Source organism: Rhopalosiphum padi, chromosome 1 (assembly GCF_020882245.1).
Source record: "Rhopalosiphum padi isolate XX-2018 chromosome 1, ASM2088224v1, whole genome shotgun sequence".
NCBI lineage: Eukaryota > Metazoa > Arthropoda > Insecta > Hemiptera > Aphididae > Rhopalosiphum > Rhopalosiphum padi.
Window position 1 is genome coordinate 5,658,931 of NC_083597.1, and position 65,769 is coordinate 5,724,699.

Here is a 65,769-nt window from a genome sequence, read left to right on the forward strand (position 1 = left end):
TTATTGTTATATATTTATTTATTTATGTTTAATTATTATTAAATATTTTTCTTAATGGAGTATGTAGAATATGAACAAAGATAGAACGCTCGCTGTATCAAAATTAACAGATATTTATCTAAAGAAAAAAACCAGAATTTTGCAAAATAGAAATTTGCAAATTAAATAAATTAAAATCAGTAGGTACAGTATATGAAATAAGAACTAGATTATACAATTTTTACAAGGGAAACTCAACATTTAACGACTTGGAGGATACATATTAAACGAAAATGAAAAACAGCATCATAATAAATATTTAAAAAGGAAATGTGCAAAAACGAGCCGTATCCATGTAAGTTTCCCGATTTTCTGTGTTTTTTCGTCATATAATAGTAGCGGATAGGTACGACTCATTTGTGCATATTTACCTTTTTTACGACTCGTTCGTGCACAAAGACAAAAGTACAACTTGTTTGAGCAGACATATTTTTGGTTAAAATAATAAAAGTATAACTCGTTTGTGCACCTATTTGTACACATAAAAAGTGTATGACTAGATTTTAAAGTTCAATATTCACTAAATGTATACATTTTTTACCTCAACGCGTTTCAAAAACATTACAAAGCATCCATAGTTAAAAGTAGTTATAGACTATAGTCTATAACCGTTAAGATTTGGCGTCCAGGGCAAAATTAAAAATATTCGCCCCCTATTTTATTTATCATTATGCATTTCAATTTTTTTGGCACCCCCTATAGGCCCCCACGGCACGGCTCTGGTTATAGACGTTATAGTACTGCTTGCTAGTGAATAACTGTTTAAAAGATTAGAACCTTGCATGCAGTATCTAGGTACCTATCTATTATGTTTAATACACAGGCATGTACTGGCTACAATCACAGGGCGCCGGAACACAAATATTAGGGCGGTAAAATTAGTATTTTTTCAGATATTTTTCAAATTATTGTACAATTATTTCTTTCGAGGCTACATTATTTAGTTCTTTTGGCTTAAAATGTCCAATAAACACTTCATTACTTCATTAACAATTTGATTATTTGACTAATTATGAAAATTTAATTTGTTACTATGCATTGCATTAATTTATTTTTTTACCATATTATGTCCAATAACTATTTTTTATAGATTGAAGACACAAGTCACTAACTTCAATTAATTAGATTTAATATATTTTGTGGTAGTTTTTAATAAATAATAACCAAATTTAATGTTATATAATATTATAATAACGATAAGATGGATATTTAATTTGGAACGTTTTACAGTTTATACGTAATTCGGTAAGAGATGTATTTTGTTAGGTTATGTTAGTTTTTAGTTTATTATTATTGTTTTGATAAATACAATAACTGATATACCTACGTTTAGTATGATACTGTATGTCTGTATTACGGTTTTATAAGTTCCCGGTTCCGTAAGTTCCGTTTAGTTTTGTGATTTGAGTTTAGGTATATCATAAGATTTAATATTTTAATGGTTTATGCGTATTTAGTATATTTTTACTAAGACGTTGTTAATGAAAACTAGTATTTACTTCTGAGTTTTAACAAGATACAAAATCTATAAGTCCGCGCCTTGCTGGAAATCGTCATTTGAGAATAATACCATTTGTTTATAATCTATCGTTTTTCAATACATTTATTTTTCGCTTTGTTTTGCAATGAGTGAAAAAACCTCGCAAAGTAAACCAACTATTATCAGAAATAAAGAATCCGAAGTCGATATTTACACGGTAGTTGATTTAATTAAACTTTTTACTCCTTAATTTATATTAATTAATTTGTTTAATTTGTAATAATTTGGTGGTATGTGAACAATAGAATTTTTCAAATATTTCTAAACATTGCAGTTGTCAAATGAATATTTATACAACTTATAAACTTACTTCCTACTTTTTGTTTAAATTGGTACTTCTAGGTTATCTCTACTATCCAATAGATATTTCCAAGACTACTTGTAATAATCATTTGAGTTATTTCGAACACTTTGTATAAGAAACTTTCATAAATGAATCTATTTATTTACCAGCTTGCTATCATCTAGATTCCTATTGCACTGGACTTGTTAGGTGAAAAAACTTTAAAAAGATCCATTTTTAAAATTTTAATGGATATTAAAATGTACTCTAAAAAAATAAAAATAAAAAAATGATTAATAGAATTTATTTTTAAATTTTAAAATGCTTTTTATACTTTATACATTAGTTTTGTATGATATTCTTTACATGTCAAAAATTTAATACAAATATATCTCTATTATTGCAGTAGTCGAGATATCTTGGTTGATTATAAGTGTAACAAGTAGTATTGGAAATATTTTGGTAATCAAGATAACCTAAGGTAGTCAAGTTTACCCAGAAGTACCCTTAAATTTCATATTTTCCTTCATTGCATAATAATTTTGTATTCCTACTTTTAAAAATTAAATTGAATAAAAACTATGTTTTTAAAGATAACTTTTATTTATAGGCAGTAGCTAAATATGAAGAAATACAAACATCTCATAGAGATGAAAATAATGATTCTACGATTTACTTTAATACTTTACATAAATGGCGAGACATAATGAAATGGAATTATGAGTTAAAAAATAAAGACAATCCACCGGTAAGTTCTATTTATTACAATTTCTTATTAGTTATGGTTTACTTATGTCTCTTTTGGGAATGGGGTTTAGCCTTACAAGGTTACAGATAAGTGAAGTTTGAAAATTTGTCTATACGGTAATTTGCCAAGCACTATAATATTTATATGCATAATATAAATTAATATATGGTTTATTTTATACAAAATATTAAAACATGGTTATCTTATCTTTTATTATTTTACTGGCGAGCTATATTGATTTCAGGTAAATCATAAATCCCAACCATCAACTTTTATTATATTACTATAGATTTATAGTAAGCGTATGTTTTTTAAGACTATACAGCATATTATTGATTTAATTAAATAATTTCTAATTTTGACTGAATTTTTTTTTTTTAAATTGTTGAAAGAAAGTAATTCTTATTTAACCTGAATATTTGGCATCCAGTAGAAAGATAAAATTTGGAGACTTGGCAACCCTATATGGACCTCCCTAAATATTTAAACACTCTTTTTTAATTTTTTTTCAAACTTGAATGAAGATACTTCTTAAGTATTATTTTGAATAATTAAATGTTAATTGTATGTTATTTCAACAGAAAGAAAAAATTGAAGAATATAAAAATGATGTAATACATTTATTTTTAATTTTAAAAAAGTTAAATAGACTTGATAAAATACGTTCAAAACAAAAAAAAGATTTATTGAATAAAAAAAAACAAGAAATTGATAGTAAACATCTACAGCAAGAAAATCTTCTGAACGAATTATTTTATTTGAAAAAAGAAATATCCAAGTGCCTTCAATACAAGTATATTATTCATCTAAACTAGTTGTTCAAATAATGTTTATTATATAAATTCCATTTTTATTTTTTTAGATCTAGTGATAGTGATATTGACCTTGTACCGTTAGATACATTTTGTTTAGAGTCACCAGATTCATCCGATTGTATTGTATGTAAATAAAATAATTATTTATTAAATTATTATTAATAAAAATGATTAATATTAACATTAATTATTAGGATAAATTAAAAAGTGGATTGATTAATGAACATGATTTACATATAAGACGTCTCCAGTGGGAGTTTGAACAGAGGCAAACTCAACAACAACAGTGTGATGAAGTTGAAAAAAATAAAGAAACTATACTTTCTGAAATTCAGGAAGAGAGCAGGATTTTACAAAGTATTTTACCTATGCTTAAAGACATACGCACTGTGAGTTCAAATTTTATAATGTCTTTCACCTTTTTATTTATACTAAAAAATAAAAAATAAAATGTATTAATTAGTGGAATACTCTTTGACATATAGTTAAATATATGTTATTTATGAAAAATAATAAATGTGTTTATATAATAGTTAAATTAATAAATTATATAATTTCAAATTTGTATTTATTGTTAGGCTGCTCAACCTTTACAACAGAGTTTTGGTTTAGCTCCTTGTCAAGCAAGGTCATATGCAGATATCGTGAATGTATTACCCAAACCATTATATTATTTATACATACAAACAGATGCATATAGGGTAGCTTGCAGTAAGTTATACTTTGTAGTGTATTAACACTTTTATGTATTAAGTCAGTTAATTATAAAATAAATAAATTAATATTAGTCATAAAATTAATTCTAGAATCAAAATTCACTGTTTCGATTAATGGTGACGAAGAAGAAGCTAGAAGATTTGATTCTAATAAGAATAATGTTGTGGATACTAATTCTGATGAGGTAAATAAATATTTAAGATATTTTGATACAACATTTGTAAATTGTAATTACTTTATGAATCAATACGTTTAGAAATATTATTAATATTTTTACAATACATAATACAATGTATCTTTTCTATAATATGTTCATTGAGAAAATGGTGTGTGGCAGACGAAATTCAATATTTCTCTTTCACTACAGTACGAAACATCTAGTCCCACCTACTACCACCTGCTCTCTAGTTAACAATGTCACATTTCATTGTAGTGATTGCGATCCTCAAGTATCAATCTTGTGATGACAGCTTTTTTGACTCAATACCTATAAAAAATAATTAAATCGTGGAGAGGGGATTCTTGATGGAGCTCCTGTAATTTCCGTCATTTGTGTTTTCTATAATAATTTTTATCAATTTTTATTTTTTTATTTTTTACTATTTTTATTGGTTATTAGTAGGGCTCGGATTTTATAGCATTTGCTAATTATTATAGGATACAGATTAAAATAACATTTTGCTAATTATGCACCAGGAACTCCAAATATGAAATTTTATAATGCTATTTTTTGCGAATTTGCATAATATAAAGTTTTATTTTATAATTTTATAAATCTAGTTTATATTATGTAGTACCTACTTATGAAAATTATAAAAATGTTGTCATGTATTTTAATTTTTTTTTTTTTATACATATGAAAAATATCCACATTTTCGTTCATATTAAAGTCTATTTAACTTAATTTATATTTAAATAGTCTGGAGTATTGGCCTATCAAGCAGTAATTATGACTCCTTATCGGCTGTACGCCTTGTATTTATCTTTTTAATTATGAACAGAATACATTTTAATTTTTGCTATTTTTCGTTTTTAGGTCATATTATTGTGCATATTTCATTTATTTTTAGTGCTATAAAATCTGAGCCCGGGTTATTAGATAATATACATATATTCATTAATATTTTAGTTAATTATATTTTACAGGAAGTAGATGTGCCTAAACCAAAAAAACGTCATCATAAGAAATCACGAACAGATACAAAGTCTGTACAACAAAAAAGTTTATTATCAAAACATCCTCTATCAGTTAAATTAACATTAAGTTTGAAGAATAATACTCAGTTTGTAATGGAATTTTTTTATTTGGTTAATTTAAACTTAATAACTGTTACCGTTAGTTCATCTTGGTCTGGATTTTCTTCATCCTACTCTAGGGAATTGCTTTCACCAAGTTCTATACTTGATGCATTATTCCCAGGTGACAATGGCAAAGAAAGCCCTCATATAGTGAACTTTCATCAATTAGAAGAAGTTAGTATGATTTAAATGACAATTAATCATTATTAAATGTAATGTTTTATTTATGATACAGGAAAAAACTGAATTCAACACTATGGAGGTAGGAAAACCTTATATTTGGGCTCAAAGTATATGTGGTTTGGATTTTTTAAATCCTAATACACCTGATTTTTTAATTTCAAGAAATAATATAGCTCAAGTATTAAAGGCAATAAACAATCGCCTTAAAACTCGTCTTTCATTGATTACTCAGCTCGACTGTGGTGGTAATAATTAATGACGTGTTAATATATATATTTTAATTTTCCTAATAATCATATTATTATCATTATTTCAGACTTGGAACGAAGGTTCAGTATAAACGGAGTTAATTTAACTTCAGTTTTATCCCCTTGGAATACAATGACATGGGAAAATTTTATTAAACTTGAATATTGTAAACCACATGTTGAATTTGGAACAGTGACAGAGAATGATTTATTATTTAAACGTGTAGTAAATTATAAAACAGGTATACAATATTGGTTAAGTCATTGGTAAATAGATTATAATGAAATACCTAGTTAAAATAAAGTTTATCTTTTCAGCAACACTGACTGTAGTAATGGCAATTAAATGTGATTACCCAAAAAGTAATCCTATATTCACACTTCAACTAAATATGCCAACTATAAATGAAGGAATGTCCGTTTTAAATTCTACTAATAATAATTCTGTTAGAGTATGTACCTACAATAAATAATTGTGTTATGAATTAAAATAATGCTAATTATAATAATTTAAATTGTCTAATAAAATAATAATAATAATTTTATGAATACAGGAATTGGAGAGAGAAATCAATGTTTTTCATGAACAAATTGAAGATGAAGATATAAATGAAATGCTTATCAACATAATTGGTCGTCTTGTTGTTTGTTTTGAGGTGATGATGGAGACTTGGGGGCATTCAGATTTTCCCAAAACTAAAACTATTTTATACAACATAAGGTAATTCTTCAGAAATTATATTATAGTTGATATTAAATAGTATATAACAGGTGTCGGCAAGTAATTTCTATTGGAGTCCTATAGATTAAAATAATAAATCAATGAGGTCCAGTGAACAAAATCTTTAAAATTGAAAAAAGCAGTATAGAATTAAAAACAACTGTCTAGTTATTACAATCAATTTTAATTAAAAAATTACAATATTAGGTAAACAATAATATTATATAGCAGTGGTCGACCACCGGCGACCCGCTTTAAATTCTACGACAACGAAGTTTAATTGAATATTAAAATTTTTTATTTTTGTCTGGCACCTCATTTATTTTTTATTTTAATTTTCTGGACCACAATAGAAATTATTTGCTGACTCCTAGTATATTATACTATAATTTTATTATTTTATTTTAAGAGGATATTATATTTGAATGATTTGTCTCTGTCTAACTAACATACATCATAGCAAATTTGCGTTCAGTAGAACATATTTTGTGATGTTAGCTTTATTATTAGAGTAAATTTACCTATTATCAAATTTAAAGCCTAAAGGTAAGAATAATATCTAGAAAATGTTTTATGCTTTTATTGATATTATCATTTTAAAGTGAGTTATGATCATTTTAAATTTGTAGTATTTTACAAAGCTATAACTCTTGGGAGACTCCAACATTATTTTAAAATATAAATGCTGAAAATTTATAGTCGTTAAACTATTCACCACTAAAATGTTTCTACTTATAAAAATGTTGGTGGGAGGGGGCCAGACCCTGGGACTCTCATACCAGTTACGGCCTTGTATTATTAGCATTCTTGTAGCAGTTGATCTACTAAATCGTTTTAGATATATCAGATGATCTATCGTATTATACTACGTATAGTTGGTGATTGTCAATTATTATTACCTATTATTATTATTATTATTATTATTAATACATGATTATCAAATTGTAAAAAATGTGATAAAAAAAAAATGGCTGGCTTCTGGTGAACAATGTGAGGACCAAAGTTTAAGATAAGATGCGTTCAAAAAGGATGTCAAACTTCCAATCTATCTGTGACAAGACAATAAATTTTTTACTTATTCGGATTTGAATAATAAATGTAATTCTAAATTGTCGTTGGAACAAATGTTAAAGTTAGCTTTTTACTGATCAAAAGACATGAGTATTGTAAATGTTTGTTGGCTTACTGGATGTTCTAATGAAACAGTAGTAGATTGGTACAATTCTTAACTTTTTTTTTTTAATATACTGTTTATTTTCAGGGGTCGAGCAAGAAATCATCCATTTAAGGCTGTTAAACATCATTCAGGAATTATTTTTGAACACCGTTAGACAACTTATATTTATTTGAAATTTCTGAATTATAAATCTATATTTTATTGAGTATTTGATATAGGATATAGGATCTTTTGATTGCTCTATTATGGTTTTTGCTTTTATTTTTATACATGCTATAATATGAAATATGAATGCTGTAAGTTTCATTTTTAGATTTTAAAATATTATTCTTTAAACATACAACATTTTTATTTGATTAAGTCTCAAATGGTTTTTTGATAAATTTTAAATTTTATTATTTATAAATATTATTTTAAACTTTGTAACCCATAAATTGTATATGTATTAGTTGCATATACATGTATAGAAGAATTACTTAATTCAATTTACTAAGTTAATTAATAAAGTGACCTTGATTTCAAATCATGAGCTCTGATGAATGTAAATTCTACAGCAACAATTTTATATACATTTTATTATTTTAAAATTTAAGACAGTATTATTATGAAGTAAATAATTTAAGAATATACAATTTTTATTTTTGTCTAACCAGCAAACTTTTTAAATTTCACTAAATGTTAACAATAGTATTTCTTACAAATTGTATAATTTTCAAAATATTTTGACTCTGAGCTATTTATAGGCACAAGAAATTTTGTATTTTTTTTAGATTTATTTCTCTAAATATTGATAATATGTTTTTTTGTTTGGTCAAAAAATATGAAAGTTAAATACAAGATCCAATATAAGTTGTTGTTTTACTTAAAAAAATATTTCAAATGTATAAGCACAATAATTTAAGTATTTGAAGATCATGTATATTTTGGAAAAAAAATTGTCTAAATTATAAAAATTAGTAAATTGTTGCTTGTTGCAATAAAATAAAATAAAATTAAGTAATTCATACGAAAACCTAAAAAAAATTTAAACAATGATTTTTATAGACATTTGAAGTTCAAATTTGAACAATTTTTCATATTTAAATTATGAATAACAATATTCAATTATTTTGCTATAATTAAAAAAACATTATTTGCAGGGACTATACATTCTTAATTCTTATGTATATTATGAATTTTACTATACGCAATGAAATCTTCCAATTCTACAGGTTAATTATTTATATGCCGGAGTGTTGCCAGTGGGCGGCTTCCCCACCTAAGCCTTTCTTTTTATAACTATATCTATTATGCTTATTATACTTAATATTGTATAGATTGTATAAATGAAAAAAAAAAAAAATTATTTATAAAATTTAAAAATAATACTCATGAATATCATAATTCTATTACACTGTCAATAACAATAATGATATAATATGATGTAAATATTTATTATTATGGTAATAAATTAAATATTTACAGTATTAATTTGTTAATATAATGTTTTCTTCAAATATTAAATCAACCTAGTTTAATAGTAATATAAAATAGTAAAATAATTTACTTTTATACTTAAATAACTATATCAAAATAAACATAGTAAATACTAAATAGTGATTTAGGCTGAGAGTTGAGATTGTATAATTTATTATTTATATAATATTTTTACGAGTGGTCGAGTTCAGTAGTAATTTATTGTGTTTTAATGAAAATCTATATATTTTTTGCTCTTATATCGGGTTATCAACTCGGTCTAGTAGTTAGTAACACAGTAAAAACTTGTTACGACGAAAAACTGGTAATCAGTCCAAAAGTCTGTTTTAAAAAAAGTTGGACAAAAAGTCCAAAAATACAAAATATTTTATATAATTAATATTTATTTTAAAAATTTAAAAATGTTTATAGACATTATATTATTATATTTATTTTTATTTCCTTATTTTCATTTACAATTATATTATTATATTATTATATTATATTATTATAATATTATTATATTATTTATTACAACATATTAAAACAACAATATCAAAATTTATTTGTAACTAAATATATTTTAAAAAACAATGAATTTTATTTTATTTATAAACACGTCAATCTAAACAAAACTAAAAAAAAAATTGTACATCATGATTAAAATAAAAAAAATATAAATTTGCCATTATAATAGGTACCTAACTATACTACTATAGTGAATTTCCGTTATATTTTTGTTAGCTATACGAAAATATAATAATATGTGTTGTACAGTACCTATTTTTAAATTTTTAAAATAAATATAAATTAGGTATATAAAATATTTTGTATTCCAGACTTTTTGTCCGACTATAAAAAATGAATCAGGACTTTTTTTCAACTTTTTTTAAAGCGGACTTTACGTCCGCGATCCCGTAAAACTATATAGGTAACATAAATATTACATTATAATTTATAATGGTTGGTTTGATTTATAATCTATTATATAATTCTTATACCCTCTCTATTACGAAAACTATAACGTAAGAAATCTCTTGGTCCCTTCAACTTCGTTATAGAGAGTTTTCACTGTATTTTAAATTAAGGCAGTTGTTATTTTCACGTCGGACGTAAAAGACTAAAAGTATTTGTTTTCACGTCCTGCCCTGTGATTGGTCGTAATATTGATAAGGAAACCCGCGTAATTTTGAATTATTGATTTTATTTAATTTTGTAAAATGAAAACAAAATATTTAATTAGTTATTAATAAAATAATTACGTAACCAGGAGGAGGTCCATGAAGTCCGAGCCCTCTGAAATGCTTTTATTCTAAATGGAATCTGAGCTAACTTTTTTAACCGTTTACTGAGATATATCAGTTTCACTAAAATAAGAGTTGGATATAATGGAAATATCAATAAGAAAATTATTATAAATTATAATTGTATATCTATATTAAACTTATAAATGCTTCCTCTTAAACCCAAGTCTTAACATTTATTTTATGGCTAGAAAAGAATTGGAAGTAATCCGTACCCATATCGTTAAATAATATTAAGTGTAAGTACCTATGTAAGACTAAGGGCGTAGCCAGGGGGGTTTCAGGGTTCAGACCCCGAAATTTTTTCTTGAAATAAGATTGAATAGGTTTAAATTCCTATTATATTTAAAACTTGTATAATATTACTTATTTATACACTAAACCCCGCTCCAACATTTTTTCCTGGCTACGGCCTTGTGTAAGACTTGTTTGAAAAAAAAATAGTATTACTTATGTTAATCCTGTAATAGTGTAATGATAATTCATGAAATAATATTGGGTTATTTTCGTATTTCAGAACGTTGAAAATACATAGGTACGTCAACATGTTATACAACAAGAGAAATGTAAAATATAATGTTATTTAAGGAAAAAATATTCTTTCATTCTTCCTTTATTTTAGTAGATTTAAAGATTTCTTCTATTATTTTGCATATGGTGGTCAGTGGAAGTCAAAATGACGCCTTTGCATCCGAAAACATTTCAGAAAGGTGGCTGCAAATGGTTCCTTTATGGCATTTGCACAAATGCAATATCATGATTTAAAAGCATGTTTTGTTTTTAATTTCAAATGCGTAAGTACATAAAAAAATTCCTCTGTAATGATTCGTTTCTAACTTTGGATCGATTTTTTCTCAAAATCATATATTTTTTGATCTGTGGTGGTTTCGTTCTATATAGATGTGTGAAATATGTGTGTGCGTGCATGAAAGATTAAGTCGTATATTTATATATATAAATATAATGTCAAGAGTATAAGTCCGTGTATATACTCGAGTGTAGGTATAACATTATATACCTCTATAGTCTATACGTATATATTATATTGCATGCCCGTCAGCTGCGATGCTCGTGTGGTAAATGCCTTGTTTTTGTTGAAGCGGTTAAGGCGGTTTAAGTAGAAATAATAAAATCAATAAAACGAGGCCTTCAGAATGCGAAGTAAAGGTCCGCGCAAAATATGTGTTTACCTCCTGTTATATATAAGTATATAATATATATATGTATAATAATTATACTCAAGCGTAAGCACTCATACACACACCCACACACACACACACATACACAATTTTATTTACACGCGTCTGTCTTGCAAACGTTGGAATAAATCGCGTACCTACCTACCTACTGTTAACGACTCGACGGGGCGTGTATATACTGCGTAACTCGTATATAATAACGTGTAATAATAATATTTTCGTGTCGTCGGCCGAGGTACAGCCGTGTACATTACTATTTACCGCGTTATTACTGTGGTAGATACCTACGTGTCTGCGAATATAGTGTACAATACTTTTAATGATAATAATAATATATGATGCTGGTGGTGTAGATGATTTTACCTATATAAGTAGGTACGCTCATAGGCGTAAATAAGGAGGGACTTGATCGACTTGGGGGGGGCTTGCTATCTCAAAAAAATGGTTTAGATGTTTTACTTTAATGTAAAGTATCATAAGACTATAAGAGTATTCAGTATGGACCTGAAATTTAGCCTTCAGCCCCCCTCCCCACTCCAAAATTCCAAACACTATTTGCGCTTATGGTGTATACGCTCTCTTGAGCGCATATTGTATTACATATAGGCACTTTCGTCGTTCAGTCGTTACACTGCACGCGTTACGATGCAGATAGATAAGTATATTATATTGACAGAGTCGGGATTAATGTACCTAACAAATAGAACTGCGGGCTATCCCATTTTTGAAGGGCCTATTTTTACAAAAAATTGTTTATACGTATTTGATCATTGATATTCTGGAGGCACTTTTTATAGGGACCCTGGGCTAAAGGTTATAATCCTCTTAGCCCCCCTCACTATAAGCAATGTGTTTGACAATAAAGGTAATAAGAAATATTTCAAACACGACTTCGAATTTAATTTGGGCTTTTTTACTGCATAAAGAACTTAATTACACCTATTTTTAAAAGATAACCGTACATGCGCGACAAAACAGATTGTTTTAGAGTTGTAACGCCCTTTTTGAGTTCATTTTTGAATTACTTTAGTTTTTTAGGCAACTTTGACTAATAAAGTTTTTTCCATTTTTAAAATTGACCTTTTTTTTAATGAACTCAAATTCATAGTGCGTAATACCATCAATTTTTATAAATAAGTTATTAATAATAACCTAAATAAATCTACACAAATTTAGACATAATGATAATTCCATACTTTTGTTTCATTTTTATTAAATATATGCCTATGCTTTGTAACAATATAAACTATATGTATATAAGATTATGTATAGGCATATAATTGTTAAAAATTATAAGCGTTGTAAACAACGTAGTTAGCTTCGAATCATAATTTCATTTTGTGTAGCAGAAAGTATTTTATTTTTTTGTCTATTGTGTACACACATTAACTTAATATTTTATTCTTAAATTGTTGATGATCATTTGGTGGATAGGAAGGAATGACTGTCTTCAGATGTGTCCATAAAAAATCTAAAGGTGTTAGATCAGGTTACCTAGGAGGCCACGCGTGTGCCCATTTATATTCGTTTAAAAGTTTGTTTTAAATATTTCCATTCAGGGGCGGATCCAGAAATTCATCAGGGGGGGGGTAATTAAGATATAACCATCAGATACTATTTATACCTACTTAATAACATACTTATTAATATAAACATTAATTACTTATTATTTACCTACTTATTAATATTCACCATTTAGAATTTATTCTTACAAACTGGTACCAATGACAAAATTTTTATACTTTTATAAATTTATAAAATTTAAATATAGGTAATAAGCTCAAGGGGGGGTATTTACCCTTTTACCCCTCCTTTGGATCCGCCACTGTTTCCATTCAATTATTGTATTATGTCCAGTTACTCCATCTTGTTAGAAAAATAGATTATTACGAACGTGCAGTACTGCAGTGGAACATCAACCAAAAAAATTGTAAAATGGTTTGATAATAAGTCAAGGTATTTCAAACTTGTTAATGTGCCATAATATAAAATAAGGACTAAATAATTATTAATTAGCCACCTAAAAGTTCACACTAGATGCGTTTATTCTTCATACTTGTATCAATTTGCCCAGAATGGATTATTATCAGACTAATACCGTTTATTTTGCTTATTAATAACACTATTATTAGTAAATTTGGAATCGTCAGTTTAGCAAATGTATATAAAAAATATCGGTTCCTCATGAACTTGTGCCATTAACCATGCAATAAAGTATACACTTTCTCTCTGAATCACCAGCTACTAAATGTTGAACAAAACTTGGTCGATAAGGATATGTACATTTTTTTTTTTAATCGAAAGCATTTTTCAATTTGAGTAAATGATTTGGTGAAATTAATGTAAATATAAACTTACGACACCGCACCTGAGTTCAAAAAAAACATATGAAATCATACGGATCATTGTAGTTTTAGATTGTTAACAAATATGATAATTACAACATGCCTAAATCAAAACTTAAGTTCACTTTCAACGAGTCAAATTTTAAGATAGAAAAAAACTTTATGTCAAAATTACTTCAAAAATGCAAGTAATTCAAATTTGAACTCAAAAGGAGGGGGTCCAATTAAAAAAAAAATTTTTTCTGTTGTGCATGCTCGGAAAATTTTTTTAAAAATAGTTGTAATTAAGTCCTTAATATGTCGATGTAATAAATATGATATGTGGGTTATTTGGTTTATTTGAAAATTTTAGTTATCAGTTTATTACTAATCAACATCAACATTTATAATTTATAAGAATAGTAATAAAAATAATACCTACTAGATCCAATATATTATATCTACTTCATATATTTTTGTAAAACTATTTTTATACCTAAAACTCTTATATACCTACTCAGTACCTATAAACACACTATACTTAATATATAAACTTCTGAATAGACTGCATACGGTATATAATATATATATATATATATATTATATATCATGTCGATATTATCACATGTATTGATAAGCTGTCTATCGTATTTCATATAATAGGTATATAATTTGGTATTATGTTATTTGATATTCACTCGTACGAGATGTATACTTCAGCAAAACACCATTCTCGCGCTCGTGTATAAAAAATGTTTATACAATTATTCAGCGGAGTATTTTAAGGGAATAGGTGTTGTTAGGATTGTCACCTTCTCCTTTAAGAATCGGTCTTTGTGTATTCGAGTGAATAAATGTTTACATAACAATTAAATGTTGCAGTCAAACTGCAGGCATTAGATAAAATAAAAAATGAATATTACACTGTTCGGTAAAAAATTCAAGAAGTCGACTCATGGGGAGCCTTTCGCATTAAAAAAATGTAATCGTCTATTCACCTTCCCTCCCCCCGTTCATTTTGTCGAGTTTTGGATAGGTTTTGCGATCGCAGTGTGCTCTACGTATCACGTATGCACAACACCATCGTCGTTGTTATTATTCGCATATATGCGTCACGGACGCGGCTGCAAAGCGCATGGACCAGTCTATATATAATATATATATAATACGGCCGTGCCGGGTTGCTGCGTTCCCATGGCGACGGGACGATCGGCGGCGGCGACGACGAGTACGACGACTACGATGACGACGACGTGATCATTACATATTAGTCAACATGCCAACAGGCAAGTGACCAGACCCATATTATTACATACACGATCGCGCGAGTCAGACGACCCGTATATGATATACGCTCGTCCGTACAACATAACATCATATAATAATAATATTATTGTCGACATACTACCGCAGCGTGTCGTCGTCGGTATCGGAATTCGTCGTTTGGTTTTCGGTATACATTTGTTGTCAGACAATTTCAGCGTTATCCGTGTCCACAGAGATTCGGAAACGGAACGCAGTCGCTCGGCCGATTTGTCGCGGCTGCTTCAGACGGCTCCGGTGCGCTATCGTATTGTGTTACTATACATTTAGGTCTCCGGTCTCGAGAACGATGTCCTGCACGACGGTATCTTTGGATTAGCAACCGGCCGTCCACAATTTTCAGGTGAGTAATTATATAATATTCATTTGCTACGTCACGATTAGTGATTACGCCAAAACTATATATATACTGCTTATATACATATCATGATGATAAACTGTTGTAAAAATGAGCTGAAATCAATGTGACATATATCAAACGTTGCACGGATTGTCATAGAAAATATAATATTATTATTGTGTTATCTCAACAGGTTATAAAATTGTATTTTGGTTCGTTTACGTATGCATTGTTGTTATGTAGATGCACGCGCGTCTGCCAAACAATTATTGACGAATAATAATTATTATATAAGTACACACATGTATATATAAGGAGAGATTCGTTTACGCTATCACATGACCTTCTATATTGTATGACTATAATAGTGTAATAATATCGTATGTGTGACATGATTTTTCTGTTGTCGTACATTTATTTTCTTCTGCATTGAAAATCTGAAACATTGCATTTTTTAGAAAACCCATTAAATCAATTTGAAAAATGTATAGACAATAAGTAATGTTTTGCGCGAGAGTAGACAGATAATTATTATAGCTTTATTCAAGCAGTACGCGCGTAATACTTTTGAAGGGAGTAATTTATAGCCCGAAGGGTAAACATTTATGACGAGTTATGACGCATTTAATTCATATATGTAGTGAAATTGCCTACACAATGCGCCGACTTAAGATTTCCCGTCCGTATTTACCAGATTTTTACATACTTGTATTATAAACGTAATATTTATATTTAAATACAATTTACATACTATAAATTTGATACTCTGATAGCTAATATCATGGACATCAATATATCTACTGTGATATTAAATAGCAATTACGGTTAACTATAATAAAACAAATTAAAAATATTTCTTAACCAAAGTTACATCATTAAATAAGACATAGGTATTTGAAATTATTGAGTTCATATTTAATTGAAATTTGCGTAGGAAATTAATACTATTTCAAATGTACACAGGAATCTTTTTGGCATTGCATTTCTTTAAAAAAATGAAATTATCTACAATAATATGTGTTCATGTTTTAGATTCTGAACGAAACGATGATATATGTATTGATTTTACAATCATGTAAGTGTACCTATATATTTTTTTCTGTTGTTATCATCTTTTGGGGCAGTAAATATGCTTCAGATAACAACTTTAAAAGTGGTTTTTGATAGCAAATTGGATTTATTTGGTATTTTAGGGATATCAAAATGTCAATTTTCCAGTACTTTTCCTTAACAATTGGGAAAAAACAAAATTAAAGATAAACAGAAATTTCTATACTTAAGTAGTTTTAAACTAAACTGATTTATTTATTTTGTTCTAATATATACAATTATTTTTCGTGAAATAACATGTAATAATTTTCAAAATTATTTTGACTGTTTTTGAGTTATTTATAGATTTTTATTATTATTTTTTTTATAAATTCCAATAAGAAATTAATGAATGAGTAAAAGTGCTTGAAAATTCAATACAAGGTCAATTAAATTTTTTATGAGCGTTTGTAGTTAACATTTTTACGGTAATGGATATTCGTATACTCGTATAATAACTATTTCGGCTCAAACGGTTTATGTTTTTTGTATTATTCAAGAACGAATAACCCATAGCTACTTGACATTTTTATCAAATGTTTATATGATAATTTTTCATACAAGGTTAAAATTACATAAGAATTTTTTTTTTTTTTCTATAAATGTCAATAAAACATTTTTCAGTGCGACTAAATTCTTGAAAATGTAATACAAGTCCTACATACATTGTCTGTTATTACAAATGTATAACATTTTTAAAAATACATAGGCCTAATTTTTTTATATGTTTCTGAAATTTAAATTTTTATGATTTCGTTATATCACTTAAATTTACAATCTACAACTTTTATAATAAAATATTTATAAAATATTTAATTTTTATAGCTAAGATATGAAAATTTAATACGATGTTCCTCATTAGTAGTGCATACTAAAAATAATTATTTTTTATATAGGTATTAAAATATATATGTATATATATTTCAAATTTAGAAGAAATTAAATCGTTAATCATTTTGTTATAATTCAAAAACATTATTCATGGTGACTTAAAACTTTTATATATATTATGAATTTTACTATACGCAATGAAAGTTTCAAAATATGTACATTTACACTGTTTTACGATGAGTACAATAAAGTATTATTAACTCAAAAGTAAACATCTATAATGTAATTTGATATAACATAATATATAAATATATCTTATTATAATAATTAAATAATATAATAAGTTCAATATTTTTGGAAAAAATGATATTCACTTATTATTAGTTATTATTATAAACCTAAAAGTAAAATAAATGACTTTAATTTTAATAGGTGTATCAAAAAACATATCATGAAATATACAATATACATACCTACTTATTACTTAGTGATATAGACGACAGACCGTTTTAGCTCAGAATTGTTTTTTGTGTACAATAATAAGTTATTAAATTCAAATTTAACACACCTATTACAGTAAACTATTACACTTATTACTCACTCGACACCTAATGTACAATAGGAAATCATACAAATATTATTGTCAATTAAAACAGAGTAAATATTTATTTATATCTATACCTATATTATTATTATATCATAATAAATTTATTTTGAGTCCTTAAAAAATCATGCTCATTAAACATAAGCATAGTGTTATGTAATACGAAAATATATTTACATAATAATATATGTTATGCATTTATAACTTATCACTTTATAAGCTTTGCGTACAACGACTAATGCAACGAAAACATTTATTGTTTTTTGCAGACAAACTGTTTAGCGTTTGAACATTAAATATTATATGTAAATTAGCTTTAAATAAATAAATTATGAATATATATGAGTACGTTTGTTGTTGTTATTTTGAAATAAACAAATACCTTTCGACAACGTTCACGTATGCATAACAGTATTAATAGTATTATAATATGAATATGGTTGCAACACACTTACCTTGAATTTCATAAGTTAAAAAATTAACTAACTTACTTAAACTTCTCTAAAGTATATAATTTAAATTTGATTACGATTTTTCAAAGTTAATTAGTAAATACCTGTGACCCGGCATTCGACGTTATTAAATTTCCTGTTAATTAATAATATAGTTGTTTCAGAAATTAAAAATTGATTTACTCAATAATGCATTTAAGTACGTATCTATCTGAAGACATTTTGAGTATACGTTATTATTTATAACCATATATATATATATATATATATATATATATATATATATATATATATATATATATATTAGAAACCTTATATAGTTTAAAAATGCGCTGTTAAATTTGTATATTAACTACTGAAATAACATTCTTATATTCTAAAACATCAAAATAGTAAATTATAATGTCACTAAGATGACATTGTGTATAGATAATTAGAGCATTAAATTTAACGGAGTCTTAATTCCATACACATTCTACAAATGCCTCACATATTTGTACACAACTTGTATTTTAATATTATTTTATATTTTTTGATCAACTTTATATTATAATGTACTTTAAAGATTTAGGTTGTAAATATATAGAGGTCATTTTATATTTATAATTACTATTAATACTAGTATATAATTTAAAAATAAAATATTGATTTGAAATGTTAGAATATATATGTGCGCCTAATGAGTATACTATTAGTTATAACTTAATAAAACAACTTAAATATATACAAAAAAAAAATGTGTTGTTAAAAAATACATTGTAAATTTAAACGTCAAGTCGGTAATAGTAAGTAAAAAATTGTAAAGATTATCGTTTACACTTGACATACATAATAAATATAGATTTTCATACATAAAGTAAACTAGGTGAGCATCTACTTTATTTATAATTTCTATGCTATAAAAAAATATTTTGGTGGTGGGTTGGAAAAAATTGTTTCATTTAATGGTTAACTAAAATTGAATGTCATGGACCACTAATTTGCGTTTGAAGGACCATTAGTTCACTATTAATTTATTAAATGTTTAGTGATTCTTTATGCAATTCGACAAACTAAAATAAATATAGGTATGATTCTATTTTATTTTACTGTTTTCAATAATATAGGACTTCAATACGTTATCATTATTTTTTAAGTAACTCATAAGAACTCTACATAACTCGAAAACTAAAATGCATTATACCATACTCTCTATACAGTATTAAATAATTTTTTTAATTGTGATTTTTATCTTATTAAATGTAAATAGAATAAAAGAGTGAGCAAGTGGGTATCGCTCTGCTGTATAGTAGGTCACTATAATGGATGTGTTAAATTTGTATGCAATGACAGGTATCTTTGTTTATGAAAAACGATTCTGAACGGATATGATTTGTCAGTCTAGGATAATTAGTAGGATATATTATAGTATTACCTATATTTCAATTGTAATATATCGTTATTTTACGCGATTTCGTAAAAAATTAAATTTCATACGCACATAATTTTTTTTTCTTATAATAATGCTAGAATTTTTTTTACAGTTATTTGAAGAACAAGCTATAGAGAACCTTGTATTGGATTTATTGTAAGAGATCAAATTCATAAATTATATTTATAATACATTTATATATTTTTTTTAATCAAAGTCTAGAATTTATCATAAATATCACAAATTTATTATATTCTACTTCTATTAAATAAGTTAGTTACTCACCAGTTACTGTGGTCATTATTTTTAATCTATTTTACTATAAATGTGTTTGAGTACGTATGATGATTTTGTTAAAAATTAAATTTGCGTGTTGCGATGCTGTAACCATAATGATTTACTTATTTTTTGCACGAGAGTAACATATACTTACATAGCTATTTATTTTAAATATATATTATATCAAACTGTATCGAGTCTCTTTGAATTTCCTTTGCCCTTGACCAACAGACCGTACGTAATAGTTCCGCAAACACATTACACGGACCCATTTTCATTATAAACGACAAGATGAAAACGAGCAATTTAAATGCTTTGTAAATGACTGGTTCTCGTCCGACAACTTGGTGGCTGTCATTACAATATATTATACTGTCAAAATGCCGGTTGTACGTTCTTGAAACAATTTTCTTCATATTAAAGTCTTTTCGGAGGAATAGGCACTTAAGTGTTAAGTGTTAATAAATGCTCGCGCATATACCTGTTAATTTACCTCAATGATTTCGTCGACCTTCGCCTAACAAAAAGTTTCCGTCAAAAGCTGTTATAATATCATCATTCATCACCGCTGCTTTTATGCTAATATTTTGTGGTACTGTATAACAGAAAATTTCAGCTTTTAAAATTAATTTTTATTTATAATTTTAATTAATTTTAAATGGTTAAATAATATAACTAATAATACCATAAAATTAGGTAGGTACTATTGGTTTTAAAAAAACATTAAGATCTTTAAAATTATTTTTTACAATTTACGAGGTTATTTGAAATATTTAATATATTATACTAGGTAATATTATTTCTCTCGAGAATACTAAAGATGTCTATATCGACCCAAAGTAATATAGGTATCAGATAAACAATGGTTTTCGACTAAACTATAATATAGTTATATATTATATAGGGATAAATTTTGAGTTTCCTAGGAATAATAGGAATTTCCTAATATCCTTAAGTACTTAACAATAGTTTGAAATTTATCTAATTAATCAAAGGAAATTAATTATTTAAGCATTGAAAATGCTAATTCTATGAAATGGTTATGATATAATTTTAGTAATTTTAATATTGTATTTTTAAAATATGTGTTTCAGTCTTCAGACTTATAAAGTTTCTTAAATTACTTTATAAAAAACTATTATTGTTACACAAATACACAATTAAAACATAATTATAAATAATAATATATTATATTTTATACAATTCAATAATAAAAAACATGAAGTTTAAAGTAAAACTAATATAAGGGACCAAGTTTAATTGTTGATATAATGTATTATATGATTTATGTGTTTTTCCATTTATGTTAAAATACCAAGTTATTATTATTTAATTTTTTTGTGAGTGAATGTAACATAATATAAATATAATAATAATAATAATCAATACACAATAATAATCTATAAAAACAATATAATTTTAATTTTTAATTATTGAATTTTTTAATTTATTCAATAGATATTAAATAAATAGGTTTTTTAAGTATCTCTGAAAGCTTTTATTCTGCGAAGGAAACTTATGGATTACTGTAGCAGTGTAATTATTTTGATTATACAAACAATACACAAAAAGCAAACTTTACAAAAAATATTCAAATGTGTTTAAATATACATATATATAATATGCATAATGCATATTATTATACATTGCATTTGAATTATTCAATGATAATCAGCCAATATAGAATAAATAGAATAGTATAATACTAAAATTGTTTTTGAAATTAATAATTACCAATACATCTATTAGGACCAGGGTTCTAAAATTTATAATTATTTGATTCATTTTATATACAGTAAACATTTAGTTGTTTTGCATATAAAACAAAATACAATTAAAAATTCAAGTTTGTATATAAATTAACTCTATTATAGAACTATGTATTTAAAAAAATTTGTTTCAATTTTATTATCTTAGAAGATTTTTAACAATTTTTATCTATATTTAAAACCGATTTCAAGCCCTGGTTCTTGACCTAAATTTTTTTGAAAACTTAAACAAATTAAAAAATTGAAATATATTTTAACTAATTTGTTACTTAATGTTTCGATGTAACCCCCTATATTTAGATTCTTAAAAATCGTTACTGCTGTAGTGCTATGGCACAAACTATAAACCACATAAACATTAAACTTACCGTGAATCGTGGTCAAACCGGCAAACGTAGGATTTTCTCGCGGTGAACCCAGAGCAGCAAAGCCGGATTATATAGGTTCGATGCTGTCCTGGAATAAATTTATTGCCAATCCAGCAGAAACGCAATTTCGATAAAGCGTCTTATGAACTGACACAATTTAAGTCGTCGTGGATCGTCATTAGTCGTTACTGAATAATCGCAGTTAAAAAAAAAAAAAAATAAATAAAAATACATTATCGATAATCACATTATTTTAAAGTCTTTGGTTTTAAAAACTTATAATTTACGAATTTTTTATCATTATTAAATTATATGGGTATATAATACTATAATGTTTAAGTTAAAAGACATATTATAAAGACTAGGTCAAAAAAAAATTGTATTTATAAGGTGTCTGATTAATGAATGTCGAAATTAATTAATTATTAAAAATTAATAATGTCTATTAGTAATATCGATTAAAGAGTTAAAAAAAATATATTTCCTTTCGATAAGAGGTACTGAGGTAGGTACATTATTAAAATTCCATAAGCATAGAAACGGGTTGTTTTAAGCTTCAAATAATCGATAAAACTAGCTTGAAAGTTACTTGCCCACTTTCATTAAAAACAAATCTTTTAATTTATAAAGAAAGGAAGGAAGAGAGAGAGAGAGTCAGAGAGAGAGGGAGAAAGACTAGAGAGAATAGGGCTAATTCAGACGCGTGGCAACATATTTTGTGACTGTGACATTAATTTTGAATCTTCCAAACTCTCTTTCTCTCTGTTGAACTAATAACTATCATGGGGTTCTGTATTGTAAAAACGTTATAATCTCAATAATTACAGATAAGAGGATATCGGTTTTTATAGTGGGACACTGTAGGACACCTGTATTAAGAAACACTTCAAAGCCCACGCCCCACATCAACATGTTTATGTCAATATCTTATACATAATATTTGCAAATTATATATAATATACATTTTTATAAGAAAACTATAAAATTAATTTTATAAAATATTTTCATATTTAGATACATTAACAAATTATTATATATGGTTTGTTTTTGATACTGAATCACGGTGTTCTATTAATTGGAACTAAAAGATTTTTTTTTTTTAATTTAGTTTTGTATACAGTAGACCTAAGTGTATTATTCTCTGAAATATCGCCTTTAAAATTGAACAATCACTATAACATAATAAATTGATCATTATCCAAGAACTTATGTGTTATATTCGTCTGGACGTCTAAAAAATATCATCAATTTTATTTAGTTTTTGCTCTCATGACCTACTCAATTTAAAAATAAAATACCTAGATTTAATTTAATTGAATACTCACAAAATATTATATCATCTTCTGTGTTTTTAACGATTTGAATCCGCTATTTTAAAGGGGAGCTAGATATGAATTATTTCTCCACGATGTTTGTTTCCTATAATAACATACAGGAGTATTGGAATTAATAATTATGTTGCATATATGTATGTTCTTTGGATAGCTGTATCAGAAGTTCTACTGAACCGATTTTCGTGATTTATAATTTTAACGAAAAGTGTTTCGATAAGTTTTTTAATGATAAAAGTTCAACAAATTTATTAATTAAAAAAATATATTAATTTTCTGTGTAACTACTTAGCGATACACGGGGCCTGCCGTGTGCACGCACAAATGGTCATAACTTCCACTATGTATACTACTACGTCGTTGTCGACAGGACGGGTTTATTATTATTTATTAAGTTCTAAATTAATTGAAATTTTCATTTATTTATTAACATTTTTAGGTAAAATATTTGCAGTGTTCCCAATATTTATAAATATTATTAAAACTATAGAAGTCAAATCACTTTAAAATGTATGTTATTTCTAAATACTAAACATTATTAATTTTGCATTGTTATAACTGTTCTTTTTATATTTATTTTTATATTATATATTTTAATAATTATTTAGCTATTTTTATTTTATTTTAATACGACAGCGACGTGTAATTCAGCTAGTATTATATGTATTATGATATACCATCATCATTTATGCTATGTAAAATGGAAAGTTTTAGGACATATTATACACACTTAGACATCCAGGAGAACTATAGTATTATATAGTACAATAATCGTCAATTTAATCGAGGCACGATTAAAGGAAAATATCACCCGGAAGACCCACAACACGTTTATTGGGCAAAATAAGTAAGATGTGATAATTGGATGATATAGAGAACTCAAATTAAATATTCATAAAAAACCATTGTAAGTCATGCTTTATTTGTATTTTGTATACCTACATAAGTACTTAAATTAATTTTATTAACTAATTATTATCGACCAATACAAAATAATTTATTATTATTTTTCCCTAAATATTGTAGTAGATAAGATATATTTTAATTATTGTTGTAATGTGGGCAATATAATATGATACAAATAATACAAATATTATTAAATAATTTACTAATTTTCACGGTGTTTATAAATTTAGTCAAAATTCTAATTTTAAACGCTTACAAAAAAATATTATGACTGTAGATTTTTAATATTTTTTAATTGAGAAATAAATGTATGAAAAGCTTTGTTTTAGGTTTATACTTTTATCATTTTCAATCATTTTCATGTAGCAAACAATTTTTTATCAACATTTATATATATAAAAAAAAAAACTATAAATAGCTCAAAAATTATCAAAATATTAGTTTAATTATATACTATATTTACTTCTTCAATATAAATCAAATTATTCTCTGTTAAAATTAAAAAATTGTTATAACTTGAATATTAACTATAGATATTGCCATATTAGACGACTATAAGTAAATATTTATCATTACAAAAAAAAAAATTTCAAAAGTTATACAATACATACTGATACTATATAATATTATAATTATAATTAGTCATTAGATAAACCATAACATTACAATCATTATTAGGTACATATTGTAAAAAATGATAATAACAAAATCAAATTTTTATATTAATGTTAAAAATTAAATACACCAAATTTATTTTCATAATTCGATTATTAGATACTTTTTAATTTCGTACTGCACATAGTTCTAGGTACTTGCCACCAACTAATTAATAAATGTTAATATCGTGATGATTAATTAAATTATTCGGTAAATCATCATGATCTGTCAATCAGGACGAGAGGACAATAGTGATGCATATTACGAGGAGTGTGTATCAATATTAAATTGTAACAATAGAAATAACAGTACAATAATTGTAATCGCATTAATTTGAAGAACAGATAGACGTGTTGGATCGATCGGCGCGTCGTTGACGCATGAGTGTATGGCGATGCTGTGACGGTCGGTTAGGTATAGGCATTAGTTATAGAATGGACTATAAAATAGTATAGCACTATAGAATTGATTATAGAATAGTCTATTCTATAATTAATAGTATGGGGTCTCGTCGGTCTCAGTGTCGGTCGGCCCGACGTTCTCACATCATATCGATACACCGCCATCGTTATAATAATAAACTAATAACAAAAATAATACGAGTAATTATACCCTTAAATAGTGATATAATAATAAAAATTCAGTACAAGTAACAACCGTCGCAATAATATAATGGGCCTAAATCCCAATAATTTTTCCGTCGATTGACGGCGGGGCCTTTAAATGCGCGCGGAACTCGGTGCGACGGCACTGCGACTGCTTACACTGACTGCAAGAAGTCGACCTCGAAAACAATAATAATAATAATAATAATAATAATAACAACAATAATACATGCACGTATTTTGTAGGATTCGATTTAAAAATAAATCAATAAGACACTGGCAATAGTTCGATATATTATGGACAGCAACATTCATTGCACGCACTATTTCGTTCCGATTCGATTACGCACTGGGTCTTATAAGTTTTATTTACAATTGATCTCGCTGCGGCTATACCTCTATGGCTCTCTCTCTCTTTCTCACTCTCTCTCTCTATATATATAGCCATATAGGTATATAATATGTATGTATATACCTACCTACATATTATACATATATGATATATATATATATGTATATACATTAAATGTGATTTTTCATCCCTTTCGGCACATAGTCAGTCGTACAAAACGAACGAATAATATTCGAGATACACGCGCAAAGTAATTGCATTTCTCCACTTTGTCCGTTTTTTTTTCAGGTTTTTTTCTTTTTGTCTACTGAAACGAATTTCCTGAACGTCGAATTACATCTATTTCATATCGTATGTCAAAAGTATTTTACAATAAATGATAGTAACCACTAGTGCATTAACCATATATAGGTACCTAACTATTGAGGAAGTAACGAATTTTTTTCTTCGAAACACTCGCTCAAAGATACAGTTTTCATCTATCACTACAAATTTAGACTACCTACACAAACACAATACAAAAAAAATGTACATTGCACAACGCCATATGATATTATAATAATTGATGTGCTTGATTATATTTTATTTGCGTTTAAAAATAAGTACTTTAAAATTTTGTACAACAATGGAAGGTTCTATATTAATGAATTGAGTACTTATAAGTTATAGTTTAAGTTAAGTGGGACATTGATACTCCATTGGAAATTAAGTTCAATGAAATATAGATACTAAAAAGTCTCAAGTCCTACTATTTTGGAGTACAAAAGCATCCAGTATTTAAAAAATCAGAATAGTGCCTAAAGCCTAATACTGTTAGAATATATAAATATATTTTATTTATAATTTTAAATCTTTTGATCCGCTCACTACAATCATAAGTAAAATTGTGTAATAAAAAGCTATCTATATAATATTATAAATCGTTCAAATAAACGTCGACCCATATTTTTATCGTATAAAATATATTTAAAAGTAAATAAGTATTAACTACATAATCATACTAATTAGAATAAAAAAAAATAAAATATTATTATATTATATTATATTATATAATTTTATATTTATATTTAATGTTTAAATTAGTATTCTCTATCTATATGTATGTGGTTTGTGTATTTTTTATAGTTTTACTGACAACCAGTGGTTCCCAACATTTTAATCGCCGAGTACCACTTGACATTTTTATGATCAATACTCGCATCACTTTAATTTCAAATGTTAAATTAAAGATAGTTCACATTTTTTTTACATTAAGTATTTTATTATTAATTATTTTACTTATATGTTCTTATTGTTTTATATGTATAAATGTAAAATATCTTAATTTCTAAAACTAGCTATTATTTAAATTAAATACTTAATCTTAAATTTGTTGTTGTTTATTTTGTACAAGAACATTAAAACCAGGGTGAATGGAATTTATTTTTATCCGTAAGGCAGTAAATCACTTGAATCTACTTCTGTATTTATTTTTCAAATACTGTAGCATTTCAGAAATTTCAATTTTATACTTATAAGCCATGATGAAAATAAGTCGATTCTACATTTAGCATTATAAATATTATATATTTAATATTTATATACAAAGTAAGTTTTGGGTTAGGTATATGTTAATAATAATGAATAATGATAACCATATAGGAATAAAATACAAAAATAAAATAATTATGAACAATTTAAAGCTAAGTTTTATAACTTCGATGTAAAAACTATTTTGTAGCTTTATATTATTTTTTTTTGCAGTGGAGATGATTCAAGACCGTCCAAGTTTGAGACGACTATTGCTTGTATGTGTCTTAATGCATTATGTTATACTCAGATTAAATAATATAATGACGATTGTAAAAAATATTTCTTAGTGTCAACTTTTGTACAATCATTAAAGATGTTAAGAGAGTATTTTATAGTCTACCACGAGATCGTTGTTTTATACGACAATGGTGCATTTTAGACTATTCTAAAAACTTTATTGATTGAAAAACCTTTACATAAATCTTCTGTATACTGTACAGAATAATTATTTTTATAGTAAATCATTAAAAGAAGTTTACGATTAATACCAATTTATTTCACGCTATCTGTTCAATAATATGAATAATATGTAAATTTATTAAATAATAAATATATAATATAGTATGTTATACGCGCGTACCCTCCTATATTATGTATTATCATAATACAATTATAGTATCATCTTATATATCTATTATAATTATGCGTTTGTTTGCGATGGAAATGACAATACGTCTCGTTGATGAACGACTTTATTATTCTCTCGAATACTAGGGAAATTTGTATTATAGAAGACAAGAGAAAATTAATTAATTCATTTTACTCGTGATTGTTACAGCAATATAGTAGAGGTATGCATTTATTTTACGCGATTTACTCGATTTAAAATAAGCAATAACGTACATTTGTAATCACTTCTAGAAGATTTATTCTGGGAGATTTATTTTAATCGAAATTTGCCGTATAGTTAAAATTTTTTATTAATCCATAATGGTCGAACAAAATAACAACTCCTGAATATTAATTTATTATAGTATTATGTTAATTGTGTACTTATATAAATAAACTATGTAAATGTATAGTAAATGTCAATGATATTTGTTTTGACTAGGTACAACTGTAGTGACCACCATACGAATACAAATCAATATAAATGAGACAAAAATAATATAATTTACGTATACGAGCTATTTACTTGGCCACCTAGGTATTTATTGAGGTAAAATAGATAAATATATATTATATTATTATGTATTTATTGTCTTATTGACATCCTAAAGAATATTAAGTTATTTACTTACTATACTAGTACATACATAGAAAGAAAGATTTAGTTAGTTTCTTCTCAACGAAAATTATTGTGTAGTGCGTCGAGCGACTTAAATCTCAAATGTAGTGCTGTGACGGTCCCATTAATACCTATAGATATATGATAAAAACTAATAAATCTGAAAACTTCAAATAAGTAACTATAACTTTCAAACTAAGTTCGTTCAACAATTTCTGATAAAGATTCTATAATCATTAATCATCTGTGGAGTATTATTATAAATTATAAGCTAGGTGGTTCTATGAAAAAAAGAAAGAAAAAATTTTATAAAATAAATTTATTATTATTACTAGGTATAAGTGATATAACATATTCCGAGTCATCATATTACTTACTGTATTAGTAATACTTGCTATTTAATTCCAGTAATTATTTTCATTTCACAAAATTGTAAAATATTTATTATTATTAGATTGAATAATATAAATAATTTAATACTTCTATTAAAATGGTTAAATTTAGTATTTTATGTAATAAGTACAAATGCAATTTCCATTAATGCAATACGTACATAAAAATGTAGTTTAATTTAAAGTATTACTAATATATTATATAGACATTATTTTAATTTATAATTATTCAATATCAAATACTATTTATCACTTATTGTTAATTTATGGTATAATCCAGAGATAATAACATAATAGTCATATTACAATTGGTATTAAATTTATTGAAATATTATTGAATTTGGAATTCTGGGATAGGATTTATTCGAGCACAATAACAAATCTATACCAAGTCATAAATTGTTATTGCTTTTATGTATTAAATAATAACTATTTTAATAGGTTATAACTTATACGTAGGTATTATTATTGTATTGGTTTAAATGAATGCATTTGCGATAAGTAATATAGTTATAGTATAAATGAAACTTACATTTATATTGACCTTAAATATTTAAAAAATATAATTAAGTTTAAAAATACTTTACATAGAATATGATTTTTATAGTATACATAATGTTCTATAGTTACTATATTATACGCTATACTACCTACTCTGGTATATTTAAATATTTTATATGTATCTATTGTAATTTGCAGCTCATTATTATTTTCATTATCAAATAATATTAATTTATATACATTTATTTAAGTTCTTTAATATATATATATACAAGATATAACATCATTATAAATAGGTACTTGAGTATTCAACTATTGCATTTGCATTTATATCAAAATATATTATGTATTCAAAAATTATCTCAAACGTTTTAAAATTAAATATATTAATTAAAATGATGGTATTATAGTGAGTTCATATTTTTAATTTAAAATGTGTATAAAGTAATAAAATAAAATTGTCTATTCGAATAAAAAAGAAAGTTCATTGTCTATTTAGCTATTGGAGTATTAAATAGGACAGCATTTAAAATACTCAGGTTTGTTTTATATGTTTGAACAATTATTTGGTTTTCGTTTTGCTAAGAAAATAATAATAAAATCAAAAATATTTTAAATAAATATTAGAACCATAATTAATCATAAGTTTTCAAAGTGTAAACAGTCATTAATTTTTTTTCAGTGTATACATTGTATAAGTACTTTTAAAAGACAGAAATCGATAAAAATGTCATAAAATATAATGAAAAAACAAATAAATGACCTAAAAAATCAAAACTCAAATTATCTCAACGCATAACAGTTTTAAATTGAAAATTTTTATCCATGTCCTTAACTTCGTAAGTAAAAGCATCTAGGCCGTAGTTAAAGAGAAATAAAAAAAAAATAATCCATAAGTTGAATATTTGATTATTGTTATTAGATACCTATGTTAGATATGTACACTAATACATATCAATGAAATTTTGTTTAGTTTACTACCAAATAGAGTATAATGTATTATAAATACCAAAAAAACTTGGTTCATTTTAATGGTTATATTTATATAATATTTAAATATATATAACTCTTAAATAATAATACTCAGTTCCTAGTATTTTTATCTATGGGCTATACTATATTTGTTAATCAATCATTGGCCCAAGAGCAAAATTTTCAACAGATCCCCTCATCCAAACATTATAATATAAGATGGTCCAAATGGGTGGGGGGGGGGTAGTGAATTCGTCTTCCCAAAATTATTTTAAACATTTTTAAATAATATTATTGTATGTTTTATTAATCAAAAATTGTACGGCAATTTTGAAAAAAAAATAATAGTTAAATAATTTATTATAAATTATCAAAGAAAAATATTGTATTACTTTGGCCCTTTAAGCGAACAGGCCCGGGCGTGCCCTCACCTTATGATTCTTCTTAGTAACGTCACTGCTGTTAATGTGTTATATATTATAAATTTATAACACATTATAATGACAGTCATCGTGTACTCGTGATATTCGAAGTACTCAAGTATGAGTACTATACAATATTCATGATATACATCTATATTGATATGTTATATAATATATAAGTTTTTTTTCACGTCTTTTATTTATTTCAAAGAAATTATAAAATATAACATTTTCTTGGTCGTAGGTACCTATACATCATTATTGTGTAAAAGTCGTATTTTCATCTTTAGTATAAAGAATTTAATATAAGTAACAAATAATAATATATTGTACCATCGTTCGCTTTCCAGCATTTTAATAAAAAAATAACTTAATAATATGTACTAAGAAACTATCGCTTGCTGGCTGCTGCTAAGAAGTTCATAAAATGCTATAAGTTAATGTGAACATATTGTAATATATCAATATTACTTGTAGTATACAAGATCAAAAGTTTTTTTTTATGTTACAAATGGTGACCAGACAAAAAGTTATAAGAAAACAGATTGTACTGATATTAAAATGTACTGGTTTATTTTACCTCTGTATTTTTTTTTTCGATTTTAGATACGCCAGGTAAAATGCGTTAGAATTATATTATTATAGGTACTCCATGATAACGCTGAAAATAATGGATATTTTTTAAATATAAGCGATAAATATGTACCTTAAATTAGATATGGTTTTTCAATCAAAAAATGCAAGGCTGGGCAAGTTAATGATATTTTTTTTAATTCAGTTAAATTAAGTTAAATTACAATTTAAATTAAGTTAATTCAAAATTTTCTGTCAATTGAACTAAGTTAAGAGTTAACCAAAATTTAATATTAACTTTTCAACTCAAGTTAAGTTAGTTAAAAAAAAGGATCTTGTTTTCACATAGGTAAAATTAAAATAATCGGTACCTAAAATTGTTCATGTTATTAGACAAAAGAACTATTATTATTGTATATGTTCCAAAAGGTAACTATACAAATTTTGTTAGCACACTTATAACTAATAAAATTTGTACCAGCAATTTGTATACCAACAATAGTTCTCACAATTTTATTGAAATTAACTTAACATGTTTAAATGAAAATCAACTCAAGTTAATTAAAAGTTAATTTGAAAACTCCTAAAGTTAATAATCATAAAAAAATAATTTATTAAGTTAAAAAGTTAAATTAACTTGAATTTTTAACTTAACTTTAACTTATTAACGCGTTAATGCCCAGCCTTGAAAAAATGTTTATGTTTTATACACAATCAATTTATTTCTTATTTAAAAATGTACACATTATTTAATGTAAATATTTTATTTGTTGTGTATACAGTGATGCGGCAATGTAGCTCTTCATATCGGATGTCTGGTATAGATCGGCGAACAAACGTAGACATACAAATTTTGAGTGCTGCTAGTAAAGCGATTGCGGAAAAATGCTTTTGGAACGCATGCAAAGCATTATCTTTTGGATTGTTTCTGATGGCTGTCGGAGCCATAATGGCCATTATCGGTATGTACATTTATATTTTTACAATATACAAACGAAATATTTATTAAAAATTGAAATTATTTATCCACTTATTGTAATACATATTGCAAACAATACAATATTGTGTATTATTTAAAGAATTATTTTAAATATAATGCGATATGATGAATTCGATTCTCTAATAAAAAATTATAATAACTATTGCGATGTTTTGAACAAATGGTTACATTAGATTAGATAATATATATAATATTGATGTATTTTATAATATATTAGATCCATATACTCAATTTAAATTTGCATATTTGACGATTACATATATGAATTATAAATTTTTAAAATATTTTTACATGATATAGGAATGTTATAGCAAAAATTGATTTTTTCAATATTGATAACCAGGTGTACTGAAGGCACAAGGCTTTATATATAAATATTAATTTCAAAATCAGTTTAGTAGTGTTGGGGGAATAAAGATTTTGTATATATTAGTTACATTAGTCCAACAAAGAGGCAACTGACCTAATAAATATTAAAATATGTAGGATATACATATCCAATGTAGTAAGAAGTAGAGAAATCTTAATCATTATCGAGCAACTAGCAAGGATAATAAAATTTAACTAGGAATGCTATCAATATAATTTTAATCAAATAGATATATTTATCAATTTATTGACATATTTTTTCCTAATTTTTATTGCCATTAATAATATTCATTATTCATCTTATTACGTAAAAACACACGAATTAAAGGTTTAAGCCGTATTCGGATAGGTTTAATATACATTTTAAGTGTATATAATATACAACAACCAATGAAAAACGTTTTTCATAGATACTATCAATTTTATTGAAATATCTAAGTAATAAATATATCATAAGACTACAATGGTTGATCCGTATAATCCTTACGTTAAATCTCTTCTCATTTTCCACCCTATTTACTACCTATATCAAAGTATCAGTTTTTTTTTTTAATATTTAATGTTAGAAAAATATTTTATATTTATGAAGATAAATAAATATAGTACATAGTATTATAATATATATATACTATATAAGTTAATGTTTATTATAGTACTAAAAATTTCTTTCACAAATATAAGAATTAATCATTAAAACATTTAATATCCTGTTAAAATCAAATTAATTTATGTCTAAAATCGTATTTTATCGCAGCAGTGACCTGTATATATGGGTTTTATTTATGTTTAATAATAGACTTTTAAAAGTACTCTCAGTGTGCAAATGTGCTATTAACAGTACCATGGAAAAAATGTAATAAATATTTTATTAATATTTATATGATATTTTTACTCTGAGTGTGATGATTAATTATTTGTATTTGATATTTTTATTGATAGAGATACGTAGCAATATTTTATACATAATAAAATATATATGAAAAAAATATTTTTTGTGTTTAGATTTTATTGATTTTTGTTAACAGTTAAAGTCATAATTTACATTCACCATTTACGTCATATTTATAAATTTAACATAATATATTTATAAAATATAATATAATAATGTATTAAATAAAATAATAAGTGTACAATATTTTACATACATTTATTTAGAAACAATAAGTAATTATATATATATATATAAGATGATTATAACAAATAGACAACAAACAATTATAACTCAAGAATTTAACTAATATTTGTGTGGTTTAATAATCGTTTGTGCATTTTGATTTGTTTATTAATAGGTTATTAATGAAAACTTGTTATTCGCCATTCACCATTCAACAATATAATAAATTGTTGAATTGTTGTACCTATTTTAAAATTGATATTTGTTAATTTATTCTGCTCAAAAGTAAACCATAATAAAATTATATTCTTCATAATAAGTAGAGCATACTTACCTATATTTATAGTTGGTTTATACGTTGATGGAATATAATGTTATTTAGGTACCAGTTACCTACCTCACACTGTCTTTCATCGTACTTTTAGCCTAATCGATTGATACATTTGAGTTATTTTTATTCATATTATGTTTGTAAAATTAACATACCTACCATTCACACACAGTTATAAACTAGGTTGAGTAGTTGTACACTACATGCAGCTGATGAATTATCCACATAACCTGAATTATAGTAAATTACTTCTGTAAAGAATAAAAACAACTTAGTGATCATTTATTTTCCAATGGTAATTTTTTTAAGGTACTTTTTAATGAAAAACTAATATTCTTATCTTTTAGTTTAATTTACATATATATAAATAATAATTTAATAACCCTACAATAACAAAACAACTTAAATAACAATATTTGTATAAAATTATTCAGTTGTTTATTATTTGAATGATTCCTTTTAAGTCATCAACAATGAATGATTAAATGATAAATAAATAATTTTAAATCGATTTTAGTTTTCTGAAATATTTATGTTTTTTATTATAAATTGTTTGGGTATTGATTAAATTATAATTTATGTGTAAAGTATTAAGTAGGTAGTTTGGTTTAAGTTTTTGAACGAGCTACAAATAAGAATTGATTTTTGTACCATTTATAAATTTAATTAAATGTATTGTTTCAAAATTATAAATTATTATAATATTTAACAAAAGTTGACTTTAATCCGATTACATGAGTTGTTTAATATGATTTCCTTAAGGCTAAAAATACTTGTTCAACTATAGAGAGTTACGTGAAACGAATCAAAATTTTCATGCATAAACTTTAATGATCCTGAACCTAACAAAACAAAACAAAATCAAGTAACTAAAATTTAAAACTTGTTCAATTAACTTCTATTCAAAGTTCAATTAAAAAAGTATACTATAAGTAAATCTTTATAAAAGGTAAAAATCAACATTTATAAGTTCTACTTTAAAAGGATTAATAAATTTGAAAACTAGGACACTTTACTGAATGATTTATAAAATTTATTATTAAATAACTTTAATATCATTCTGAATATAGGTAAACGCAGAAACCCCATTTGTTTACTAAGCTACCTACCTTACTATTTATTAAAATATTGTTAAAACGATTTTAGCCTTCTTTCATACAATATAAGTTCACTTATGAGTTATGATCCTTACAGTATCTTAGTACCCTATTGTATATATTATATAGTATTATACCTCTACAGTTACATTTTGAGACGTTGAATACAATTCTTTATTATTATTTATTATTATAAATTATTAAAATGTATAATATATATTATGGGTTATTTCGGTCCTGATTATGAATTACGAAAACAGTACATTATTAATAACACCATGATATCGCAAGCCGTTATGCTATTTATGATTTATAATTATGTATATACTATGGCGTATATTAGAACTTTACTTATCTTATAAAATAAATTGGTATTTTTATTACTTTTTTCTTTCTTTCAATATTTGAATTGAAATAATGTATGGTATGATTTATTGGCAGTTTTAAGCCAAAGTCATTCTTATATAAATATATGCTTAAAAGTGTATTGGATTATTTAATTAAAAGTTAAAATACATTTAGTAATCCAATAAACCTACTAATAAACTATGTGAATATAAAATATTTGTTACATTTTATATTTACATAGGTATCTAAGAATCAAGGCACATATACCGAATATATCAATTAAAAATTTCGTAAATAATCATTTGCAATTTACTGCTCAAAATATTATACCTGTGCTATTTTTAATAATATTTCCATCAGTATTTAATATTAAGCTTCATCAAAAGCTAAATACCCCATTGTTTGAATTTTGGTACGTCCTTTTTAGTATATCTACTTGTATTTATTAAGTTTTGATTTAATAATTCTACTTACAAATTGATTGGGATTTTGCGATTTGAAATACATTTAATTTTTACTGTTGACGAACTTTTTATAGGATATTATGCGGAACAACTTTCATCAGATGATATTGTCACGAAAACTGACAGTGGAAATTCGAGTACATCCATACGAACAACAAAAACGACAAAAAAAACATCTCATATATATAAATTGTCATATGCTGGACCAATTGTGATGGGCGTTGGAGGTAAATATTAAGTAACATTATTATGTGCGATACAGAATTTAATTTATCAGATAATAAGTACCGACTAAAAATAAAATCTTAATGAAAATCTTAAAAGTACATAACCACAGCTTACATAATTATAATTCGTACTCAGTCTTAAAAATATGACAGTTACCTATACTCTCATTAAAATGTTAAAATATAAATTTAAGGATTAATCGTGTAACAACTTAACTTATATACTTACTATGTTTGATACATAACCGTAGATCATCGTCGTAAGGTGTATCACACGATTTATAGGTTCAGAACAATGCATAATTTTGGAATACTTTTAATTTTATAAAAAAAAAAGAAAACTTAAAAAAATATGATTACTTGATAAAAAAAAGTAGAAAAAGTTTTAACATTTTATTTTTTTGTTCAGGGTTATCCTTAAAACTGTTGTATATTTTTCAATTCCGACAATCTCTAAGTATCATCTGTATTAAATTAAATATGCTAGGTATTTGAAACTTTTGTAGTACTTTTTTATTACTCCTAAAATATAAAAACGGTAAAAATAATAATATCCGTCGTCTTTTTTATAATTTATGTTAAAAAATTGAAATCTAATTATATATACATATTATATACGTTTCAAATAACTTGTATATTATAATACAATTTCAGTTGTCTGACTGTTAGAACCTATAATAATAATTATTATTCATTATATATGTTTTTGTATAATAAAAAAACAACAAAAATAATTTCAAGATCGTTTATTACTTAACAGTTAGTTTAATTAAGTAATTACATGTGGTGAATATTTTGTAAATATATACTAGACATATCTGAACAAGTACTTATCTATTTAGAGTTTCCGTAATCTGTAAAATTATTTTCTCAAATCATAAAAAAATAATCCGTCGATTTTTTCATAAAATAAAAAATATATAATAAAAAGAACTTAGTGTGTCGTAAATAAATTGTTTTCCAACGTTTTTTTGATTTATTTTTAAATACACGACACCTGTGGCCAGTATCTCGCTGTATGGAGCTTTTGTCGTCATACGACGTGAAAACATAATATAACTAGTGGCGTATTTACGGGAGGGGGGGGGGGGGTTCAGGGATACTGGACCCCCCCAGAATCTCTCTAAAAAAAAAAAACTAAAATTCTTACATATTTACAAACCCCGATTTATGTAGGCACGCGCGGACGATGCAATTTTTCCCGTGAACAAAATATTTATATAAAATATAGCTTAAAATTAGCCAATAGACGCGATCGAACGCTCAAAAACCCGTCGCCGCGCGTAACTTAACTTTTCCTTGTATTGTATGTATTACCACTTTAAAAAATACCCGTATTAGATAAACATCAATAATTGTAAAAAAAAGACGTTTGGATTTTGTACTTAAAAATATAATAAAACAACTATTTTTTATTCTTATAATCTATTAAAAACTATTTCTTTATATATCAGTACCTATCTATATTATGTCGAATTTATTAGACCCCCCCCCCCAGAAAAAAATTGAAAATACGCCACTGAATATAACTAAATTTTTATTACCTTAAAGTTAGGTATTTCAGGTATTTTTTTTATATTATCTACTGTGCATAGTTTTACTTACCTAGTTTCATTTACTCAGTTTGTTTAGTTTAGACTTCAGCTCCACTATTTACGTTTGATTTATAATATTATTCGGTCTTAATGATTGAAGCGTGTCACCGCATTTAAGCTTGAGTTAGAACGTCGTCGTGAAATAAGTTTGAGAACCACTGGTGTAATGACCGAGGATTCGTGTTTCAGGGTTCATCGTTGTGGCGGCGTGCGTGATGACGTTCGAGGCGCGCGATCGGGCGGCGAAGTTCATGTCCAACCAATTGAAAGTAATGGGCGGCGGGGTCGGCGCTGCCGGTGCCGCGTCGGGCCATCGCGGCCACGGCCGGCAGACGCCATCGGCCGGTTACCTGTCCAGGGGCGACAGCGGCCGGAGCAGCTATCAGAACCCGTGCGACGGCGGACGGCACAAGATGAACAAGAGCCCGTCGGCGCCCAATCTGGCGGCGGCCGCGGCGGCGTCGAACCGCGGACCGGGGGGCGCCGGACAGTCGGGCGTCGGCAGACTGCCGCTGCGGCACAAGCACGCGGTGCACGTACTGTCGTCGACCGGCGGCCGAGCGCTGCTCAGCCCGCACACGTTGCGCCGGCAAGCCATGTCGATGGACACGCAGGACTACAACCCGCTGTTCTCGCCACCGCGTTCCCGGCACAGCAGCTCTGGCCTGTTGACGTACAGCAACAGCAACTGCAGCAACATCTTCGGCAATTTCAACTGCAACGGCAACAAGCAAGGCGGCGGCGACGGCAGCAGAGAGTCGGTCAACGACCCGATGAGGACGTCTTCCAGGGGATCGCGGGGCTCCATGGTGCTGGACCTGCACGTGCCCAACGAGTGTCCGGTGACGATGCGGGTGCGGGACAGGAGCCGCCGGTCGGACACGGCCAAGCGGCACGTGCTGCGCCGGCAGACGCCCGTCGAGCTGGACGACACGATAATCGCGTACGCGACCACGGCCATGGCGGCGGACCGGCAGCGGGCCAAGCGGTGCACCACGCGGTCGGCCACTTGTGACGTGCCGCACGCGATCAAGTCGAAGCGCAGGCGGCAGGACTCGAGTTGCTCGGACGTGGTGGCGGCCCGCCGGAGGTCCGGTTCGCCGGTGTGCGGCCCCGGCGGCGGTAGCGGCAGCGGATGGCGTTCGTCGGCCAACGACGTGGTCGACGCCGCCGAGTGGGCCAGGACCGCGAACCGCAACGCCGGCGGTTCGGCCGTGTCGTCGCCGCAACGGTCCGCCGACCGTCAGATCGCCGGCGCGACACCGGCGCGACGACCGCAGTCTCCGTCGGCCGCTGTCGCGGACGGCAGCAAAATGTCACTGTCCCGGACGTGTTCCGACATCATGTCCATCGACAAGTCGTTCGAAGAGTCCAACTACAGTAGTTCGTAGACGGACGATTTGCTGTGCGCATTATGTGCGGCGTAATCGATTCGTAAGCGATCTCGGTCTGCACACACGTATATTATTATTATTATTATTATTATTATAGTGCCATATATGATATTGTGTTATATTATAGGTGACACATACGGCGACACTGCGAATGTATATTATATATTTAGGTTTGACGGTATATTCGAATCGGATACCGCGGTATATCGCGATATTAGTACCCGCGGTATGTATACCTAACCCACTGCGTCAGTCCGCATAATATTATGCTGTGTATAGTCGTGTAATACGGCGTTACCTACTTTTCGGTATTGTACGGTAAGTCGGTTCTTCGCGGTACTGCGCGGTATACCGTTCAAGTGGTATTCGAATAAGCCGGTTATCCAGTTATTACGGTTGTTTTTAGTCGCTAGTTTTGTACCTAAGGTCTACCGAATAATCCTTCAACCCTAAATGAAAATGTATACTTTCGCTGCTATGTAATAATATTAAACTTTGTCGCACACGCCGTCGTCGTCGTGCTCACGTCATAATATTATGTGTAAACCCAATCGCCGACTTACGCGTATATGTGTGTACTATTATAGCTGACATCCGATATAAATGATTATCGTTGCGTAGTGTTTATTATATAATTTTTTTTTTCGTCCATAATATTATCGTCGAGTCGTTCAAAACGATTACATAGAGGTATGTAGAGTCGCCAAACATCGATTTACTTACCGCTAGTGATTCATTTAACGTAGGTAAGACATAACTTGAAATGCTTCTAGGAAATAATAATTTTTAATATTTTTTATCGTTATGGTTTTATTTAATTTTTCAACCGACAATATCCGTTTTTAATTTAGCATTTCAAAGTAGTATATTGTTTTAGAGTACTTCGCGGAGTATAAAAATCGAATTTCAAACGAGTATATAGTTTATTGGTTATAACCAGTAATTATTTGTACAAGATTTGATGTCGATAGATTTCAATATTCCGAATAATATTTTGCTTCGGGATTTACAGTTTAAAAACATGTCGTTATTCAAGACAGTAAAATACTCAAAAAATGATAACAATATACAATAGTATAATGCATAATTTTTTTCTCCAAACAAATGTCATGTAACGATTCAGATTATATAAAGAAATATTTTCAGAAATAATGAGTGTTCTACGTTGAATGAATCAACCGGTATTATATATAGGTTAGGTACTTGTTATAATTCAAAAGACGGGTAATACTAATATTATATTCACTACCGCGAGTTGAAGTTGCTTCAGAGTAATTTTACTACAGTATAATATATCAGTATATTATTGTTGCAAGTTTAATGGATTTACGAAAGATTAGGTGTATATTAAATCGTGTAAATATATAGTATTTGAATAATTCAAACGGGGAAAAGTATTTAATTAGCAGCATGTGTGCGTATTACGGATATTATTGGTTTCTCAATTCAACTTCGAACCTCGTATTACCGTGACGTGTCACTTGATTCTAGATTCTTGGAAATGCATGATGAAATAATAAAACCCCCATAGAGTAATAAATAGCCCAAGATGAAAAAAATGTTTAGAGGTGTTTTCATATAGCCATGATTTAATAATTTAGCAGTAGCAATAGTGTAAGACGTAGGTACTGCAAAATGTAGTAACATGGAATAGAGTGAAAATGGGTGTTGTTTTGTATGATTAGGATTAAGTACAAATGATTTCCTTAAAGATGCCAATTTTTTAAAACTCTTTGAAACAAATTATAATTGGAATTTTGTTTTAAATAATTTTAACACGTTGATAATTAAATATTTATGTGTTATCAGAACATCGATGTATGATAATTATTTATTTGATATTCCATAAAAATAATTTTATATCATGTAGCGCAAAAATGCACTATATCTTTAACTTAATTTAATAATTATTTAGGCACCTATGAAGGGTTTCAGTTTTATTATACTTAGACATGTATATTCTATACCTTCATAATATTTTGTGTTTTTTTTTTTAACTGAGAAAAGCACTTAATCTGAACTCAATGCCTAGGAGAATGTAAAGAAAATCCTCAATCTGTATTTAATTATCGATATAAATCATCGATGTTGTATCTGAATTCTGAATGATAACAATTAATAATGGAATTTTTTTTTAAATATATTGTTAATCGTCCGTGTTTTCAATGATTAGTGATAGAAACTTTAATAAAATATAATGAATCGGTATTTAATATTGTATTGGAGTTATAAAGAAAAATGAAGATTTAAAAAATACTTTGATTAACTACCAAATTAATTCCAAATAGTAAGGTTAAGACCTATCTGTTAAGTGTTATAGTATTTTACTAATCTATTTATCGTTCGATACCATGCAATACCATAGTGTAATTATTATGTTTTGAACCATTTTATATGCAATAGGTACATAATAAACCGGCATATATATTCGAAATTTATCGTCGATCTGTTGAATTATTATATAATATTATGTTATTGATCACGTGTAAAATTGTTATGCATAATGGATTGGAACAGATTCGACGACGGACGACGGTGTTAATATATACATTTTCTGGGCATCAATCAAATGGAAACTGTTAAATTGGTTACGTCATTAACTGTGAGGTAGAGAAACCCCAATTTCATACCGCCTGCAAAGGGAACGTGAAACTATTTCAAACATTAATTACGTTCAGATAATCAGGTTAGTGTCATTTCTATTCAAATATTTCTCTCGGAGGAAAAAAACTCAACATCTAATGTCTCAAGGCTTTTGAAATTCTGATAAACGGCATACGAAAAACTGTAACGTTTGTTCGTGAATAAAATCTCGTCGTATTGTAATATTATACTTAAATCTCGTATCGTATACAAATAAAATGTATTGTTATTACTTATTTCTAATTTTTTTTTTAATAACGAATGAAAACACGGAGTAACGATAAATTTATTTCATGAATTAAGACATGATCTAATATATATATATATTGTATTATGTAAAACTGTACAAGTTTACTATATACAGTTAAGTAAATGACTCTTTTACCTTTTAAAATACGAAATAACAATGATAGTAGGTAGAATCAAATAATATAATATGTAGATTGTTATGAATTAATAAGAGAGCCTCACATTTTAATAAATAAATAAATAATATGATTACATTTTTACAAATCATTATTCATTTTACTTAAAAATATAATATCTCATATTATATTGTGCTTTTCCAAAAGGTGGAGTATAATATTTTTGCCATAGATAAATAATTTCATTATTTGTACTTATTAATATAAAAATTAAATATTTGAATTAATATATTACGTAAAATAAAATTAGATGCCTACCAAGAAATGTAAACGATTTTCTTGTCGAATTGATCCACGTTATCTTCCAAAAATATTTAAATATCAACAATTTAATATTTAAAAATCAATAATAAATGTTTAGTACAAATTATATTTACATTTAAATTATTAAATGTTATAATATATAATTTCTTTTTTTAATATTAGAGTGAAAATATTGATATTTAGTATATTTATAATATAGTCATGCATATCATACCTATCTATATAATTAAATGAAAGGATAAAATGTTCATAATCTGCTCACAACATTTTTACATCTATAGAAATCATACTATTTGATTTGAGATTATTATTATTTACCATACCTGTACAACTAATTTTTTTCAAGCTATTACATCTACATTAATTTACGAACTTAAATGTAATACCTTAGATTTATATAAAAAAAAAATGTTCATAAATATATCAATTTATCGGCTATTATTATAATCATAACCCTAAATTAACCGAATTAAAAAATGCGGTCGCAATTAAACATTAAATATCGTTAAAATATTTTATTATTATTAATCATATTATCAGATTGTGGACAGATCATACATTTTATAATTTACAAGTTTATTATTAAATTATATTGCAAAATGTTGACTGTTGATATTTAGCACGACTGTACATACTAAAGCAATAATCGATAGTCCTATGATATTTTCTAAAATTCGTATTTTCATCATAACAAAGGTTTCGTGTACAATGTACATGATAATAAATTGGCATATGACCTATTCCGACAAAGTACAAACAATGAATTTGAAATATGATCGATAACATATTTTAATGATGATGTCTTGTAATTATTAACACACAGAATGGATAATAAATTTAGAGGCATCAGCAACTCTATATTAATTATACGATATTAACTATAACCATTCAAAACCACACAAAAGTCCAACTAAACAGTTATTAACTCAAATGAATATCTTTAGTCGTCCCACGCGCGGTCCCAAGATTTAATGATAATGAATAAATAAACATTTCGGCAGTGGAATGTTTTTTTGTTCTCAGTACATTTGCATAATATTATCATAATACACAGACAAAAGTACCTAAAACAACTAATTTATAATATTTTAAATATACTATGTTTTCTTTATATCTATTCTGTATTTGACTTCTTCACTTTTAGCCCATTTAATTACATTATACGTCGTAAATTATCTATTAGTTCTATAGTTCTATAAATAATTATTAATTTAGAATTGAAATCGACTAACACAATATTGATTTCCTTGTTTTGTCTAGATACTCATCCAAATATGGTTTTTTTATGTACCTGCAATTTATACAATTGTTATTTTATGTTTTAATTAATATTATTTCGTGTTTGACTTTTATATATATATATATATATATATCTTTTGATATTTGGGACTTACTTACTAGTTACTCCCATCATGTATGTATTTTACATTTACTACTCTCTATTTTGTTTTAAATATTTATTACTCTATTATTCTTTAATGTATAGAAATATAAATGATCTTTATATATAATTTAGTTAATAGTTAAAATATATACTTATTAGTTATTACTTATGTAGATAATAAACTATCATTAATACTTATATATATATCAACATAAACATATAAAACAATATATTATGTTAACAATTTGTAAAGTACTGGAGTAATATTCTATTATGTATTAAGCAGGATTATGTTAATTTAGATTAAATTTAAAATGAGAAAAAAAATTATAGGTTGGTTTATATCATGGAAAATAATTCTTAAAAGGTATTTATTCTAATACTCATTTTAAGAAAGAAAAAAATGAGTAAATTAGATAATTATGATCATTAATAAACTATCACATTGTTGTTTCAAGAGCGCTGATAAAAAAAGAGAAAAATATAAAATATAAAAATTAGAACCGAAAATATTTCATTTGTTAATAATAATATGTGGATAGTATTATTATAGTATTATATTCATTCATACGACTAATTAATATATATTTGTTAGGAACTTGATGAAACATTTAATTGTATTCTATTTATTTGTGTTTTAATATTAAATATTTACATTACAATTTACAATAAATGAACACAACTATAAAATAACTAATGATTAATGAGGTATCCCTAAATTTCTACACGGCATATAGTTATAGATAAAATATTAAATAGTTTCAAATAGATTATAGGTATAGTATTCCAAACAGTAATAAAATTATATTAGAGATACATCAAATAAATTGGTTCAAAAACCAACGCTCAATAAGAGATCTAGCAATGATTATTAATTATTATACTTAAATTAATATTAAGTTACGATGATTTTGGAGTAAATTGTGTCTATATGCTATTACCATATTGAGCATGAGTATCATTTTTTTGTTTTTCTTTTCTAAGAAATATTGTTTGTATACGTAACAAAGACAATAAGTATGTACCAACATATTGATATCAAACCCTAGTTATTCCTCTATAAAGTAAATATCTATGACTTAATTTAAAATTTTAACCCTTTATATTCAGTTTATTAATTATGAGTTTTAAGTACATATCAAACATAATGTATACCTAAATATAAAGAATAATATACTTGTAGGTACCATATTTTATATTTTTGTTGTATTTTTAGATATCTTCATTTTTCATAACATAAATACATATAAATAACGAGTGTTCGTAGGTGTATCGTGTATGTATAATATGTTATAAAAATTATGTATATTAATCATAATATAGTAAGAACATAAATGTTTTGTTGTGTTGAACAAAAAAGATCTGATATTATAGTTGTAATTTATATATGAACGAAAAATATATATTATATTATAATATAAGTACTTGTATATTTTTAATCGATTTTTTTTTTTTTTTTAATAAATTATATCAAGTCGTAATTTTATAATATATTATACCGTTATGTTCATGGTTTAAAATAAATGTTAATTCATATTATTGTAATAATTTTATTTCTGTGTTTTATTGTTTTCAAAATGACCCAGTATAGTTATTATACTAAATACGAAACAAAAGTATGATTTTACTGCAGTCGAAGATAAGTGAAAAAAAATGTCCACAATTTTTATCAGTACAAATAACTGGAATTCATATTCATGCATAACATTAATTAAGACTAGTTAAAAATCAATTTAAAAACAATATTTTAAATATCATAAGCTTTTTAAAATATTTTTCAGTATGATTGGACTTTATGGAGACTTAGTTTTCTTCCTACAAAAACAAAAAAACTATACAATTTTCAACTCTACTATAAAAATCTAAGTTCTAGAAAAACAATATTATAATTAACCGATTAGAATGAGATCCAATCTCTACCAACGCAATTTTAATCTCCAGAGGCTTTAATTAAACTATTTTCAAACGCTCACTAGGGAGTATTTTGTTTTTTTTTTCAGAGAATTACAAAGTTATAAATCTCTGATTTTTGTTCAAAACAACGACACTGTAACAAAAATATGTTAAATTTAAATTATGTCTAGAACTGAATTTATTAATCTTAACAGATAAGGCTGTATAAAATTATTATGAAGTTGATTGATGAACTTTAATTTAATGTTACCTATATACAATGTCAAATATTTATAAGTGTTATAAACCAATGAGATAAATAATTATAAAAATAGTTGATTTTCTTTTAAAATTGAATCGTATAATTTATATATATGCTTAATTCAAGACTAAGATGTAACTAAAACAATTCGAGTAGGTATCAGTATACGATAACATCTAAATACAGTATGATTCACGAAACATATGCTCATTAAAATACTTCAGTAAACTTCAGTAAAATGTATTTATTCAAAATTTAAATTTTGGAATTTTTAAATTAATTTAAAGAACCCGTGTTTACAAATTTTCGAAATTTTTTATACTACTTAAGGAGTGCCATGTGAAGATACAAACTTTTGTTTTTCAAAAAAGAATCCACCTTAACTACTGTAAATTATTTAGCAGATAATTTTGACGTATCAAGATCAAAATTCGAAACGAGTAGTTTTTTAATTTATTGTGCAATATAAGAATAATTATAGGTCTCTGATAATGGTTTTGGAAGATATTATGGGATTAAAGTGATTTTAGTTACTAATATTATCTTATCTATCAATATTAATAATTACTAAAAGTGTTCCAACTTTCCATGTACCAATAATTAACATTAGATCCGATATGACATAATATATTTTATATTTCTACAAAATCATTTTAATGGGCTATAGTTATTATCCTCAGTATAAATATTTTAATAATACATTTCAATGACATTTTAATATAATTTTTTATTTTTATATTTATTATAATTTATAGTAAATATAAAATAATTGAATGCGTGTTAAATAAACGTAACTACATAATACATAGAAGATAAAACAAAATCCACAGGCTTATACTAATAAAAATAAGAGCATATTTTTTTCGAGTAAGATATATTATTTTTTTTTCATAGGTACCCCCCGCAAAGAGTAATGCACGTAAATAACTCCCGTGTCCATAGGACCTAATGGCTAATCCGAAACTCAATGTGTGTGTGTGTGTGTGCGCGCGTGTGCGCTTGCGCCTTAAGCATCATGCATAGACAGAAAAATCGCCGGGTCAACGCCATTGCCGGACGCGCGTGAAAGTGTGTGCGAATTTCACACGACAACATTAATAATGTTATTATACACACGAGCTTTAAAAAGCGAGACCGTTGTAGCGGAGGCCGATTGCGAGTCGCGCAATCACCGTGGCCCGCTGCAATGTTTTGCTGCCCACGTTGTCACGGCGGCACGCTCACACACGCACACCTGTACAGGTGCTTACGCGTGTTCGATCGTCAAACCTAAAATATTATGTATACAGGGTAATTTTTTTTTTATCCCTCTCGCCTAGTGTTTAGCATTTTCGGTTATTTGCTATCTGAATTTTGTCCGTCTCCTGCGCGATAACGTTTTATGTTTAAAAATAAAATTTGAAAAAAAAATTAAATCAACCTAAAATTAACGATTAACGGTCATTGTAGACACCTACCTCATGAACTCGCCTAAATTTTATTCTATTGGTATAATATGCGACGTGCGTACCGTACTTAACCAATGGAATATACAAATTGTTCAAATTTCGAATTCAAACCCTCATCTGCTTATAATGAATACGAAAAGGAATATTATATTTTAAAGAAAAATACTTATTGCTATCACCATATGACTAAGAACCAGTGTTTCAGGGCGAATTTTTTTTCAATTTTTATATTCAACAATTCAACGTTAGGGAATACTTTAAAATTATATAATATTCACATTTGGCTTAAGTAATGTTATATAACTATTATAACGATATTTTGATTTAATATAAGAAACGTTTTTTTTATTTAAATTTATTACATTACTCCCTTTAAAAAACTCCCAACATTCCATTTCTGAATAGGTCATAAACTTTAAATATTCAAATTTCGAAAACTGTGACAAACTTTGCTCGCTGAAATACCATTATGTGGGTATGTATATATAAAAGAATAACAACTGTTCCCTACTCATAAATGATAATCAGAGATTAATTTTTTAAATAACTAATTAGTATAGGTGTACTGGTTTACCATTATTTATTAGGATTCTACAATAACATAAACATGATTTTCTGCGTTTTATTTTAATCCTTATAATTATTATAATAAGGTCCAAACATTGATCGCATATATTCGAGCTTTATAATTCAATTTTCCAAATAACTTTATACATCATGCAATTAAATAAAAAAACGAAGCAAATTAGAGAATAAAATGAAATTAAAAATACATTGGCTGTTGAATCATAATTTTTAAATTAAAAAAAATTTGATCGTAAAACGCTCTAATTAGAAATCACCCTGTGCAGATGACAGCATGTGTGATATGTACTACGTATATATATATATATATATATATTCAATATATATATGAATAAATTATATATTTTGTAATAAAGATATATTAATATGTATTATATGTATTATATGTATATAGTATACAATATACATATATATTATAATGACCGCCATCGACCGCGCCGACGGCGGCAGAAGCGTACTTGTGATATTCTTTATCGTCCACGCACACCTATACGTACCCATATATTATTACCTATATACCCACTGGTAGTATATTATAATATAGTATATACTGATATAGGGTGATTCAACAAGCATGCTAACCCTGATTTTTTTCCTATAATAATAAATAAATTCAAATCCTGATTTTTGGAGTTTTCCTAATGATTGAGTTTTTTGTACTACTGTTATATTTTTTTAATATCCCATGATGATATTAACTACTGTTTTTTAAATGAATGTTACATTCTTTTACTTTAAATTATGTTTACCGTAGTAAAAATTCAAAAGAGTAGTTTCTCAGTTATTTTTCTCAAAAAATACCCGTTTGAATTTTAATTTTATTACGGTATTATTTTCAGAAAAATTATTCAAGTTAAATAATTTAAGTTAGAAAATGGGGATTTAAAAACAGAATTTTGTTATTCTCTAGTAAACGCCTTATACATAGTACAAAAATGTGAAGAATTAAAAAATACATGATTTTTAAGTTTAAAATAGAAAAAATCTAAAAATCAGATTTTGAATAACTGTATTAGTAAAGAAAAAAGAGGGCAACCATTCTTGACGAATCACCCTATATAGTCACATATATACTAACACCCACTCCTAATTTCGTTATAAACAACCCCCTTCCCATAAACACACACACACACACGTATTTTGGTTCCTGGTTTACATTCCGGTACAACAACAATATCGGACTCATATATATACACATGTATATAGAGGCACTTATACCTACAAACCTACTTATTGTATATCAATACACTTATATATATAAAGCCGGGACTCTGGGGTTGACGACGGCAGACGACGTCCACCAGTCGACCAGCGAACACCGACTACTACGACGAAGACTACAGCCCGACATAGTTGTACATTGTACATTGTACAATTTACTTGTCTCAGGTGAATCGGTCCGTCTGTTATTATAATATATTGAATAGCCGCAAAGGCCGTACACGCGCCGCGAAATGGGATGCGCCGGGAGCAATCCTCTGCCGGCTAGCGATACGATGATGGCGTCGGCCACTTCCGATAGCCGCACGGTCACAGCCGACGCACCACCGATGTCCGACGCGGACAAAGCGTGTTCGATTGTCCAGAAGGTGGTTGGAAGCGTCAACATCGACGATGTGGTCAAGAAGATCCAAGGTATATATATATATGTATAGTAATACGGGTATATTATGCGCATAAGGTATAAGTGTCAGGCTAGCACATCAAAGGCCGAGTGCATACTTAAAAAAAAGAAACGCTGTGCTATTTTTGACATACGTATCTAATGTGTTTAATCACTAGTTACCATTTCTTTTTTCATCAATTTTTTTTTTTTTTTGTAAATCAAGCAATGTTTATTTCTTGCAAATAACGTATTGTTTTAGCTTGCAAATAAACAGGTACGAGTGGTTTTATGACAGAATAAATATCAAGTATTAATTTAGATACACAGTACACATAATATAATTTCAAATTGTCACCAGTTTCTTATTATTTATTCAGGATTTGGTCATATATGTATACTTAGTTTGTGGGTTGAAATTTCTATGAAAAACCGAATTCAAAAATTGCAATAATGTAGCATACTTGGCACATTACATGCTGTTTTAAATTGTATTTTATTTTATAACTATAAATATTACCCTTAGGCCCTAGGTACAAATAATACCAGCGTTTATTACTAAACGTCCATGACTAGGTCGACAATGCGCATGTTGTACCGAGTGAATTTTATGAAATTATCGATCGTTTTACCAACGTCAGATCTTCGCTTGAACAATATGTTTCAACGAATTGAGTACTTACCTATTTCTAAGCGTAACAAAAATCGATCAAAATAGACAACACATAAGTTTGGACCGATTATTATTGATACTGTCAAAACTCTAAAGTGTGATATTTTCAAGATATTTTCCTCTATCAATAGCAACTAAAATATCTAGTAGATATAATCTAAAATATCAAAATCGATGCATAAAAATAATTTTACTACTTCTAAATTAACTTTAATTTAAAATAAATTTTTTTAGGAATATTTTGTTACTTTAAAATTGAATTGTAAATGATTTATTTATTAATTAGTTACGACTGTAATAAGTATTGTATTTTAAGTTTAAATACATAGGGTAAAATTATAGAAGTGCACCAGATAAAACGTTTGTCCACTACTCCGTTCGTCTAAACTTAAGTATTTATAATTACCAAAATTAACTTTCAAAACTACTTGTCCAAAATTATTTTATAATACTATAATATTCTGAATTTAACAATATTCTACTTCGCAATATAAAATTAAAAAGTATGATGTCATTTAAAAAAGTAAAACACTTTAAAAATGAGAACGATAAAAATAGCAAGACATAGAATTTTTAAATAGTTATTGGCGTTTAAAATTTTAAATTTGGTAGTGGTTTTACCGATAAACACAAGAGTGAAAAAGATAAGATAATTATAATAAAATGTTAGAATTGTGTTTACATTGAATTTTCAACCAAAAAAATGTCGAATAAAATATTAAATAATATATTTTTAAAATATATTTTTATTTTATGAACATTTTTTTAGATGTACCCGTGAATACAAATTCTCTAGATTTTTTTACCCTACACTCTTTGATAATTACGGATCTGTTTACACTAAAAATGTACGTGATTGTTAGATTTTATATAGAGGTATTTTTATACGTTTTGTTCGGTCAAATACCATTTGTCTCGTCACTTTGTAGCGTAATATGGTTTATAAATATATAATTAACTCACAACACGCATTATACTTATTAATCAATATATTATACCTTGTGGCTAGTATAGCACGAATTTGAACTCGTATCGAAATCAATCGTTAATCAAACAGTGAAACCTCCATAATAAACAGATACCATTTTAGATTCTTGTACAAGAGCAAGCTTACACGTGGGTACACATTAATCAAACTTTTTCTTAATGCGGACAATTTTCATTGATTAATGATTTTATTAAGTGTTCTCAATTTTCATTCAGTGGGCCACTGTAATGGATGTGTTAAATATGAATTCAATGATATATTATTGTATACAATAAAAAACGATTCTGAGCGGAGACTGTCTGTTAGCATATATCACTGAGAATATTTCGTCATATGTGTTTAAATATTGGTATTAAAATAATGTATATTTTACTATTATTAGTATCTACATATTGCACGGTAGGTTGATTTAGTTTTTACTGAAAACATCACATAGTAATATACATATATATTTATTTCACATTATATTATTGTTAATAATTTTTGAGTCAATACTACTTTACTGTAAAACAGTGTGTATATTGAATGGTATAAATAGGTGTTTTATACCTATAAATTAATCTACATATTTTGAAAATTTAATTGTTCAAGCCTTAGGTATAAAAACTGCTCATTGACATATTTGATGAATATATTAATAAATAATAAGTAATACATAACTACAAAATAGAAAATAAACACAGTACCTTAGTACTTATTATAATATTATAATTTTAATAATTTGATAGTCAGTTAGAATGTTTCTTTGAACAATGGTTTTTAAAATACATAAAAATACAATAATGATAAAAGCAACAACTATGGCTATTTTTACATTTATCATATGACTAAACCCCGATGTTCTTTTCTAAGTTAAATTAATATTGTTCGTGTATTTCAGCCTTTTAAATCGGTCACCACTGAGTGTCACAGTCGTCAGACACAAATGCGACTTGATGCTGCCAGCATTGCTTATTGTTGGCTATCCTCTGTTTTGATCGTAACGGCTCTTTGGTCGTCGACGTTCATAACAATGTTATTATTACTATTGTTCTTGTTAACGTCAAATTACGTATTTACGTGCCATTGTCTTATAATCCGTATTCCACGTGTATTAAATTTAAAACGTGAATATTCACCATGGATTTGATTTTGTTTGAATTTCATTTTCGAACAATATATTTCAAGCTGCTCGACCGATTTCCATTCAACTTCCATTGATAAACTTCGTTTCATATGTCCATGTGAATAACACCACAGATTTGCTACTAGCAATTCAGCTTCGTCACCGCAGTTCAGACCTAGAAACTCAGCAAAAACCAAATAACTAACTATGGAGTGGCAACCACAAATAAAACCCATATTTCCCAAATAAAGATTATTAATTACGTTTGATAATTAACGTTTACCAATTACTATTTTTATCTTATCATTAATTGTGCATATAATCACCCGAAGAAATTTAACTATGAATTGTGATAGACGCGCACATGGTCAACAAATATAAATTATAAATTATTACATTGACATAGATATAATATCTTAAAATTCCAAAACTATAGTTACCTATATTTTTTTTATTATTAACATAAAATCATTAAAAAAATTGTAGGTTGTGTTTTTTGTGTATTTATTTTGAAATGTATACAATTTAAATTCAAACTTAACGAAATATTTAAAGGCAAATAATAATCTAGAATCTCTGTACCATTTGTTTCATAAATGTATACGTTATATTTAGTTTATACGACGGTCGACGCCCGACGGTTAAGTTATATTAGGTAGTTTTCGTTACTGATAAATTAAACGTTTCGGATATAGCTTATTTCCAATATATATCATATATAAATTAGATAAGTAAACGCGGTAGTAAGGCTACGCCTGTAAAGTTAATGGTTATTTATTATTAGTTTATTAGTGAGAATATCCGTTACACATGTATTCGTAATGTCTATATTATTAACTTTATTATAACGTTTTTACAATATTATTATTTTTATAATAAAATATAATATAAAGTTTTTATTTTAAATTCTGAGTGGAGTTACGTATGTATTGAGTTTATAATGACGGTATAATATGTGTGTATTTTTTCTGTTTATCATTATTACTCAAAATTTTAAACAGTAAAATACTAATGTTATAATTTACAACATTTTACTGTTATAATTTATAATATTACAGAGTATCTACATGCACTGTTCTAGTGTTCTACTATACGTCGATATTGACTTATAAGTTATAATACTTAAAACAATAATTACCATAAAATATGATATAATGTTATAATAACTAATTTAATGACGCAATGATTTTGTCAGAATGTATTTCAAATTTAATCTATCTATTATTACTTATCGAAAAATAAACTATTCATTGTTATATAAATATCCTTAGAAATAGAGACTGATACACAGTTTCACCTCTTTTCGTATGCAATGATTTTTATTATTGAATTCAAATTTAACACATTTATTACAGCGACGTATGAAATAATAAGGTCCTACACTTTAAACCTATTATGCAGTAGAGAAAATTTTCCAGTTTTTAATATTGTAATGAATATCAAAATGTATGTTCAGTGACAGCTGCACCAGTATTTTGACTGTCGAATCTATATTTCTATCACTATTAAGTAGCAATGTGAGCAAAGCGTGGAACATTAGAACGGCTACCGAGGCGATTGAACTATAATAATTCTTTAATTAGTCAAGATATCGAAGTAATAGTGGTACGTGTTAAAAAATATAAATTGTTGTGTTTCTCGTCTCAACTCTCTCGTTTACGAGAGCTTTCTGTAAAGATTTTATTTTAAAATTTGTTATTTATAGCAATTTAGTTATATTTTTTTCATGTTTTCGTTTTGTATGAATTGTTTTAAAAATTGAAAGATATCCATTATCCAATATCCTTAGAACTAGTTATAAAATAAAATAACTGTAGTGATTAGAGACCAGAGTTTTATCAACTTAATGAATCAGCCATCCACTCAAATGTGTAGAGCTACGTGGTGGACGTGGCTAATCCTTTATTTTCTTAGTGTGAAAATCAAAAAATGTTGATAAGTTACCTAATAACAATTAATAAATACTAAGTAGAGTGTGAAAACTCCGTATAATTGATAACTATTGCTACTCCAATGTAAATATATTACCATTATGTTAAACATTACCTACTTAATTTAAATCAGTGTATAGTTGTTAATAATATTTTATCTATAGAGAAGTGGAGGACTTAAATACTTAATAAAGTATGAGCCTAGACTCTAGTGGAAGATTGGCACGTATTACTCGCATACCTATTACCTGTAATACAAATACCTATACATAATAAATAAGTAAATAAGAATAACGTTAATACAGTCTACTGAAATCTTAAATACTTAGGTAATAGGTATGTATTAGAAATATTTGGTCTAATCGATTTTACGAAAAACTTGCAATCGAATAATTTTTAACTTTGACTCACGAAAAATATTTTCTGAAGTAGTACCTATGTGATTTCTAATAAACTATCGACAATACATGTATTAAAATATTAAAATGTATCTTTAAACCAAAAAGTATGCCCTAAAATGCCAAAATACGTACTAAAAATTATTTCATAAGCAACGTTATAAATTGTATTTTGTATTTATTTAGCATACAATAAGGTCAACCAGGAAAAAAAATATGCAAATGTATTGTATGAAAATCATTGCTCTAGGTATGACATTGTTCCCGTTTCTCATATTATTTAAGTCATTAAGTGTACGGACTTTCATCTCACAAAGTCACAAGAATTGATTTTCAATAACAAACAGGACTATCCAAAAGAATTGAATACCTATGCTTTTTTTTAAATAATGCGTAGTGTATGCGCCTTGTGGTATTCCATATTCATTATTTTTATTATTTTCCCCATAGATGTGTATTTTGGACACACGTAGTGTGCTTAAAAAGGTTTTATAAATCAAATCGTATGTATTATTATTTATTCATCGTTGTTTGAATGACCAATACATAATTTAATTTAATAATTATTTTAAAGCTTATTCATTAATCATATGGATTTATGGGTTCCCATAACATTTTATAAAACCAATTTAATATGTTTTAGGTACTAGAAAAAAATAAATCAAATATATTGAAAACATTTTTAAAAGAATAAATAATCAGTGAATGGACATATTATAATTTTTTTTATAAAAAGGATATATTTAAACCTTTTAGATTTTTTTAGACAGTTATACAAGTAGGTATATAATAATATAAAATAGTACACCTATTATAAATTATAATATGATATAATTTAAATAAGATTAATAAGGTTAAATAGGAATAACTTATAATTAATTATATTAATTTTATTATTTTTATTATATTTTTTTAGTTATTTTTATATCTACTTTTAAAATGAGTATGTTAAAGGAATATTTATGAATTTGAACTCTAACGATGCGGTTATATTTACGGCCAATAACTGTATTATATTGCGTCCACCGCCATCCATGATAGTTTTTCAGAAACAAATCGATACACTTAATGCTCTTTTGGTGTTCCTGGGTAACAAATACTAAATAAAACGTCAGTAGTAAAAAGTTTTCCGGTACCTATCTATATACATACGGAAATCGATTGATATTTATACTCCTCTACACGCGCACACTTATACAACGATTATTCTTGACGAGTTTCAATTAAATGGGTCAATTTCTGATGAGTCGGAAGTGTATATGTTGACGACGAGAGTTATGAAGGATAGGCACCGCAAGCGTTTCTATTCTGCCAAGAAGCGCTTCGACAATAGGTTGTATCCCAGCGAATGATTATGATAAATTGTATGTTTATACTAAAAGAGAAAAAAAATAGAAAATAATAACAAAAGTCCTATATATAATGCATATTATTTAATATATGTGTGTCGAGGCTTTTTTATTGTACCACCTTCTTGTCAATGTCTTCAACACAAGTATAATTTTGACACATATTTTTTTCTCTACTCAATACTTCGTTCAAATAAAAGGCATAATTTTTTACGATTTTGTCATTAAACATTAAACAAAAATGTTTTCGTTGTAATTTATATACTAAATGGATAGTTTAATATTTTTATTACAAAAATAAAATATTTTAAAAGATAACTAATATACACTACTAATATAACTATTCAAAAACTCGATGGTTATATTATTAAAATATACTAAATAGTAATACAAACAGTATGTAAGACATACAGCGTAATTTTCTTTTTTTTCGCATAAAAATTAAGTGTCATCAAAATTACATTGATACTTACATATAATTGTGTGTACATTTAGTAATAATACTACTGATATCTAATACTTATAATAAATGAGTGCTCACAATCACCACGATGTATATTCTGAAATAATATTTTGATCTAATAATTAATATACTAATACATTATTAGAGTGATCACTATTATCTAATCAGTAATATTCTAATCAGAATGTAATCATGTTGCCAAAAGTTGAATACATTCAACTTTGTGGCAGTCGTTACCATAGCATAATGATGTTGCAGTGTTGGTACTTAGTAGATACGATTAAAATTTTACAACCACATTTTTGCAAGCCAATCAAAAAAAATATCTCATACGCCACGACACGACACGGCAAGTTGTGAACCCCCCTTAAAACATCACAATTATATAAACAATTTTAGTTTTTAATTATCGAAATTGTAATCTAAGCAACTCCGATGATTTCTGTTAATTTTTTAACCATATATTTATTTATTTGAACAATACAAATTCTGTTGCTTTCCTATTACAATATATCTTACACAACTTCTTGTTTGGTAGTATCCCACTCATATAATAGGTATATTGTTTAGGTTAATAGTTAATAATTCTAAAATAATCAAAAATATTTACATATTATAAGGTAATTTTTTATAGCAAATGACTTTCGTATGTTGATAAAAAGATAAATTGGTTTTATTTACCTATGTTTTCTAAATATTAATTAATTTTAACAATTTTTACCAACTAATTGGTAATAAAATGCTAATTTATAAAAAGTAATAATATTTTGTATTCCACTTGCCAAATTTAAACAACAAGTAATTTTTTTCGAATTTCCATATCATCTAATAGTATATAGTCACGAAATATGGTACCTACACGAAATAGTATAACTTAAAACTTTAATAGTGTTACTTATTATCGATAATTTCATATTATGTACAATGTACTTAGTATTTATTTATAAATATATATAAATGAAAAATATCCAATAGTTTATTCAATAATTTTTCCATTTTACATTTGTGCTTTATAGTTTATTATAGTATTACATTTAATTTTAAAAAATCCGATTAGCTTAAAATTAGTTATCATTCATGAATATGATTTCAGCAAAATAATCAATAAAATTCTTTATGTCCCATTGAAAATCATTTATTACCTGTGTTACATAATATATGTAGAGTACAAATTAAATCATTGTTGATAACAATGCCATTTATCAAATCAAATTAATAAGAGTTTCTGACAAAAAGATATAATTTGTATTTAATCTAATTATTGTTTAAATTATGTTTACACAAGTTGAATGATCCTGTTCTGTACCTATATAATATGTTAATAATAACTTGTAATCAGGCTGTATTAGAGGAAAATTCTGCATTTGTGTTTATATAAATTATAAATTTATATAATTGACTAAAAGGTTAGACTACTTTATAAAAATTAAAATATTATAATTTTTATTGTAAAATATATTCTTAAAAAATAACTATATATATATTATATTATATTTATATGTTACATATCGTGCTTACGTACAACTCGTATTTCACTTTACTTGACATAATTTACTATAAGAACATTCGTGATCCATAATTTCTCGTCACCTGAATTCTCATATTTTTAAAATAATAATTACTGTTTTAATCGCATACATAATATTGCATAATAATGCATACACATGTATTTAAGCATAATATAGTTAATATTCAGTATAATTCAGATAATTACCTGTTGGCTTCTCTGACCAGTAATCAGCACCTGTTATTCTTAACCAAGAAATAATTAAATACAAGTAGTTAAAAGTTAGAACAATGATCTAGGCGGATAGGCTCTGGTATACAATTTGCGATAAACATTGTAAATACCATAATCCTTTGTTATTAGTATAAATATGCATTATTTTTCATTAATAGTACAAACTCTGAATAAAATGTTATACGTATCTGCTATTTTAAATACCTATTTAATGACAAAAACAAATATAATTTTAAAATTTAAATAATATTTTATAAATTATAGTTAACTGAAATTCAATTAAGTATAAATGATAAGTTTAAGAATAATAATCTATAGTGAATTTTTAATAGTTTATAATATTTTATTTTAATAACATCTATTATAAAATAATAAATTATTATTATAAATAAAACCATCGATATAATTTTTAAAAAGTAACTCAAATGGTACAAATATATATTATAGTAATAGTATCTATGACCGAGTCTTATACAAAGTCGTAGACAATTTTGTTCTACAGAACACCAGCACTGCCACTCTGGCATTTCGTCATATTCTTACTGTTTACCGTAAACCGTTAAATTTATTTAGATGTTAATCATGTTTGTTTTAATCCTATATTTAACTTTTAGACGTCGGCGGAAGCATGGAAAACTTGGTGGACGAGACTCAAGAAAAGTTCAGTTCATTATTTGGAAAAGCAGAACAACAAGTTGAAGATGTAGAAAAATCAGTAGAAGAAAAAGTAAACGATGTTACTTCAACTATGCCAGAGTAAGTGGCAATTATTATTCCATGGATACTTGTATCGTTTGTTTAAATTATAAAGTATGATAGAGTCGTGGCCTATACTTATAGGCATAAGAGACTATACTCCATCACATGTCATAAATAAGCTATAATGTACATCGATTTTTCTTCATGGCCATCTTATAACACGTACAAGTTAATTATTTGTTATTTTAAGTACCTATATATATAACTTACTATTTATCCATGTATTTTATTTATAAGCTAATGTAGAGTATATATGTCAATCATCAGTAACGTAGGTATAAGGTATATAATATAGTTTATTCATATATAATAGTGTATACAACGTGACTAAACCAACTAATATTAATAAACAACATATAAAAAAAAAAATCTTATATTTTGTATGTTAATATTAAACTATTTAACCTATCTCAACTTATGTTCTAAACTATATTACGCTCTTTATTTTCATGGTTCAAAAGTATTTTACTTGTTATAACATAACACATTAACATTTATACATAAATGTATTGTAGAATTTACACATCATACGATTAGTAAGTATATTTATTTTTCTAATTATAATTTATTAATTAATAAATATATTAATATGGTGTGGATCCAGGGTCGGATTAAAATATTTTGCGCTCCGGGGAAAACCTACCTAAAATTAAGAACTACTTTTTTATAAACATAACATTGTTTTACTATAATTTGGCATTTATATTAGAAATATATTGAAATAATATGTTAACAATCTTTTTAATATTACTATATACCTAAACAATAAACAATGTAAATACATTTATTAAAATAACAATTTTGTAAACATAATTTAATTTAATTTTAATGAATTTATTAAAATGATATATAAAATACTGGGATTATGTAAGTAAATTATTTTATTTTTATTATTTATAATATTTTTATAGAAACGCTTTTCTTGATTTCTGTTTAGCGAATTGGTCAATACGTTCATCCCATGACAGATTTAAGTAAAACATTTTCAATACTAAGAATAGCAAATTCATTTAATTTTTCTTTTGAAAGAGTAGATCACAAATAGCACTTGACCCTTTTTGAGGCCGAAAACTATACGTATCTATACGTTTGAATAATCGGTCGAAGTTGTCGGTGGAAATGTTATCTATATTATATAGTCGTTTAATAATTATTATTATTACGTGGACACTGTGACTGTAGTTATTACTTATAATACAGATATCGGTAAATTCGTGGAAACGCGTATGTGACTGCGCGCCGTGTACACTGTCGTAATAGTTTTTTCACTCTAAATGGTACCTACAATATTTCAAAACTTTGCGCTTTTAAAATCTTGCGCCCGGGGGCAGATGCCCCCTCTGCCCCCCCCTTTAATCCGGCTCTGTGTGGATCTCTTAACAATGAATATAGTTTTTGATATGTTTTATTGTTAAATAAATCATCTTGCAGAAATTGACGTATAATTATATATTATACGATGGACCGAGTCTTCGAGGAAACGTTTAAATACTAATACAATTTTTTTTTATCCTCCTAAAAATAAATTAATTTTTTTCATGTTGAACATGATATCCAAAATCCGTAGACAAATTATGGATACAAAACAAGCATATGTCTGTAAAAATATCTTATTCAGAAATAAACCTATTAGGGATAACATCATAGAACCTATAAAACCTGCACCCCCTAGGCACTAAAATGCGAGGGCACGCAATGCCTGGCCTCGCGTATATGCAAAACATGGATATTTATAGAACAGTCATGGCCTGATAGTAAGTAGGTACCTACCTATACATGCCAAATTAAATTAGCATCTATAATAACACATTATGTATGTACACGTGTCACAACAGACTTGTACATTTTAAAATGTAACATATTATATTATTTTTTAGTGTATTTTTTTTTACAGCCTTAGGTCTATTAATTAATGCTCTTTATTACTCATTACGATTACGAGTATGTTTCTATTTATATAACTACTAATGTCCCATATTCAGGATATTATTCTTGAAATTCTTTTAGGTAATAATAATAATTGATAGATACTTTATGTTGTGACCACCCAATAACGCATTAATATATGATAAATCAATTAATTTTATTTTCGTAAATAAGATATTACAAAAAATACTCCCTTTTAATTTGTTTTCTTAAACAACTTTGAGATTGTTTTTAAAAATAATTTAAAAAAAAATTAAATTAATTTTTAGAAAACCAAAAGTAATAATTTTAAAATAAATAATTAAAAAACATTTCAAGTACCCAAGTCAGCTGTTATAAAGCAAATGTTGAGGATTTCTCTTTAATAATATCTCTAAACTATCGATATGACTAGAACTATATAGTTTATTTTTAAATAATTCAATTGTAAAGTTGTAACATAATAATTTAATATCGAACAATTCGTAAACATTATTTTTATCAAATAAAATTTCATCAAGCAATTCAATTCTTTAAGTTTGCAAAAATTATTTCTCTTGTCCTGCTCACGCAAGTGTGTATGGCCGAGCCTTGACCTTTGGCTGTTATAGGTAGACACGCAAATCGTCAGTTAGTAACACTAAATATTGTGTACTTACAATCAAGATCAAGATTTTTTATTATTATTATTAACCTTTTAAATAGGTTATAATTTTATTTTGAATATGTTTTTTTTTTTAGAAAACCTAAAATACAAGAAGTTATTCTTCTTACAGTTGAAGAAACTAGAGTAATACCAATAGATTTAATCAATTCAGAAATTCTAACAAATGGAAATGATTCCGTGTTTGAAGGGGTAAATAACAGAATAAAAGAAGAACAGACAGAACAGACAGAAATAAAAACAGAAGATTCTCTTGTTGATGCAAATGTAAAACAAAATGATAAAGAAGATGATGAAGTTGAAGAAAAAAAAGATGAAGAAGAAGTTGAAGAAAAAAAAGTCGAAGAAGTAAAAGTCGAAGGAGAAGAAGAAAAAAAATCTGACGAAGAATTAGAAGAAGGAGAAGAAATTGCTGAAAAAGAAAATGACGAAGAAAATGAAGATAAAAGTGGTGAAGTAGAAGAGTAAATATCAAATTATGTAAACAATTTAAAGGATGGCTCAAAAATATATTTAATACATTTTATAAAAAGAAAAAGCTATTTAAAAGATTTATATATTAGTGGGATTAATAATTTTATACATTATATTTTTTTATAATATATTATATAGATAAAAATTGCATTAAAGTGTATAATATATATGATATTTACATATTATATACTTAATTAATAATAGCTTAGCTAGGAAGTTTTTTTAAAAAAATGTATGTGATTAAATTATTTTATAATGCAACAATGTATTGTTATTTTATTATATTATATACAATTTTAAGATTACATTTTTATACTAAATAAAAAAAAATGTAAGTTTTAATCTACTTTAAACATTGAACTTATTAAAAAATTCAGCAGGACACAAATGGGTAGGTATTTGCCACTTGAAAAGGCACTGTTGGCCTAGACTCCATAGATTTTTATTATTTTTAAATCGAGATAAAATTAATAATATTATTTCTTAAAGTTTTAAAGTTAAGTATAATTATATGAAATATAATAATTTTATAAAATCGGAAATAATTCTTTGTACGTTGACTTCTATATATAATTTTAATTACCTATTTACATAGTAAAAAGCAAAATCTACGGAAGAACAATCAATTATTAATTACTATTTATAAATGAGCTGGTCAAAATGTTGCGTTTTTCTAGTAAAACCTGAAACATCAGCACTGTATTAAAATAAATTAAAATTATTATACTATTTTATTTAAATTATTGCTTTTTAATATATTTTATAGCATATGTTTTGTCATTTTTGAGCGCAAAGTATCATAAACAACCTAACCCTATTATTTGTTTAGAAGTTGTAACTTGTATGTACGTATAGTATGTCATAATGGATACCGATTTAATCATTTATAATAGGTGATTTTATGTTTCTAACAATAAGTCATGGATTAACGCCATGCTAAACATCGTTATGCCATAATAAATAAATCGATTTATTAGTAAAAAATTGTTACTATATTATTTAATAACACAATTTTTCCAGGACAATAAATTTCATGCGTATCAATATTATTATACTTAGACTACAGAATAATAAATACAGATTCCTTTATTTTCACTATGCCGTTAATGCCTAATGGTTAATTTTGTAACAGACGTGTGCCGGGTGTAAGACTTTAATTTTTATAAACATTAATTACTATTAATCTATCGTCCAAATTATTATAACCGAACAAACATAAAAAGTTTACAGTGTAGGTATAGTCGACTGCCTACCCCGTGTGAGAACACATGCCAATATGATTTACAAGAAGTATTGAATACGACTAAAAATTACATCGTATGATAATTTAGTAATATGAATACTATACTGTAAGAACTTTGCCTAACCAATCGTATAATTTCATTACACTTTAAGTGGATAAAAACTAAAAATAGTTGGTTCTTTTGGATGAAACCTTTCAAAATAAGGACCCAAAAACTATCGATAATTTGAATTTTTTTCTTTTAATACAAGGCGTCCATCATAAAAATATTCAATAAAACTCCGAAAGTCTTCAACCGATTAATACTAGTTTACCATGATATACGGTATCCAGCGTAATCTATATGACTACGCGTCATTATTACTATAAATTATAATATATTTAAAATTACAAAAAAAAATTGAAACATTCTTTCTAACAGATATAAAATAATGAGTATTGCAATTTTTGTCAAGCCTATTTAATCCAGTGTTAATGTCATGTGTTCTACTATAATAAGGAAAATATTAAAAACGATATATGATATATATCTGTTCTTGTATAATGTGCCCACTAATAGCTTAACTTAATTAAACAAAAAAGGCATTAAGTAGGATGTACTGATTTGTGTAACAAATTTAGATTTGTTTTATATAAATTGACTCGCATTAAAAACAAGAAAGCTTTAGTGAAAGCTAGTAAATATTTATACAAACATAATAATTTAAAAGTAGAATTTGGTAAGTGACTATTATGTTTAAATGATGAAGGGTGAAAATAATGTCGTCAACCAAAATACTGCATTTTTCTCAGACTGGCTGAATAATAGAGCATGACAGTCAACGGAAATTAACTCGGTTATCCATAGATCACGGTAAATCTACAATGTGAACCGCGATCGTTGAAGTTATACGCGGTCGAGTTAATACCTTCGTCCATAATATTGTAGAGTAACTGACATTTTCCGTTGGTCAGTGAGTAATCGCCAACCATGTTTCTTCACGTCCGATTAACAATGATTATTCTAAGACCGACCAATGATAAGTATAAACTATAAGGTATACTCGCGAAAAGGTTAGGTAACCGTGATGCATAATTTGCAAACCTTCAGTCCGGAGAAAACGTGATCGTCGCTGGCTTATATATCTCCGCGTCAGTCGTACCGATCAATTCTCAATTAAAAAGTTTTCTCAAGAAAATCGTGACTTTGTAAACTAATGGGGATTTTTACACTTTTCTACTTAAGAGCCTTATAGAAAATCAACAACGTGCAAAACATATATTATTGTATAATAACATTTACAGTTTACCTATGTTTTATAGAAATGCAATGACACTATTAGTATCTAAGCATTCTAGGTCCAAATTTGTAACGGTTGATGTAGCACTCCATTTTTTAGGAAAGCATAAAGATATAAATACCTATTTTATTTTATCCATACTTAAAAATAAATTGCAGTTAAATTTAATATTATAATACGTATCTTTATTACTATATTTGATAAAACAAATATTTATAAAAAAAAATAAGAATTTTATTATCCTCAAAGCTTATTTTAAACTAAAAAAATTATATAAAAATAATTTATTTTGTGGTTCTATTTTATGGCTTATTATATTTT

General features: G+C 26.5%; 3 protein-coding genes across 4 annotated transcripts; all 3 read left to right on the plus strand.

The window, feature by feature from the left end:
* Positions 1–1,376: 1,376 nt before the first annotated feature.
* LOC132916935 (THO complex subunit 5 homolog) lies at positions 1,377–9,236 on the plus strand. Of its 2 annotated transcripts, none has more exons than XM_060977395.1 (13): positions 1,377–1,736; positions 2,473–2,610; positions 3,192–3,403; positions 3,473–3,548; positions 3,620–3,814; positions 4,004–4,136; positions 4,214–4,326; positions 5,289–5,615; positions 5,677–5,869; positions 5,941–6,114; positions 6,191–6,324; positions 6,427–6,593; positions 7,855–9,236. In XM_060977395.1, the coding sequence occupies exons 1-13, from the start codon at positions 1,665–1,667 to the stop codon at positions 7,922–7,924; spliced, it is 2,004 nt and encodes a 667-aa protein (XP_060833378.1). In that variant the 5' UTR covers positions 1,377–1,664; the 3' UTR covers positions 7,925–9,236. The 2 variants fall into 2 exon arrangements, with proteins under 2 accessions (XP_060833378.1, XP_060833379.1); XM_060977396.1 differs by having other exon boundaries at positions 4,232–4,326.
* A 6,074-nt stretch (positions 9,237–15,310) lies between these two features.
* LOC132932065 (uncharacterized) lies at positions 15,311–46,232 on the plus strand. The gene is made up of 4 exons (XM_060998260.1): positions 15,311–15,718; positions 32,812–32,991; positions 36,827–36,979; positions 38,764–46,232. Exons 2-4 carry the CDS (start codon positions 32,814–32,816, stop codon positions 39,963–39,965), a joined length of 1,533 nt encoding a protein of 510 aa, XP_060854243.1. The 5' UTR covers positions 15,311–15,718; positions 32,812–32,813; the 3' UTR covers positions 39,966–46,232.
* A 3,575-nt stretch (positions 46,233–49,807) lies between these two features.
* LOC132918185 (neurofilament medium polypeptide-like) lies at positions 49,808–64,107 on the plus strand. The gene is made up of 3 exons (XM_060979310.1): positions 49,808–50,507; positions 59,738–59,879; positions 62,529–64,107. The coding sequence occupies exons 1-3, from the start codon at positions 50,327–50,329 to the stop codon at positions 62,917–62,919; spliced, it is 714 nt and encodes a 237-aa protein (XP_060835293.1). The 5' UTR covers positions 49,808–50,326; the 3' UTR covers positions 62,920–64,107.
* Positions 64,108–65,769: the final 1,662 nt, after the last annotated feature.

What these genes read in the sequence shown, in the direction of transcription:
- LOC132916935 (XM_060977395.1), top strand. Translation starts at nt 1,665, where the DNA reads ATGAGTGAAAAAACCTCGCAAAGTAAACCAACTATTATCAGAAATAAA. An exon ending in CCGAAGTCGATATTTACACG is followed by an intron (nt 1,737 to 2,472) that starts GTAGTTGATTTA and finishes TTTTATTTATAG; the next exon opens with GCAGTAGCTAAATATGAAGA. An exon ending in ACTATTTTATACAACATAAG is followed by an intron (nt 6,594 to 7,854) that starts GTAATTCTTCAG and finishes GTTTATTTTCAG; the next exon opens with GGGTCGAGCAAGAAATCATC.
- LOC132932065 (XM_060998260.1), top strand. Translation starts at nt 32,814, where the DNA reads ATGCGGCAATGTAGCTCTTCATATCGGATGTCTGGTATAGATCGGCGA. An exon ending in AGCCATAATGGCCATTATCG is followed by an intron (nt 32,992 to 36,826) that starts GTATGTACATTT and finishes AACTTTTTATAG; the next exon opens with GATATTATGCGGAACAACTT. An exon ending in AATTGTGATGGGCGTTGGAG is followed by an intron (nt 36,980 to 38,763) that starts GTAAATATTAAG and finishes TTCGTGTTTCAG; the next exon opens with GGTTCATCGTTGTGGCGGCG.
- LOC132918185 (XM_060979310.1), top strand. Translation starts at nt 50,327, where the DNA reads ATGGGATGCGCCGGGAGCAATCCTCTGCCGGCTAGCGATACGATGATG. An exon ending in TGTGGTCAAGAAGATCCAAG is followed by an intron (nt 50,508 to 59,737) that starts GTATATATATAT and finishes TTTAACTTTTAG; the next exon opens with ACGTCGGCGGAAGCATGGAA. An exon ending in GTTACTTCAACTATGCCAGA is followed by an intron (nt 59,880 to 62,528) that starts GTAAGTGGCAAT and finishes TTTTTTTTTTAG; the next exon opens with AAAACCTAAAATACAAGAAG.